Raw genomic sequence first — 72,089 nt, 5'->3', positions numbered from 1 at the left:
TCTTCTCCCTCTGTTCTGTTTCCTGTTTTTAGACCTTATTGCTGTGAAATGCCCAGTTTTTCACCGAGAAAACATAAATAGCAGCACTGAGGTACAACAATGTAGGGGTAAGCCCTAAAAATGTTGATCAGACCAGGAGATGAGTTTGAATGTTTCCCTCCACAATCTGCCCATTTTCGAATATCTTGCAGAGGCTGTACTAAAACTCTTTGTGTTCGCCTAGGGTTTTTCTCCAGCTCTTCCTTTGAAAACTGTAGTGATACTGTTGTCAATTTGCTCTTACTGACATGCAATAAGTACTACATGCCTTTTAGAAGTCAAGAAACAAGTCTGTAAGCCTACATCTGACACAAAACCTACAACAGCTTTTTGGAGCTAAAAAACTTAAGCATAGGTGATGTTTTTAATGTATGCTATTGAAATGCCTTAAGCTTATTCTTCTTCTGCCTTCCAGACAGAATGAGAGAAAGGGAGAATGAGAGAAAGTATGTAAGCCGTTGAGCTCGAAACTTCTATAAATAATAGCCATGATGTGTGAGTCAAGGGTGTAAGAAATCTTTGCATACCTCAGCAGGAAAAATGACTATGTATAGGAATAGAATAGAGCTTTAAACTGGCATGCAACTCATCACCAGGGCTGGAGCTTTCCCTAAGCTTTCTTCATGTGGTGAGCTATATTTTAAGTCTATGGCAGCAGTTCCCAAGCTTTTCTGTTCAGAACTTTGGGTTTGTGATTGTCACATCAGTGCTATTTCCAGGACTTTGAATAGTATGTAGGGTCCCAGTCCCAGAATGGGGAATTGCTCTTTTGAATCTCCATACTCACCTAATCTTAAGGTGCCTCACTCTGTTCCCCGTACTGTCACTGAACTAATATGTCACATTGAGTAAGCTACTTCATCCTCCTTAACCTAAACTTCCCACTCTGTATTTGAAAAATAATTTATAGCACTGTCTTGCCTTTTTTGTGTTTCTGATGACAAGAGGCAATGAATAAACCCYGTGTGAGTTGCTATAGCTGAATATACATAGACTAATGTTTTGTGTGTTAGTATTGCTTATATGCAGTGACCAAATTCTATGACTTGTTSATTGTTTTATTTACCTACATTTGTTAAATGACTGTAGCTGCCCAACAATTCGTAAAGGAGCCAAGCAAGGGTTGCTCTTCCCTATTACCAAGTGAAGATGTCACAGCCCATTTGATCCCAGTCCAGTGGACCTTGGTGTTTTGGGAATGAAATGACAAGCACACAAAATTGCTTGTTCTYCTTTAGAGAATGAGAAAACCTCTTTTCAGGGTTCTGTATGAAGAGTCTGAATATGGATATAGTCTCCCTCATGTGCACATACACATGCCCTTCATCTCCTTAGAGACCCCATTACTCTGCAGAGTGCARTAGACCTACACTGGTGTCGTGCTTCTCCCACAGACACCAGTGGGTTAACTTTGAGTTTTCAGAGGGCTGCACCAATGCCACTTGCCTGTTAGCAAGGCTCCTCTGCAAAGTGCTGTCATAACCTCCCTGACAGTTCTCCTACAGGCTTGAAATGCTTCAATACCCCATTCCTCTCTGCCTCCCACTGGTTCCTAAGGAAAAAAAAATGTAATCAGAAACTGTCAGCAGAAGTGATTGTGTAGCAGATGGAAAATAGAGCAAGTGAGMAGCTCAGGACTGTTCCAGGCTTCCCAGCCAAAGTCCTAACTCTCYCTTTCCGAGCAGCTAGGAACCTCCTTCTCTGTACTATGCATTCCTTGGCTCTCTCAGCTCCTGGAAATGGCCTGAACTAGCGCTAAACTCAACAGAGGATAAATTAGTAGCTTAGGATGTTTGCCTGCAAAATGCACTTAACGTTTTAGCCACTATAAAGGCTTTCTTCTATTTTAAAAAGTCCATGGGTGACAATTACCAGAAGCACTTTATACTAAAAAAAACAAGCAGCTTTGAAAGATTAACTAATGACATGAATTACGTGTTTTTTCATTTCTTGTCCAACAACTTCAGCAATATTTCATCCTGCTGATTCTGACGGATGGCGTCATCACAGACATGGCTGACACCAGAGAGGCCATTGTCCATGCTTCTCACCTCCCCATGTCGGTCATCATTGTCGGGGTGGGGAACGCYGATTTTAGTGACATGCAGATGTTGGATGGTGATGATGGGATCCTGAGGTCTCCCAAAGGCGAGCCTGTGCTTCGAGACATCGTCCAGTTTGTGCCATTTAGGAACTTCAAGCATGTAAGCTGACTTTTCCACCAATTCCACAGAGGGCAGGATGGTCCCTCAGGCTGGGCTTAACTTTGGATAGGAATAAATATTGAATAAGCCTATGGCATTATTGTCTCAGAAAGGGGGAAAAAACAAATAAAGAATGAAATGTGCTCCATTATTGAGTTGGGGAGGGTGGGAAAGCAAGAGATGGAGCAAAATCCTTGTACTAATTGTGGTGCCAGTTCTTACCTCATAATACGAGTGCTGTATTGCTCTACTTTCTACTTTATTTTGGTTTTCCTCCCTGACTTAGCTTTCCTAGTCTTTCTTTCCATTCTCTTTGCATCTCTTCTATATTAGGGCCATTGYATTCTGCCCTCCATTCCCACATGTGCACCAGTGCTTCCTTTTCCAGAGAGAGCTGAAATTGCTGTGAATTTGCATTCACGGTGTTCCCTGCGAAACTGTTTCATATTGAAATTCAGCCCCATAAGTCCTCACAGGCAGAGCTACCCACCTAGAGCATCCTGATTGCCTCCAAACCCTGTCCCAAACTCTGTACAGGAACACATCCAAGAAAGTGGTGTTAGTAAAATCTTGACTATGCCTTCAACCAGCATTTGCTGCCTGAGCCCAGCATGGTGTAGGAGATGCTCTGGAAAAGAGGAAGCGACAGACCCAGTATTAACTCACCTGCCAAAGTTGAAATAATCCCTTGGCCGTGTACACTTTCTTCSTCAGTCACCGCCTCCCCATTGCAGCATATATCCTCAGGGACTTTCTCAGCAGCTGGGTGCAGACAGTATTAACCCACCAGAGGAGCTTTCCCCTGCACAAACAGGTTTTCCAGGGCCCTTTTCCTCCACAGRGAGGCACAGAATTACAGTTGTGTTCCTCTCTGGTGCTGATCACTTCCCTTTCCCTCCATTTTTCTCTCTTCCTCTTCTCACCTTCCCCTCATTCCTTCTGTTATGTTTAAATAGTTCTGCCTACCATTTTTTACTCATCATGGTGTCCAAGAAGGATTTTTTCAGTATTTGATTTGAAAAGTTCTTTACCCCACAGTGTTTCTGACTCTCATTCTCCTCTTGAGTTTACCCTTTCCAAACTGCTCTTGTGCTTTAGTGATCCTTAGTGCTTGATTTRTCCCATGAAATTTTTCAACTCTGAGTTGGTTTGTGGCCTCCAAATGGGTTTGCAGGCCTTACATTTCTTTAGTTTTTCTGTGTTTTCTTGTTACCACATGAGATTTTTTTCTACTTTTGAGTCTTCCAAAATACTTYCTACTCAAGAGTTGTTCTCTTTCTCTCTTSAAAATACAATTTTGCCATATTTGTCTTAGAGCTAGACACCCTTCTTTCTTTTACAAACTCTTCTGAGGAATAAGAGAAATACCYGTGTTCCTCTTTTCTCCCTACCTTTATGTAAAGGATGGATCCTCCGATGATGTAAAGTGCACCTTGTGCCATTAGTTCAGTGGACCAATGTCAAATGGCTGCAGAACTGCCCCTGAACWGTAGATATATACATTTATACATCAATGATGCCACTCAGTGAGCTATTAAGTATCTGCTGTAAAAAAGTATGAKCATGACCTGCTCATAGCTTGCAGTTCTCCTTCAACAGATAATCACAGTGTGTAGTGCTGCACTGTAGTCTATTGTAAAAGTGTTGAGAGGCAGGTTATTTATGGGATGGTGCTAGACCTACTTTCAATTAGTTGAAAATATGTTTCTGCAAGGAACTGTGAAAGCCAGCTGCATTTGTTATTTTTAGTTTCACTTTGTGACTTTATAACAAAGTTGAAATCATCCTTGATTGAAAAGATTAAGGCTGACAGTTGCAGTTCTGCCTGGGTGCTGAATATACTGTGCCTCTAGTGTTAACTTGTGAGTGATTCTAAGTGTGATTTTAATTGCTAGTATTGGTCAAATGACAAGTAGGTATTATTTTTAGCTGTTTTAGATTAACTTCCCCAGTACTAGGAAAGGATAGCAATCTTACAAAGTTAGTGCTTTTGTTAAATAGAGAGATTTTTTTTCCTCTTTCTCTCGRTAGCAGAGATAATATAGGTATGGGGATGCATAATGTATTTGCAATGTCACAACAGCCTATATATCTTATACAGCTTGATATGTAGTCTGTTTATTGAGATCTTTCAGCATTTCAACAAATGCCAGTGTAATGGGTGAATGCCCATAACAGCCGCTATTCCTGGTTGAATTTCTTTACTGTGTAAGTATCCCACATAATATCTTCCTGAGCAAACTGACATTCACAGCTAACTTGCTTATTTATCCTCAGCACAAATAAAAGGCTATGCCTTTTGGGTCAGCTACTGAAATAATTTTTTGGTAGAAATGAGTGTAATGYTTTGATTCCAAATTTTCTTTCCCCACATAAAAATGCAGATTTAACACAAATTTAGGGAAATTTTTTGTCAGATTGGTTCTGGTCATGCAAGAGAATTATCAAAAATCAGAATATTACATTTGACAGTTTTAATTAAGGATATATTTATTTTAAAACCAAATCCCATTTGTCAATGCAGAGTGTGTTCAATTTTGTTACTTAGGATGTTGAAGTATTAAGTAGAAAACAATTTTGAAAGATTTCAATAGAAAGATTAAATATCAAGTGGTGTAGGGTTTATGGACTTTTCTGTTAAATAAATAAAGAAAGAAATATTTATGCCTAAATCTGTATTACTTCTATTACTGACAGAAAGAGGGAAGAAAATACTATTGGGATGTGACTAATTTTTTATTATTTTGCTGGAACAGAACAGCAAAATTCATCTGGAGTCAACACAAATAATTTTTTCATTACTTCAATTCTCAGGTCAGTCTGCAAATCAAAATCTCATATCTATGCAAAGAGACWGAAAATAGTATTTCCAAAAGCTGTCCCTTTAAGTTGGTGAGTTTGACTGTACAGAAGGTTCTGATCCAGCAAGGCACTCCTATAGGCACTTAACTCATTTCACTTAGTTACAGTTACACCTAAAACTTCATATCCACTTAAGCTGGCTTAAGACCGAAGATAGAAAAGAAAGCTTTATCATAAGGGTTTAATCTTCTACATGATATAGTATATCAGGAGTACTTCAGAAAAGCATCTTGCCTTATTGACTATCCCTCTTTAAGGAATATCTTTGATGCTGTAAAAAAAATAATTGTAGTGATTCTTAGCAAATTCTGTAGTTGCAGAGGTTTGATAAAACCAGGTTAAYCACTTGTTTAAAAATTGTCCCATATTATATTGGGTGACGTGAGCAACTCACTACAGAGGAACAAAAAAACGAGAGGGAAAATGTTTTCTATAAACTCAAGTGAACTTCTGCTCTCTGTAATTATCACTGTCCCAGCAATGTGAGTGTCCTTCACCCAAAACTGTAGAGCAATGATGCTCACAGTCACTGAAATGCAAATGAGGAAAATCACCTGTCTCAATCCATTTTTATAATATCCTGATATTCTAAGAATTGAATTTTTCTGCTGTTAGAATGCACAAATCTGATGATGTAAGTGGATTGTATTCCTCTCTGCAATGTGTTTAATCACAAAACCTAAAAACTGTGACTTAACGCATATCACAAATGAGTGTGGAAAGCATAGCTCTTACCACTGCAAGGAGTGATGTTTTGCACTATGCATTGTAATTAAAGATTAAGCATTGTGAGGCTATGGAAGTGAATCAACAGTCATTTATAACAGATACCAATTATCATCAAAGGGGATTATTTTCCTGCTGCCAGCTGATCTTATTGTTGTGTATTAGCTATCAGCTGAGAACTATTAATCTTGAGGTGTTTATTCCTAGGATGCTCTTCAAGCATAGCATTTAAATGCTGGAAAAATGTTAGAGTAAAACATTAATGTGTCATCTAGGTTAAAAAACCCAATGAAAGGTAACTTTTACACAGCAGCATTGGCCTGTGACAGTTTTATAGCTCAGAAGTTATTGGTTCTGATTCTCGTTTACAGAAAAGCTGATTTGCACTGCTTGGCCTAGAAGTGGGAGTGCTTTGCCATCACAAAGATACACACAGTAACAGGTAGTCTGGGCTATTGGACAGGAAATCACCCCAGTTTGGGGATTTACCCTACTACCAAAAGCTCTAGGACCAACACACATCACAGCCATGATGAAACTCTGTAAAGCAACGGTCATCTGTGTTCACACTTAAGCACTAAGCCAAGCCAGCTACCCTGGAGCAACCGAAGGTGGGACCACACTTGGCCAGCTTCACCTCTCGGCATAGTGATGTGTCAGCTTAAGCCTCAGGGAAGGGCTTTTTATTTCACATGCATGCTGGGCTAGGAGTGCATATCTGGGCACTACTGTGGCTCATTTGACCACTTTGGTGGTCTGAGGGACTGACCCTTCACTTGGGAGGAAGGGATGCGACATTGGGACAGACAGCAGGAAGATCATACAGAGAGATCAGTGTTGGCCCAGTTTTCAGACATGTGGACTACACATGTGATCCAGAGAAGCTGATGGCAAGTGCCACTGTGCAGCATCTTTTAAASTAAGGTAGTGTGTGGTGGTGACTCAGGATTCTTCCTCTGCTGCCTGTTTTTATCCTATATGTAGGGCTATATTTCTGGTAGGATGACAGACAAGCAGGTTAAGGGTATATGCAGCTTTGGCACATTGAGGGGAGCTAAAAAAAACAGTAATTCTCACTAGTGACATAGAAATTAGCTGTTTGCCTGACTCCCAGTGGATGTTTTCTGATTATTTCAATAAGAGGCTTAGGTGAGAGCAGAGCACCTGTGGAAAGCCCATAAATTTTATTTTGAAGGATTAAAATAAATGGGTCCTGTTACTGTGTAACACCTGGGAAAAATTGCTGTTCTGTCATGCGAAGTATGGGTTCTGCCTTGTCGGTTTGTTTATGCAGAAATGTTCCAGACTTTTGCCTGCACAAACATTTTGGTATAAATGTCTCAGTAAGGAAACACTGGCTCCTTCCAGTCCTTACTAATCRTACACTTCACTCAATACCATTGGTGGAATAAGTTTTGTTTCTACTTTTACTAGCAATGTTTTTGTATTTATAATATAATATTTGGTGCTGGAATTTATAATACCCCTTTCTCCGTTCTGCATTCCTGGATTAGTGTGCCTATGAATAGCAGTGAGTTAACTGTGAACGTCTTATGTAAGCCTAATTGTGAGACTCRGAAAGTATAAGAATTGAGCCCTATGACAGACAGTTGTGCAAAAAATCAGTCAGTCCAGCTACTTTGTGATAAGATGGTTTTGAACTTGGGGTGAAAATATCAGAGTCAATGAAGAGGGGAGTGTTCATTAATGTGGGAAGAAGTACTTGTGTGCAGGAACACGACCAAACCACAGGCTGAGGAGTTACTGTGCATCAGTTGAGCTGCATGTCTGACCCATGTGTACTCTAATTGGAGATAAATGTTAATTTAAACCTCTAATACTGAAGTGTAAGTATTTGCATTTTTACTGCATTTCTGTGGTGGGCTCAAAGGGGAACATGGTCAGGTATGCTGGCTCAAGGGGGATTGGAAACAGCTTTACCAAAATGCTTAGAAACAGCCAAATCCAAAATATGGGGCAGCAGAGCATGGAAGAACAGAAGTCCAGTTCTGTCACTGCTGAGTACAGGGGCTGGAGAGCAACCTTGCCACATGTGCAGGTAATAGTTGCCCACAACACATCCACAGACACCCACTGTTTAAAATGAAGCATCATCAGGGCATGAGGCAGCAACTGTATATTGTCAGTGGAGGACACAGATTCTCATTGCACTAGGGGGTAGCTCTTCTCCCTGTCTGGGGCTAAAGCCCTTGGCCATCTCTATATTTAAGGGATGGCAGTTCTCACAGAGAGCTGCCACTGGTTGACACCCACCATTTATATTCTGCAGGAAGGTCTTCAGAGCCTAGGAACAAAGCCTTCTGGTGAACATGGTTTAATTCCAATGAAAACAAAAGTATTTTCATTTGAATTAAAACTTTCCCAGCCATTAGAACACCATGACAGAGCCTCAAGACAGAGATCAGAAAGGTGATGAAGATCTCCCTTTTACTGAGATCTGTACTCATGTTCAACTTAAACTCTGCAGGCTTCCTCGTTGAGTACTGATGTATGGAGTCGTTGCAGCCCTTTTCATTGCAGTATGGTGCTCTGCCAGACTGCAGTCAAGTTTGGGGCAACAGCTGCCTCAGCTCTGAACAGTCCAGATGGACCTGGAACCCATGCAGAGCACTCCTGGCTTTAGCTTAGTTTTGGGCAGCTACAGGTTCGAGCCCAAACTGACTTGCAAAATGAAGTTCCAGCAATATTGCCACTCACTTTGAGTTTCTGTGTTCTCCATTTCTATACCATRATTCCTACCTTGATCTTATGGCACCAATGATTGTAAAACCCATTGGCACTTCTAGCACAGTGTCAGGTTAACATTTGTGTTTTCTACCATTTCCTGCAGGCATCCCCAGCTGCTCTAGCAAAAAGTGTTTTGGCTGAAGTTCCAAACCAAGTCGTGGACTATTACAATGGCAAAGGGATAAAACCAAAATGTATGTCAGAGTACGAGTCTTCCAGGACACTAGCTCCATGAACCTGCCCACACTCTTTTACAAAATTAAAGAAAAAAAAAAGCTACTGTCTACAACTACTGTACTTTAAAAAATGAAACAAACAAAAAATTAGCACGTTTTGGTGATTTTTAACTAAAATAACCATTTTTTTTGCATGTGTAGCCTAAAGGCTTAAATCTGTTAAGCGGTTGTATTGTTGAAAACTTTTTATGAGGAAAAAACATCCAGAAAAAAAGTGAACTCTTTACATTACAGCATGTCGCCTTGAAATAAAAAGTTATCTGTATCTGTTTTTTATACAGGTTTGTTGAAATTTTGCTAAATTTCTTATCTTTACACTGTAAAGCATTTTGAAATATTTATTGAGAGTCGATAGCCAAAATGTCTTTGGTTTAATCTGCTATGAACTGAGAGATTTTTCAAAATGGCAGATGCATGAACTGTATTTTGCATGTTTAAAATAAAAACAACAGTTTTGCAGTTGTTGTCTTTATTTCTCTCTCTGCCACAAAACTGCCTGCTCTTAACCTCCATAATCCAACAAAAAGGCAATAAAGTGTTCCAAGAGAAAAGCATGAACATTTCTAATGTTAGCAACTTATAACGTTGGTACCCACATTATAAACATGCCCACTTAGTCTGAGGCCTGACTAGCAACTTTTCAGAACCCTCTAACATCCAATTATGATGAAGGGTTTAGACTGCAGCTGTGAACAGATCTGGCTTGGAGGGCATGGTCCATCAGGATTGTATGTCTTAAATATGCCTACTTAATCCAGGTGAACTGACAGACTTTCTAATGGGTTGCCTTTTGGCTACTCAGATTTCTAGTATGTTGGGGATTTTTTATTTTGTTTCATTTGTATCTTTTTTAATCTCACATACAATATCCAACTGTGTGTGACACGTTTTCTGAAAGAAATTTTCGTGGCCTGATTTTATGACAACTAGTAGTTTGAAACTTCAGTTCATACATAGATCACTGTGACAGAAAGACTGTTTTTGTTCCAAAAGAATATTCAAGTCACTATTTTAAAGAAGAACAAGAATAGATTGACAGTGGATTGATTTATCCATTGAAATATGTATATAAATGATGAAACTAGATCACTGTGATTCTTAGTGTTTGAGTTTTGTCTTATTAATCTGCTAAAAGACAATAGTGAAAAAATGTAACTTATTAGAAGTTAAAGATAAGATTCGACTAAAAATAATTTTAAGGTGGGATTTTCCAGGATGCACAGCTTTGGACCAGTTCTGCTCTTCTTGAAGTGCATACATTTTTATTGCTAGTTCCTGAAGAATCTGTGTCAGGCCAATGTTGAGTATTTTGGAAAATTTCACCCAGAAGCAGTTTGGTTTTTGGTGGTTTTTTTTTTTTTTTTTTTTTTTTTTTGAAATATGTTTTTTAAAATGAGTTTGCAGGTAATGTAGAAATCTAGCTTCCTTGTTCTCATTTTAAAGTAATTCCACAGGCTCAGCTTTGACTGATGATTTGGTACCATAAAATGAATGTAATGCAGCCAGGATGCATGGGGCTGTCTTCCCAGTACATTCAGTTCTGTTCCATCTATATTCTGCAGTGGAATATTTCATGCTTGCTAGTAAAGATTCCTTTCGGTGATCAGCTACTGAACAGCAGAGACACCTAGCAGCCAATATTACTTGGTCATAGGTATAAATTGTCTAGAGATGTCCCAACTGATAGATCTCAAAACCACATTTTCATTTAATAGTTGACTGTTCATTCAAGGGCTTACCGCAGCAGACTGTATATCTGTCCCCCTGCAGATGAATTTCGGCTAGTAGCCACTATGATTTTTCCTAATATCTCAAGCACCATTCTGCCAATCTATCTTATTTCTGATCTAAGACATTTCTCGTTTTTTATTCCCATTCCCCACCCTTTTTATTTCCCTAATCTCAGAAGGAGCATTTTCTAGCTGTTAAAACACATGACTGAAAAGTCAATGACTGCATATGTTTTGCTCCTCCAGTACCGTAATTTGTAATCTTAGGCAAGTTGTTTAACTTTGCTGCACCTCAGATTTCCTATCTATCTGTAAAATGCTGGTTATTGCAATGTACTCCTGAGTTTCTCACAATGGTACCGGGAAATTTTAATACCTGAAAAGGGATTTGAGACCCTCAGAGAGATAACGGTGCTCTTGCCACATAAAGAATATTACTTTACACACATGGATTTAAAGAGGTAAAGCTGAGGATGGGTTAAGCATTTTCTTTATTATTAGCCGGACTGAAGGATTTGAAGCCACTGCCATTCTGATCAGGAGGAGCTACTCTGTGAGGTGCACAGTACACACTTCAAGCCTAATCAGTAGAGAAAGTGTATCAGTGGCCCTTCAGGGGTGMGTGGGAGGATACCTGATGAAGACCATGTGAATAAATTCATTTCTAAGGATGCTGTGGATTGGATGGTTCCATGGTTTGGCTGTTTCTTGATACTTTGACATTTTTATTGCACATATTTTTCATTCAGCAAAATGTTTTTCAGAAATTATTTCAATTCAAAGATTTTAGGCCGCCAAAGAGCATTTTGAGCACTTAGCTGAGTTATAGCATTACTTTGCTAGTCAGTATGACAAATGGCATAACGCAGCTCTCCCTCTATTACCAAATATTCCTGTTTTCTGAGTTTGTAATTTGTTTAGTGACTCTTTGGGACAGAATGAGAGAGGAAGAAGGTCCATTTTCTCTTTTTTCATGATTAGTTTCTTTTGATACATAATATTTTAGCTTGACTGACTCCAGTCCTGAAAATGTCTGCCTTGAGGGGGACAGGGGGGACTATGTCATAGTAAGGTTATGTCGGGATTTCTGATCAATGTATTTTTCTGGTTCTGTCTGAAAAATCTCACGTTTATATTTAAAAAGATCCCATTTTTCTGAAATTGAAACATTTTGGGAAAACAAACCATTTCTGACAACATCCACTGTCAGGGAAAAAAGACAAAATGATTTATTAGTGGCATGTGGATACATTTAAGTGGTTATATTATATGGAAATATCTATTTTTATGGACATATCTTTTTGCAAATGTTGTATTAATAGCTCCTCTTGAAATTAAATTATTTTAAGTGGTGGTATCAACTTGAAACATTTGGTTGCTCTTGAATTTATCTATTTTTCATTGGGRGAGAAGGGAAATATTAACATTAGTATGTTCCAATCTGGAATAATTTTTGACAGTTCAAATTTCAAAATCTGGAACACATATTTGTTTCCTTTTTTCCCCCGTAAGAAACTACAGAAATAAATTTAAAGAGCAGTGAATATCTGAAACAGCTGGAGAATCTCCATTCTACTAGTTCTCTTTTGCGCTATGCCAGCATTTTCAAGTCTACATTAAGAGCAGTTATTTATCTTGGAGTTCAAAACCCTAGATTTTAGCTATTGTTTTCCTCTTGTCCATGTAAGAAAACTTTCAGCAAAAAAATTCAGGAATTAGAGAAATAGTTCTAGGACATATGATCTTTGCCTCTGTGATCTGTGAAATGTCTGTGGTTGCGCGGTGTTGGTTAGCTACCGAGATTCATTATCAGAGGAGTTACAGGAGCTTCTACAAGGTAGCATCATGTAAAATGCAGAGATCAACAGATGGTTGTTCAACAGTTACTGTATGCTGAGTTATATAAATCATCAATCATTTTCATATATGGAAATGATCTATTTAAGTTTCTCAAGAGAACTGCAGATCTTGCAGCTCTTTCTGTTGACTTCACACAATCCAACTTAAATCATCATTTGTGGTGATGTGGATCACTAATTCTGTATTAAAGGGCACCTCCATGATATTCAAAAATCAGTTGGAAATCTCTTTCAATCTATAAGGATTCCAGCATGTAAAACATAATAGTGCGTGGGCTGATATAGGAGAATGCACAGAAGGCAAAACTAGCCATACGGTAAAGGATTTTTAATTAGGTTTTGAATATTATTCTCGTTGCTCCAGGTTACTCAGTGTAGTAAGATAGTATGGGCTTTGTACAGGGTAATACCATTAAATATATGGACACAACTCTGAAATGGCATTTTTCCCTCCTGTTCCGTCTACTTAAGGTTTTCGTAAGGCCATTCTGCCTTTAGGCTGAACTGCAGTCAAATTCTCTTGCAGATTTTTAATGAAAATTCAAACATCTACTGCCTTTTGATGGATCATTTTAAATTCTGAAAAGTCCTTTATAATAAACTATATTTTGTCCTTTTGAGGTAATCGATATCTAAAAAAAATCTTCCCTGCCTACTGCAATCCTATATTCGTTTTTACTGTCTCTCAAAAAACTGATACAATACACTGAAGTTCCAGAATACTCAGAGATATTCATAATCTCTATTAGCCTAAAATGTGTTAACACCCTTAATTCTTGAGTCAAACATTTTACTTTTAGTCAAGTAAGGAAAAATAAGCCTTCAGTTTTTTTAAAAAAAACCCTAATACATTTCTAATTACACATTACCTTAAGGTAAAACCTGTCCTTGTAGAGTTCTTACCATGATAAGCTAGTGTTCTCTAGCATTCRATGAAACGGTCTACAGGTATGAAAATAGTATCCCTTTGAAACATGTCTTCCATTTTAGTCTCCAAGTATCAAAGGTACACAACTGAATGACAGTTGAAACTTGCAGCTTGATCTGTTAGGAACTCTTACTTTTTGAACACAGTGGAGAACAGCGATCTGAGCCAAGGCTTGCGATTGTGAAGATGACACTCTTAACGCATGTTTAAGTGGAATACCCTGTCTCTGAGCAGACTGACATGATGGAGCCCTGCAGGCATGCAACCCCTGGGTTTACTCACAGACTGAATATTGCGATGGAAAGGCACGTGGCTTATTGAGCCCCCTTGTTGTACTGCAATAGGATGCTTTCTGATGAGCAAATCGGAGTTGCCTCCTTCAGCTTGGCTCTCCAGCTGCACAGACAGGACACAGCTTCCTTCTAGAAAGAACCCAAGTTGTTATTCAAACTGAACTTTCTCATCTGGTATTGTGGGTTTTGCAGTCACACTGACTATATAAATCTAAGCATATCTCCATCTTTTTCAGAGTGAAATATATACTAGAGAAAATCCCTGTATTCCTAAGTAGCGTGGACATTTCAAGTCACATAGCATACACAGCTACATTCACAAATTTGGAATGGGAAGGATGAACTGGAGAATGTCTAGGATAGACACATTTTTCAGGTCCCCTCCTCCTATCCCCCTCTCCTTTTTTATTTATAGGAAGTACTATTTGGCACAGGGCAGATGATACCCGTTACAGCACAATTCTGCTTCACTCATAGGTCTTACTTTTACAAGCAGCAGTGGGCTGAAAAGGGGGGGGGGGCAGCCTTTCACTGGAAGGTATTTCAACAATTAAGAGAGCTATCTAAATCATACTGGTCAGGCCAGCTATGCATTTGCTTGTCACACTCACCGCAAACTGTCAGCTGGCTGCACTCACAGCCTCTTTTTCCTATTCCCCCTCCCATTTTACGGTATATTTAGGAAAATCCCCAAACCAAATCAGGTGCAACCTAAGCAACTTCTCTGTCAAGGCTGCAGGTTCAAAGGTGACATTTTATTTTTCTCAGTGATGAATTTCCTGAAAAATACCTATGGCAGTGTACTGGCARGGAAGGTTACTTTGAGATAGGCACAGTTTCTTTCTTTTCCTTCTCTTGCAAAAAATGTTAGTAATTTCTACTGCTGTGCAGGAAGCCTTTTACTGTGGTGTTCAGGAGGCTCTTGAATTCTTGTTCCACTGATTACAGAGCAGTTTGCAATCTGATTGTGTTCAGACCTGCAGCCCTCCAGCCACACACACACACACACATACAGACACACACACAAATCAACATGCACTGATGATGCTTTAGCATCATGAAAAGCTGCCTGCACTGAAAAAAAAGGTTGATGTTGCATCAGCATATCCAAAGGAAGAAATACTAAGAATTTAATATCAAAGAGCAGAGCCTTTAAACCTTTCCTCTCCAGAACTGTGTACACTCCCATGTATTACTTAGAAGTTACTATACACGAAATCCTCAGTCACCTCAGCTCTGCAGCACCCTAAGTGAGAAAAGCATCACACTGTGGCAAAAAGGCTAGCTAGCATCAGGACAGCCCTCTTYTCTAGCTGGGGACATCCACCATGACTTGGCAATTCACTTAATCTTGCTGTCTGCCTTGTTTCCACATCTTTCAAAAAAGAATAAATAACAATTTGCTACTTCCTAAGGACTTTGGTATCTGACACACAAGATATAACAATATGCTGTCTATACGCCAGCCAGAAGTGCCAATGTGCTTACGTGTGTGGGGAGCTGACCTGTCCTCCTTCCTCCTCCCTGCCCTTCAAGCACAGTGGCAGTCAGCCTGCAGACAAGATGGCACACAGGCAGGCTCAGCGCAATGCATAGGCCCTCTAATATCTTCTGGGTACTTGCCAGATTAAACCCTGCAGGATCTCTCTCTGCTGAATCAAATCTGTGTCTCCACTGTGCTTTCAACARTCGATAGGATGACTGTAAAGCAGCAGTGCTGTCTGCTGTCTCTGGGCTCTGCCCTAGTGTCACCTTGCTGGGCTCCAGCTTGGGCAATGCGCGGTTTAAAGCAGAGCTAAGCACTCGCCCTCAGACTAAGTCAGCTCCAGCTGTGAGGCTACATGCTGCAGTGGAAACTAAACCTAGGGAGCTTTGCAAAGCTGCTGGGACCACTGATGTGAGAGAAAGGTTGATGTATGCTATGTCTGGTTTTGTTTGGGAGTTTTTACGTTCACTTTCGAGTTTGCTCTTAAAGTTTTCAGAGGTCAATGGGAAACAACACTGATATGGAACTTAAGAGGAGCCTYTGCCTCTGTGTGGGTGCACGTACATATGCACATATACACTGAGGAAACCAGAAGCAAGAAAGAGCATCTCTGCATTGAAGCCTTCAAGAATCTTTTAGTTTAAGGATCCATTTTAAGGATAAGATTAACAGCAACAACGTAATACCTTTGAGCACAATGGTTACTGAATTACCCTAACCCAGTTTTCCTGGTATCTACCCAGCATACCAATACAAAAACACTTCAGACGTGTTAGCACACAAGCAAGGCACTGCAAGGGCTTCTAGTCCTTGCAAAAGCGCTTCTCCGTGGACTTTCAGAGGAAAAGTCTCGGCCTGTTGCGCACAAGGTCTGACGGTTCAACCTGCCCTCGCCGGGGCTCTGGGGAGCAAGACTCCACATACAAAATTCTGGCAGCAGGAGTAAGGCCTGCGCTATTACAAGCGGTGGGCAGGTGAACTGCTGCACCCTGCAGTCCTGCRACACACTGCTGGACATGACCTCTGGAGAGATACTGCAGCAGGGACCTTCACACGCAGATCTTCACCTCACCCCCTGCTGCTTGGGTGCATTTTCCCCCCGCCAGGCTGCGAGGCAGCTCTCAGCTCCTCCCAGGCATGGCCTCCACAGACCCCCACGCCCTGGCCGCTGCCTCCGAGGACGTCACCTGGGTTTTGCCCTCTCTTTCCAGACCCACCAACCCGGGGAAGAGACCAACACAGCCCACAGCCAACCTCCCACGGCTCCCCCGCGACGACCTAAAATGGCCGCCACCGCCCACCGTTGGGAGACCCCGCCCCTTCGGGGGAGGGGCGGTGAGGCCCCGCCCCCCAGCTGCGCGGCGCGCCGCGGCGCGCGCGGCTGTCCTCCGTTCCCCCCTCTCCCCCCCCCCGCGCGCCGCTCAATGCCTTCCCCCGGCGAAGCGCTCAGGCCGGAACCTTCTTTCCAGAGGGAGCACGGAGGGCTTGGCCGGCGGACCGCACCGCGCCGGAAGCCGCCGGCGCCGCCGCCAAGGGCCGCGTGATGGCGGGCTGGGGGCTGCTGGGCCGCTTGGGGGCTCGTCTGTGGGCCCGGGGGCCGGGGAGGCCTCTGCGGGCGGCGGCGGCGGCGGCTTCCGCCGACAGGTAGCGGCTGGCCTGGGAGAGGGAAGGGCGAGGGGGCGGCCGGGCGCGGAGAGGCGGCGGCGGGAAGAGCGGAGCCGGGGCGCCGCGGGGGCTCGGGCCTGTCGCAGCTGCGAGGCGAAGCCACCTCGCCCGCCCCTTCCCCCCCCCTCCCCCCCCGGTGCCGCCTGGAGGCCTCTGGGCGTAGCCTGCCCGCAGGTTGAGGCCCTATGCGGTGCCGGGAGTGTTTGTGAGCGTGGAGGGTGGCTGGCCCTAGTGTGCTTTTGGGGTGCTCGAGCCTGGCCCGATCTGCGTGGGAGCTGTGACACTATGTGCTTGTTCGTATCCAAAGCATCTCCACTTTGTAGTGGACAACGTGACTTAGCTGTGTTTTGAGTTGCCTGTTGTTAACAGGTAGCCATGTGTATGCCCTGGCTTGGCTGCAAAGAAGAAGTAATACATTTAAACATGCAGAATGGTCAGCCCTCATCTTTAAGTTAATACAGGGGAAGGTGCTCAGTGTTGTGAGGACTTTACATGGTTCAAAATGTTATTGCATTCATGGCTGTGCTGGTGGCACAGGATTTTTGGGTGCTTTCCATACGCTTCACAATCCATCAGTGCAGTTTAAACCTTTAACTGTACTGCAGAAAAATGTATTTCATCTTCCTTGCAGAGGGCTAATAGGCATTTAAGTGTCCCCCCCCCTCCCCCATGGTAGTCCCCAAATTATCTACAACTGCATGCAGCAGTTTATCTGTACTATTGTAAAGTGCAACAGTGAACATAAAATCAGCTGTGTGGGTAGAAGGAACCAGCTGTCTGGGTAGAAGGATCCTCAAAGGGTCCCTAGTCCAACCTGCTGCTCCAAGGAGGCTCAGCCATGAGGTCATACCAGGTTGCTCAGGAGTTTGACCAGTCAGATCCTGGGATCCTCCAAACACAGAGACTTCATGAYCTTTCTGGGCCACTCTTCCAATTTTCTTCTTTATGAAATTCATCAGATTTCTCTTCGGCCCATGCCTCTGGATGGCATCTTTGCCCTTGAGCATATTAACTGTTCCGTTCAGTTTATTCACAAACTTCATAAGGGTGCACTTCATCTCTTCTAACAGGCCATTGAGAAAGATATTAAATAGGACAAGCCTGCAAGTAGTGTCTTGAGGAAGTCTGCTTCTGGCAGAGTACAAACTGTGAACCACAGCCCCTACAGCCTGATGATCCAGCCAGGTTCTCACCCATCTGATAGCTTACCATTCCATACCCTGACATCCTAGCTTGTATAGAAGGATGCTATTRGAGACAATGCTGAAAGCCTTGCTAAAGTCAAATTAAATGACATCCACTGTTTTCCCTTCATCCGCTGATCCAGGGTTTTTACCACAGAAGGAATGGTGACTAATTTGTTGCTATTTGCCTTCCTTCAGTGTGTTTGTAGAATACTTTGACAAATAATTAGGTGTTGGTCAAGGGTGGCCAGTTTGAATGATAGTCGAATAGCTTGCTAGTATGATTTCGGTCTTTATTACTGTTAACTATAATGTCATATATACTACTTGATAATACCATTATAATCATACATGCTGTGAGACATTGTATAAACTGATGAGCAATTTAAACTGTTTCCCATCACTGGGTAGAGGACAGCTGGGCTTTGTGGTCAGGCAYGTTAACAATACAACGTGGTGGAGTGAACATCTTTCTGAAGAGAATGTTGAGTTCCTCAAGAAGATAACTGCRGAAGAGTACAAAGCTCAAACAGCCAGCAAGCTGTGTCCTCTGAAAGATGAACCATGGCCACTGAATGAGTGGAAACCAGGTGAGAAAGCATCTATTCTGAAGAAACAAAGTTATACCATTATTATTTTTGTTGTGTTGTTGCATTCAGTAACAGCAGGCTTGTGTTCTGTAAAGCATCGTCCTTTTTTGCTGTTTCCTCAGTCAGTTTAACCTTTGCAAGGAACAGAATATTCTCTGTTCTAAGTTTTCCTGTTGTCCCYGAAGATCTTGTGGATTCACAGACTCTGTACCATGTTGTTGGTTGCTGTTCAAATGATGTGAACCTTTGAAGAGCTAAAATCTTTATGTTGTGTTCTAATCCGCAAAACTTTTGAATTGCTGAAGTAGTATTGTATCTTCTTCAGAGGCTGGCAATAGTTACAAGAGTGTTTTCAAGTTCATGTACTTTATATTCTAGGGGTCTTTTGGATGAATACCTAGTTTATTATCTTGTCATGGTACAGAAGTGACACTGACAAAGTGATGATTTTAATTAAAARCTAAGTTTGAAATTATCACATTGTAATACTTCAAATGTTCTTTAAATAACTGATGCATTATGTTTACTTATCTATTTGGAAGATGTGTGGATTTTTGAAARTTAGAAGTGTTTATTCTTTATCTTGTTTGTTACATTTTTCAAGACATGGACTGTAAGAAGTCTTAAGAGAGTGTCCCTGCTATATAGCTACAGTGACAAAAAATGCAAAAGTTGGGATGGGAGGAATCTACTACAGAAATCTTTATATTAGTTAATTTAGCTCTAGAATTCTATGTGGGAGTCATGTTTTTTCACCAAAAATGATACTGAAGCATTGTTTTTTCTGATCTTCATGATGAACTGTTTTGCACACTGAATCAAAGGCAATTTGTACAGAACTTCACTGCTGTAATATTAAAACAAAGGAACAGATTGTTCCAAGCTTAYCCACAGCAAGTCAGAGGTTTTTCCTCTCCTTTTGATCTGGTCCATAGGAAAAGTCTGGGTTGAAGAGGCTTTGCAGGATATTCTGTAGGTCATGAGACTGACTTTCTCRAAGATTGAGGATGGAATTATATTCATGTTCTGTTTTGATCTACAGGTTCCATCAGAGTTGGTGTCGTTGCAGTAAAATTGGGAATGATGCCAATATGGACCAAGTCAGGAGAGAAACATGTAGTCACGCTACTTAAGGTGAAATAAATCATGCAGAATTTCATCTCCTATACTGTATTCAGATTGTTAACCAGAAGTTTCAGGCAAAGTGAAAGTATTATTTGCGGAGTAAAAATTACCAAAGATTTCTTTTAGCATGCATAACATGCTGTGCCTGTTCTCTGTTTTTATACTCTAAATTTTCTAGGAACTGTTTTCCTTCTCTGTCAGGTATTCGGTTGTGCAGAACTGTGCGTGGTATGTATGAAAGAGGAGAGAAGGGAGGATRACATAAAACTGGGATTCACTCCCCGCTTCACTTCTTTTTGCCAATGCAAGCACTTGGGAATTGGCTTCATCTGGCTTGTTGAGCCTTTGTAGCCCTGAAGCTCCTTCGTTGCATACTCGGGCAGATATTAGTGTGATGAGGCTTCTTTGCCAGCCTGTTACAGCTATATAGTAAACTGAGGCTATGAAGGATCTCACATTTACATTGCAAAGGAATAGGAGTCAATAGTGTAGACCCTTCTTATTGTATGCTTTGCAGTTGCATTTGGTCATGATTTTACACGTCTTGCAGATGAAAGATGGCTATAAAAGTTGATTCAATTCTAGAACGTTCATGAGAATATGGTTTGTGTTCTACTAATATTTTTCCTAAGATAAGTCTTTAATTGATTGCTAACTTTTTATCATACACTTTTTTCCCACTGTCCTCTATTTGTACTCAGCATCTCCTTTTAAAAGAGCACAAATGAAGTCTGTTCTAAGACTTTTTTTTTTCTTTTTTAAGGTGCAAGATTGCCATGTTCTAAAGTACATTTCAAAGGAAGATTCAGGTGGAAAGTCACCTAGGTTAGTTGTTGGAGGGAAAAATGCATCTCCTTTTTCAGTAAGTAAACTGCTTTGGATGTTTCGTTGTTTCTGTCATTACAGTACTAAAATAGCATGAATAGACTTCTCCGAGAGATTTGTTTGCAGACATGTGGATTTTTGGAATGGATCTTTTGTCAGATTTGCCCTTGCTTGTTTCTTTAACAGTAGTCTCAATTTTTCGTTAAGTGGCGTGAATATAGGTGTTTTCTCACCTATTTCTGGTTGTTCTTCCTGAGAGTCTAGAAGGTGAGGACAAATTGCTGAAGTTTTTGTTGCCCTTTGTTACTGTAAGAAAGCAGTGGATTTTGGAAGTTGCTTTGATGCAAATCATCCCATGTAATGGGTGAGTCTGCAGGGCCTTTAGCAGTATAGAAGCAACAGGGGAAGCAATATGGGACCAAGACTGCAAGATACACGTGTTGTGGACTCATCAGGCTTCATCAGTTTTTAGACGACATTGTTCTGTGGTTGACTCTTCTATACTGTTTTATTTGCTTTTGTTGTAATTTTGCCATGAGTCTATTAATAGAGATTGTTCACTTGCATATAGCTTTACTGAATAAAAAAGTTAAAACTAAAATTTTCAGTCAGATAGCTCCATGAATGTAGTTCGTCAGCAGCAGTATCAAAACATACTCACTTGTTTGAATACTCCAAATTTTTGATGTGGAATTCCTGGCCATCTTCAATAGCTATGGCTATCTAACAAAGCTGTCGATCTTGAGGAGGAAAATTGAATTATAGCTCAAGGCAAGAGCAAAGCTTTCCTTCAAAGGATTGCGTTTTCTATGATTCTATAAAATAGAAATTCTATAGAGATAACTCTGTAGAGAATATTCTATTCTACAGAGATTTCTATAAAGAGCCAGTAAAATAGATTGCATTCTCTGTGATTCTGTAAAATAGAACTATGTACTTTTGCAGTGTTTTGAAACTCATTTGTTTGACTTAGGCAAGTACAAAATAAAACTTTTGATTATTAAGCAGAYTTTCACAGTTCAAAATATATGTCCTTTTTTTCAAACAGAAGGTTATCCAAATGCCTCAGAATGAATCCATATACTTTTTGTTTGTGTTAGTGGAGGTGAGGGAAAAGGAGCTTTTTTCATTTGATAAACTTGTTGGYTTTTATGGGGTATTCTCATGATTTTTGGAGAGGCACATATTTTAAGGTATCGTCCTTTAATTCAATGGGTTTATGTCATGTTTCACCACCATTGCTTCTACGTTTCATGTGTCTATCCTGTCACTTCAGTCTATATCCACTTTTAGTGTGTAACATTCTTCCCTGGRGGAATTACAGCTGTGCTTTTTTCCTTCGTTATCTTGGTTCAAGACATGCAACAATCATGGGAGTCTAATGATTTTCAAATTGTATTTTGCGCATTGAACTCCTTACTGTTGAAATTCTTATGAAAATGACATTAGCAGTGATTCAATATGTTTTCTGAGTAATACGCAGGGAACAAGGAAGCAAACGGAGAATTTCTGTTTAAACAGCTCGTTGGCTGAGAAACTTTCTTCAAGACAGAACTACTTAAAATGTCAACTCAGGGTTTTTTTAATGGTTTGAATTATGTTAATACTTCTCTTGGAAATATTTTTTTCCAAATTAGAGCCTATTAATTTGATTAAACTTATTTTTTTAATAAAGAAAATTGACTAAATATCCTTAGACAGATTTGTAGTCAGGACTTGGCCTAAGTCTGAACTCTAATTATTATTATCATTTTGTAAAGTATGTAATTTCTAAGAAAGAATCTGGCATGCAGTTTCTGAACAGTTTTAGTTATTGAGGTACCAGCAAATGTTGTCTTTCTATGATCTAAATACAAGTTTGAATCATTGCTTTCTTTGTTACTTTTGTATGTTTCTTTTCTCTCTGAAGTGTCTGAATGTGAGAATTAAAAGAAAGCTGATTGATTGTTGAAGTAGAACAGTGAAACACTGTAGTAGGAGTTTTAGAAGTGAGTGATTTTTACCATTTGACTTTACTATGCTTTCTTTCAATTGTGGTAGCTCTTTTCAGACTCCCATGCTGAGTACAGTGTTGAACTTGCTGTCATCTAAGGAGGGAGTTTAACGTAGCAGTGGAAGTAAAGGATTGGTTTGCAGGCGTATAATAGAGAAGGGGTTTGATTTACTTTAAATGCTTATGTATGGTAGTACAATATGATAGTCATCCTTCTTTAATTCATCAGGTTTTGGGGGTTTGGGGAGGATTTTGTATTTAATAGATGACTTTCTAAAAATGGTATTTGAAATGTTTTGTCTTATGAGTTCATGTTAACAAACCAATTTCTACTAAAAAAAAATAACCTTCAAAGACTTTGAATCCACATGTTCTCTTCAAATAAGAAGATGTGTTTATAAATGCARAAGTTCTGGTTTGTGTCTAATTAAGTCAGAGATGCTTGATCATCTGCTTCTTCACAAAACTTTCACTGTTCTCGTAACACTTATTTATATATTTTTAAAAAGAAAAGGAAGGGCAGCATGTAGGTTTTCAAAAACAACTGGCTTGCATTTTAGAAGTTATTYGCGTTATTTTCTCTGAAAATACAGAGAAACGTTTTTGTTTGGGAGAGGGGTAATTGCACAGAACTATTGAGAAGTGAACCTCAGAGATGTGACTATCCAAGTGTGACAGTGCTGGCAGATGTTTAAATTGCTTTCCACGAGTATTCATTTGGAGAAAAATCAGCTTCATTGCCTTTTTCCTGCAGCCTCAGTTTTCCTGCCTCATTGTTTCCACTGACGGGTATCTTCTCAATGGTCAGCTCTTTTCTGTGAGTTTTCTAGTTTAAAGCAGCTGAGAACAATTTAAAGTGTTTTTAACTTTGTATCAGAATTCACTAAAATGAAGGACTTCTCTTTATTAAATCAACAATGGTTTGGTACTAAGTACAGTTGATACATCTTAAATATATGAATCATAAACTCATTTTTAATCTTTTTTTCCCCCTCTTTGTCCAGAGAATCTATATTCAGTTCCATGGAGAGTTAAGCGTTTCCAGAATTTTTTGCAAGACATAGCCTTATTTTTCTGGTTTTCTTTATTAAATGGAAGAAATGTGATTTGTGATGCTGTAGAACTAATTAATTTTTAACACCTTGAAAAAGAAAATRCTTTTAAATGACTAAAAAACTATTTGAAAAGAGAAAAAACAGTAATACATTTTATTTACATTATATATGGCTGATTTTCCTCTTGATTTTAGAAATTTTCATAGATGTCTTGGTCATATGCTATAATTACATGATAACTAGTTGACTGAAAGTAAAAAGCAGATACAGAAGTTTTAAATTATTTCATATATACTAAAAATGCTTGTGTCAAGATAAAAACGTAGTACGATATGTCTGTTTCTATGAGCAGTGTTGACAGTCTGTAATGACTTTCTGTGAAATGTTGATCTGCAGATATCTTAAGATCACTTCTTTTTATGGCTGCTCTTTCTTACAGAAATCGGAGTCYGAAATGGAAATTTTTAGAGAAGCTGGAGTACCACGGAAAGAGAAAATTACGACATTTAATGTAACTGATGATGCCATCATTAAACCAGGTAATCTTTCTACTACAGAGTACTGTGTTGATTGTTTAATGTCCTCCACTTCTTGTAAATTTTTACCAAGTCATGAAACATGTTTGTTTGTYTGTTTTTTGTACAGAAATTGCTGAATTCTTATTTGTCATTGAGCACATGCTAGTTTTTCATTTTTAGGGAAAAAATAGAAAATGGTCTTTGTAGATGGTAAGAAGTAGAATTTTTCCTTTTTCCTAGGAATTCTGTTTCCATTGCTTAGAAAATAAGTATGATCCAAACCAGCTAGTCTTAACATTGAGTTATGAAGTAAATGTCTGTAAACTTAAGTATTGGAAATAAATATGCATGCATTATTTTTCTCTGATAGTTGTTATGAGAAGGACACTAAGAAGTTCATGGTAATGTTTCTTGGGGCATACAGTTGTAGTTAGACGTTTGGGGGTTTTTTGCTTCAGAAGTATGACTGACTGCTGACCTCTATGATGTCATTTTTCCTGGCAGTTTGCAAGGACTCTTAGTGAGAACATTTGCTATCAGAAATCTGTAGATTTCATTAAAAGCTTTATGTTTTTAAGGATTTATTAGATTGTGTATTTAGGTAACTTTTATTTTCTGCTTTTTGCTTGTGTCATAGATGTTTGCTTTTTTTTTTCTCCCAAGAATTAAATAGAGTAGGAAGTTCTAATACATTATAGCTGTATATGCCAGTAGATAAAGTTTTTGGAAAGAGATTTCTAAGGCAGTGTGACAACTGATAAGTATCTAGTCTGGAGGAAGTCTGGACTGATAAATACAAGTGAAGGCCTGAGAAATAGCAGAAATGCAGGTTTTCAATAAATTGATTTTGCAGTGTGTATATATATGTGTGTAAATAAAATGTCCRTAGCATCCTTCAGATTTCTCATTTTATCTCCGTTGCTTGCTGCTGACAGGCTATTTCCATGTGCATGTATGCATTGTATAAAGAACGTAACAGTATGAGGATTTTTATGCTTGAAACTTAGTAGAGATTTACATCATTCCAGTTTGAATTCATGCAGAGATTTGAAAACAGTATGAAAAGGGATGCAGGCATGAAGAAGTGATTGGARTTTAATTTCTTTAATTGACTTGCATCAAGCTGGAAACTCCGTTAAARCTGCAACTACATGACTCTGCAGATTAAAGTTCATTATAATGACCTAAGTTTTCAATTCTRTTTTACTTTTAAGTGTTGTTAAGGGTAGAATGTTGCATTTGGATAACAAAAATTCTTGAAGATAGTGTAACTTTTTAATTAAAATTAAAGCTTTGATACTACAAGCACAAATGAGTAACAGCATTCAGATGAATGATGTCAGTGACCTACAGTAGCACAAATTCTGGTAAAAGGTAACATAATTCCCTAATGGATGAAACTGTACTTTTATTCCAGTCTCTAGTCTGGAAAAAACAAAAGCAAACCCCAAAACTTTGTTAAAACAAAGAGGCTTTGCCTACCTTTTGTCCTTCTAGCTCTCTTTTGAAGGGAAGTATTGTTAAAAATACATTTTGATGTGCTCGTAGTTTTAAGTAGAACATGTTCCGTTTTCTTGCCAAGTGAGAGTCTTAATCATGTTTGACTTTGTCTTTAAGTATTTGAATTACAACATTTCTAAGTAAAGCCCAAAGACTTCTCTCCTATCCATCTAAAATTGGGCTAGCAACTGAGAAATTTGCTTAAGTAGCAGGTACAAAGCACTTGTTTTAGTAATGAAGGTTTATAAATAAAAGCAAATAATATGTAAATACARAAGATTTTTTTATTTCCTTTCCTATGACTATCCTCTATCTGCATAATAATGACTCAGTACTGATTAGTGGATATCAGAACTTAGCTGAACACGATCTCTCCTCCTTCTTTTGAAGGTACTCCTTTGTATGCTGCTCACTTCCGCCCAGGTCAGTTCGTGGATGTTACTGCAAAAACGTAGGTTCCTAACATTTTGATGCATCTTTCAAATGGGTTGATTTCTCCTGCTGTGCTTTGACTGTGACTCATGGCTAACAAAAGYCAAAATGCAGTTGCAAGGGGTTCACAGAAAAGAGAAGTCCATTCAGCCATTGAGTAAAAAATACCAAATTCTTTTTTCCGTTAAAGTTTACTTTTGATTTTGAGCACCCTGACTAAGCAAATATTGCTATTAGGCCTATGGTCCTGCATGTGTGGTATGTAACAAGTGTATAATTAGCACTGAACGGCTTGATAAAGAGCTTGAGAAAAAGATGCTGAAGCTTAGCACTGGCCAGGAAACCTATAATGCAGCATATGTGGTATGTAGAGGTGGAGGATAAATATTGAAAGGCCTCAGCTCTCAGAAGAGGTGCTTAATTTTGATTTGGTGAAGAGATGCAAAGAGAGATGGAAGTGTGTGAATGCAATGAGAAGCAGCAAGACAGTGATACATTTAGCAGGACAGCAGAGCTGTCACAATCCTATATTGTTTTCTCTCGTATTACAGTTCATCTCCTCTGCCAGGAACTCACTAATGATCTTTAACATGGGAGGAATATTTTCCTCTCAGACCACTGTGAATGCCAAGTTAGGGCTCAAGTTGTAGAGGATGTCAAAAGAATAACTGGCACCTTGCCACAAGGATGAGTAATGCCTCTTCTATTGCATGCATGATTTCTACTGCCCAGCAGAATTGAAAACTGTTATCTCAGTGTTTAAGTGCATTTTTGTTATATTGTGATACCAAGATGACATTTCCCATTTGATGTTTATTTTTTTGTGTAATGGAGATATACCTAACAGGCTTTGTTGAAATACCTTGCATTGTAATTATCTTTTTTTTGTGTAATGCTTTTAAAGGTCAAATATTATTCTCATTATTATTCTTATGTATATATAGAGAAGCTGACCATATCAGCTTCTAATACACCTGAGCAGATCTGTAAGGGCAGCCTATTGAAAATCTATTCACTTTATCTAAAATTCCAATCTGAGGAAGACAAGTCATTGATTGGAATTAGCATTTTCCTGTGTCAAATTTGCTTATGTAATACTTGGACCTGATATGTTATTCATATAGCTTCTAAATTGTCTTCAATGAACAGCCTTTAGTTCACAGCAGCTTACCTGCCCCTTTTCAAGTTGATTGGTTTCCCTTTGTAGAAGAGCTATTTAACGTGTGTCTTGATTTTGTTCAGTTCTTTGCACGGAGTTGTAGATCTGATTTAAATGACTCAACMTTTTTAAAATATAGGCATGTATTGCTTTGAAAGGCAAGAAAGATGGAATAATTCAAGTAATTATTTTGTGGAGATTATTTGGCCTGTTTTGTTAAACAAGGAATTCCTGATCCCTGGGTAGGTTGTTCCTTACAAAAATTACGAAGCTGTTCTTAGTTGCTGTGGTATGAACAAACTACTGTCGCTACATTTCAGAAAAGTCTTGGTTAGTATCTTGATTTGATTTGGTTACCAAAGTGTAGGGTTTTGGGGTCCCCCCYCCTTTTTGGATCGTCTCTTTTTAAACTCTCCTTGAAAATACATTTTTGTCTAATTCTGCTAAAATGTTTTGGTTCATTTATACTTCAGTGAGAAAACCACCGTCATGGAAACAAGGAAGCTTAGTTAAAGATATATGCAGTTTGTTTTTAKTCTAAGTCTTGTAATTTGTTCAACACAGGATGAGTAGCTTTTAAACACTGACAGTAGACAGCCTGCATGTCTGCATGCTGTCTGCCTTCAATGTGAAATGTTTTCCTTAATATTTATTTTAAGCAATTTAAAAGCTCAGTCTGTAAGTTTCATAGTTAGTAGATCAGAGTTTGTGTTAGAAATTCCCTTTTCTGCTGYTTTGCGGCCTGGTTTATGGATATTTCTGGAAGCCATTGGAATATCAGAAATTCTGCCAATACAAGGCAAAAGCAAATAGTAATTTCCCTTGAAATGTATAAGAAGTAGGTAGTGATTACGGAGAGTTAACAGCTTATTTAACCTTTGCTAGGTTAACAGTGTAGTCCAAGCCTGAAAATACACTCTACCATTTTCTAAAATTCTTTGACTAAATAGTTGTAATTGTTCTCCTTTATAGCATCTAAAYATTTGTCTTTTAAATCTGCTATGTTTGAAGAGTTAGCAGCAAACTAAATCATGATTTAGAGTACTTTATTCCAGTAGTTTTTTAAAATAAATGTTGGCTAATTAGGTACTGGTATTTTATTAAATCAAACCTGGAAAATAAATTTCTTTACAAAATTATGTGATTGACTTCAACAACTGCTTTCCTGGAGGTGAGACTAGAACAACTATGTTTAATTAAACTGTTTTTAATTCTACCGTTATTTTCATTTGATTTCATTTAACCTTTGCATTAGTCTTAGTTTTGCATATTCCTGATTGTTGCCTGTGATTCCTTTATGGCGCACAGGTGTAAGCATGCTTTAATGAAATGACTGATATGACAAAACTCCCTTTATGGCATAAGACTGATAATATAAATATCCAGTCTAATTAARACAGGTCTCATGCAAGCTTGCCCGTTCAGATGTTGTGTCTAATGTTACTGTTGTGAGAACAGAAGTAATTCAAGCCAATATCTTGGTGCAACAGTCAGAAGACGGCATACAGAAATCTCAACAGAATAAATGGGATGGCAAACCTTCTACTTTAACACAGCTTCTTGATAATATTATCTGAGATACCGCACGTATAATTTGACCTTCTCAGAGTGAAATGTAGATATCAATTCTGTTTAATGTAAGGTTCTGGATTGAGAGCCTGGTTTGACAAGCCTTAACGTTTCTGAAAAGTCTTTATTGGAGCTGGCAGARCTATGCCCATTGTTATTTCAGAGCTATACCTCTTCTTATGCATATTTGAGCTTATTCTAAATTGGAATTGTATTGTGTCTCCTTTTAAGACTTTATAAAGTTTAATGAACAAGATGTAATGGGGTATCAGTAGTTAGGACTTTYTAGGGAAAATCAGGAATTCTTTTGAATCATGCTTAAATGAGAAGGTGGTGCAGATTACTAGAAGCTGAGTGAGCTCCAGGAGAGGTACATGTTTTTGTCAGAATCTTTTATGCATATTTTGGCTAATGTGAAATTACATTTTAAAATAGGATAYACTGTGTATGTGATAACTATATATTTTAATCTTTTGATTTGGCTAGCTCACACTAAATGTTAAAAACTTTTTATCAATGATACTTGCTGTATACATTCACTTTTAGTGATTTAAGGAAGGTGAAAAGGGCAGTTAAACAGTTTGAAACTGATAAATCTGATACTAAGATCTGACACCTGACCTCTGTTCAGAAGTTGTCAAGAATATATTCTTTTAAGGACTAGTTAATTTTTTGATAGAATTCAGCTTCTTTCTTGTCTTATCCCAGAATATTTCAAATGTTGGAAACTGTTTTCATATTGTAGTTCAATAGATATATGAGAAGCTGAAGATTTACTAGTGTACTCTCTTTTAGTCTGGCCACGCTTTCTATAAATTTSCTAAGGCTTCCATTTTATAAAATCCACACATTGGAAAGGAGAGCAAAACATAGATCAATACATTCTGTTGCCTCGTTGCATAAATCATTAATACTAGAAACTGCATCATAGGATATAATCACCTCTTTTTGAAGATACTGCCTAACATCTGATAAAGTAACTTTCTTCTCAGAGTGCACSCCTTTAAAAGTATAAACTCTTTCTAGCAGCATGGTTTTTGATTATATTTTTATAAAAAGTACAGTTTACAGATTATTAAATCATTCATGTTTAAAAGAGGGACCATCTGAATGAGGTACTGAAGTGGTTTCACGACATCAGAGATTTTGCTTCTTGATTAAAGTTGACAGTACCATTTTCTCTTGGAATGGAAACTTCAGATGCTTGTGTGGTTTTCTGTGTAGTGAATTGCAAGTGCATTTCTGCAGCTGAAGAATTAATCATGCCCTCAATCTGCTCTCTCTGGTCACTGCGCAGCTGTTGTGATATGACCCACTTGCGGTTGGTTTTGGAGAGCTTTTTAATTCTGTCTTTCAGCTAGAGGTGCCAGAAGTAGTCTGTTTGAGAAACATGGCCTATCATAGATAAAAGAATAGATTAAAGAAAAATAATATTTTTGCAGAATAGATAAAAGTTTTTATGTAGTTCTGTTGCTGTTATGTATTCTAAAGTTACTGATGCCTCAGCAGTCTAAAGACACAGAAGAATATGGAGTTTAAGCCACTCTTAAAGCATGAATATTTTTCAAATAATATTGCCAACGAATTTTTCTTTTTTTCTTTTTTTTTTTTAACAACTATCTCTCTGCAGTACTGCAAGCTTTTAGAATAAGCTGATTCRTGAAATGCTGATGTAATGAAACCTTGCTTCCTTTGGATTTCTGTCCTGTATTCCTGATCCCAGGTATCCCCASCCCCTCCTGCAGGTGCCTTCAGTTCGCAGCCACACCTCCAACCCTCCCCAGGCCCTCCCCAGTGTCTCCTGACTGGAAAGACCCTGTTGCTGGTGCCCCGTGCCAAGTGGCCAGCTGGCAGGCCAAACAGAACAGATGACTGGTTTGATCGTGCTCTAGCATTTTTTTTAGTTGTACGAAATGAGCAAAAAATTAATACTGTTTCTAACCAAAGATCTTGATTTCAAATGAGTAGACTAGACGTCTTCCTGCTCTGCCACATATCTCTGGACTTGGCCAGTAGGCTCAAACAAGGGAAGAGGAGAGCCGAGAGACAGGCACTGGGGTTGCGCGAGTCGTGTTTCCGGGTGGCTCACTGCTTTCACTGATTCTTTCTGTGTGTGGTTTTTGACTCCAGCTTGGCTAGGTTGGCAAAAGCAACTCAAAGGAGAACTGTCCAATGGGAAGAGGAAAGGATCTGGTTTTGTGAATGATGTTTTCAGCATTGAGGTGTTTTCTCTAGTTTTTAAAGGTGTTACTTTTCTAAGTTGGTGAGTCAGCAAAAAGTTGCCCGTATATCAGCACATGCAGTATGCATGATCACACAGTTTTATTTTCTTGGGTTTGGCTTAAACTAATAGGACGGTGCCATCACAAAATGCCTTAGCCAAGAGAGGATTTCTGTAAATAGGAGGAAGAGGATCATCCTGTTTAAATGAATCAAATAATCTGTGCAACTATAAACACCATGGACAGATTTTTCCTCTTGGAAACTCACAGTGCTGTGGGTTTAAACATGCTTTAATCTGCTTTTCTTCTGTGTAACAGTAAGGCAATTTTCTTGTCGAGTCTGTCRCTGCAGTAAACACAGAACTCCAAAGCCAGTAATATTACCTTGTGCCTCAAAGATTAAGGCATGGATGTTGAAGATGTGTTTATTTGTTATTTCATTGTAGACTGTATGTGTCTGATGAGTCCAGATCAGAAGAGTTATGTATTTTCACTACACAAAACAGCCAACTCTAGAGAATAGCTTTATGAGATGAACCTACTGTAGTTTGGTAAAGAAATGCTACTTTGCTTATTTGGATGCTTCTCTTAGCAGCCCTGATTTTCCTCTCTTGATGCTTAGGGCTTTCCAATAAGTTTTGGTGTAGATTGTTATTCRGTTACTCTGTATTTATTTTGTTTTTCTTGTATATAATGTTAATATTGGTGAGAGCTTCAATATAGTAACCTTTATTGAGGACCATCTCAGCAAGGAGTGTTTTATGCTAGCCTTTTTGCCTATTTGACTCTCTTCTGGTAGTTTTTATTTTCTAAAACAGCATTAAGTGCTGCCCTAGAGTATGTTTATGATATAGAATACTGGTTTTAAAATATTTTCTTCTGACTGCTGAGCTTTGCTACAAGTAAAAAGATCAGAAGCCTGACTGAAATTATTGATCATTGCCAGGAACTTCAAGTATGATTAATGCATTTTTTTTCAGAATTGGTAAAGGATTTCAAGGTGTTATGAAAAGATGGGGATTTAAAGGCCAGCCTGCTAGCCATGGCCAAACTAAAACTCACAGACGTCCTGGAGCAATATCTACCAATGTAAGGATTCTTATTTCTTCTTCCTTTTTTTTTTCCTGTTGTATACACTCTTCCTCAATATTTTTACTGKCTAAAAATAAATTATTTCAAAATAGCTGTTTTTCTAGTCTGTTGTCCACTGTGTGCTAGCAGAGAATCCCAGGTTTCAGAGGAAGTTCAGAAACCAATGAACAGTGGAGAAACAGTGTAGTTAGCTGTTCTCTTAYGCCTTGAATTATGAGGATCCTATATTGTTAGTAAATGAGTTGGCAGATGTTTTAACTGAGCAAAATGTGGTATTTGGTAATATAGCTGAGATAAATAGTGATCTAAAGAGAGTTCTAAAAATCCTTTATTACAGCATTTATAGACTGCAAAGGATTACCGGTTGTTTCAAATTGTGATTTTTCTGCTGATGTTCTGGAAAGGTAGCTGGCTGTGCTGTACAAGGCTAGTTGCTTTTTGACCTTGCCTGAACACTTAATTAACTCTCTTTGCCAAAAAGTTTTGTTAGCTGCTTGATTTTTTTCAGGTGAAGACAGGGGAATRTTTTTAAGTTTCAAACTATAATCAATATTTGTTTAAAAGCTCTTTGAAAAAGATGTATTTAAAACTTCATCCTAAACATTATAACAGAGGGATGTAGGAGATTGAGATAAACCCATAGGTAATGCTGTAGAACTGAAAGTTACTGGGCTTATTCCTGCCTTTTTTCCTACCTTTGTTCTCCAAGTTACACCCATCTAAATGAAAATGGGGTACAGAAACTAGAGCAATGGAGGGAGTGTCATTTTAAATTCTGTTCTGAAAAACATACTTTAAAAAAATCTGTTCTACATCAGGAGAAAATTTGTTATAAAACTTACAGATTAGGAACAAGAGGAGAAGCTACAGTTATCTTAATTTTGGCTGCCTTTTGGCTCAGTACTGCTCTGAAGCTCTGTGATGGAATGCMCGTGTAGTTTAAGCAAGCCTGTCAGTCGCTGCTCTCCATGTTATAGACAAAAGTCTTGTGCTGACAGGGATTTTAGAAAACTACCTTTTATTGCTATGCACCAAGTCAAAATATTGAATGAGTGAAAATTCTGCCCTGAATCTACAAATATTTCTGTCAAGCAAAGCTAGAATCTCTTTGTTGATACAGCATTTTTATAGTGTTTTTATTATTGAGGTAAATATTTCAGGTAACACATAGATTAATACTTAACCTGGAGGTATTTAAAATACTAATCAATATTAAATATTTTCAATGTTGTAAATACTAATATATTTTCTTAGCTGTTCCTCTTGGCTTTGTAAATGYGTCTCTTGCAGTTATGTAACTTTTGAGCTCTGTTTTTATCCAGAAAGCTTCCAAAGTTTACCGTGGAAAGAAAATGCCTGGTAAAATGGGTAACGTTTACAGGACATCTTTTGGATTAAAGGTGAGTTCCAAATGTATTAGGATGTGTATAAGGTGATCGCATTGCTAAGTGATGAACTTTGCTTTACAGCGTTGTGGTGGTATACCATCCATCATTCTTGTCAGGTTCAGAATTCAGGATCATGGCTATATCTTTAAATAAAAAAGCTGAAAAGACATAGGCAGTGAATRTGTGCTTCTGTCTTTTGGTGACTTACAAAAAGACACCTGAACTGCCYTATGCATATGTGCAAAAGTGAGGATTGGGGTTTCAGGTAACACTACTGCATATGATGTGTTTGTCACTGTATTCCTTGGTGTCTGCCAAGAATTTCCTGGTGGGAAAGTCATCAGGGTTCTTGAGACTTTCAGTTAATGTCTTAGTGCCTGTTCTGCTTGTTCAGTTGAGCCCAAGTCTAAATTGTTTGATGTCATTACTTTATAATGGCCTTTATGTTTCCTGTGCAAAAAGGGGATTATGGGTTTCTRTCTGGATTCCGATGTATGCACTCATCAGTTAGTGCCTGAGCTATTACTGCTACCATTCTCTGCCTTGGTAGGCAAAATCTACTGTTTGCGCAAAAAGCATATAAATCTGCACTTCGTGAAAGTATGTACTGCTGCTCTCTGCTAATTAAAGCTAATGTTTTRTGACTAGAAAATGTGTGTGTTCAGTTGAGCACCTCATAGAATTAAGAAATCAAAAAATGTTTGCAATAGCATTTTCATGAATATATTTGTCTTAATTTATCACATGTGATATGTACAACAGCTCTTGCTGTAAGAGAGAAAAGAGACTTGGGAGTTCAAATTGATGTTATACTGTGTGAAGGGCTGACTTATCATATGACTTATCGTATGTAGCCTGATCCTTAGCCCTTTAAAACTGATTAACAGACTCCTGCATTAGAAAGCTATCCACTTAGGATAGCACGTGACTGCATTTTGTGGCAAGTTTAACTATATGAAGAACATTCTTCTTTCCCAGAGTTCTACCTGCAATAAATCAGTTTGTGTCACTAGATTACTGTTTGTAAAGCTGGGAATACTGTCTAAAAATAGTCTTGGTATCTCTTTTCTGCATTCTAGGTGTGGCGAATCAACACAAAACATGACATTATTTATGTAAACGGGTCTGTTCCAGGTCACAAAAATTGTCTAGTGAAGGTATGTTTGCTTGTTTCATCTTAGTCTATTTAGTGACAGTTAAGCTTTACAGCTCTCTCCTTAAAGTAGAAACACTGGTTGAATGCAGCCTTCAGATTATGAATGACTACTAGGGACAGTGGATCACTGTGTACCCTAAACAGCTCATTCTTATCTTTGCGCTGGAGTTCTGTACCTGTTTAGGATATGATAACCCAACACAGTTGCTGTAACTCTGGGGTAAGTGTCTTGGGTCTAGATCCACCCTCTTTTAACACTAACTTGAGTCACTAACTTGTTGGGGAGATTTCTGAAGTATTATGTAAGGGCTGTATTCATCAACAGAAATACACAGCTAGCACTGCTTTACAAGTGGTCCAAAGTATTTCCAATTTCTTGATCATACACAGTAGCGGTTGGCCTTTCTAAAGAGCAGTTGAGGTACAGCAGAAGACCATTGGAGTTCACAATAATGATTTAAATTTCCTTTGCAGTCAGCATAAATGTAACTGTCATTGTTTTCTGTGACATTTTATAGAATTAATTGCGAATTTTATTGAGGTTGTTTACGGATTGTCTGTGAAAAACTGAATGAAGAGACTAATWGGTGTTTTTTGCAGCATAAACAATAAAGTCCACCTCAAAACAAGAAAAATCCTTCAAGTATTTTTTCAAAATAATTTTCTTTCTGATTAGGTATATTCTGCGCATCTGAAAACACATTACCTGGAGGAAGTTATTTCCTTTCTGACTTGTTAGCAGCTTACAGGTTATCAAAAGTCTTTGGTAGCAGCAATTATAAAGATTGTTRAGCACACATGTGAGTGTGTGTGTGTATATACAACAAATATAGTTTACAATGTTCAGAATTTTTGTAGGGATTTAAATTAACCTGTTCTTGAAAAGTTCAAATTCAGAAAGTTTGAATGTTTTGAAAAGTTTTATTATGTTCTTTGCCTGCTTTGCTATGGGCATCCATTTTTTTTGGTTTGCTGTTTGTATTTGTGGAGCAGAATTCCGTAGTTATCGTACATTAAGAAAAGCAATGCTAGCTTTAGAATAGATGTTTTCCACACAGAAAAATGAAATCCCCTTTTACATTTCTCTCTTTGAAAATAAACCCTTTTYTTCTGAGTGAGGCATCTCTAAATTGCTTTGACTGTGATGTCCAGTCCCATCTTGGAGAGTGCGTTACGGATTTCTCTTCCAGGATAGTGAAGATAAGAGAAAATGGGTTAACAGATATCCTGAAAACAGCTTATCCTGGATAATTTTTTTCCGAAATTACTGGGCACAACATCGTGACATAGAATTGAGACTGTGATTGGACTGGCTTTTCATCTGTATATCTAACTGAATGACCTTTTCTCCAACTGTGTTCTAAGTATTTTTATTAATCCTGAGCTGTGACACTGATAGCTGTATGTTAGTCTGAGGTTTAATTAAGTGTAGATTTGTTGTAGGCCACTATGTTTACATCATAAATTTTGTATACAAGCAATATAATGTAGATGAATGAATAACACTTTATGCTGTACATCTCATTTTCCTAGTCATATTGTTAAACCCATCCACACTTAAATGGTCGTGTGGTGACTGAATCTGCACATCTCAGGAATCTATCTACAAGCATTACAACATTTTATTAAGCCATTGAGACTGAAGAAGGTTCTTATTTCAACCAGCTCAAGACTTTTATTCTAACTAGGCTTAATAGATTAACTAGGCTTAATAGATTAACTAGGCTTAATAGATTAACTAGGCTTAATAGATTAATTTTTTGAGTTCTAGGTTAAGAAAGCAAAACACTTATAATATGAAGTAGTTTTTTTGTTTGTTTGTTTGTTTTAAACCAAGGTTGCATGTGCTAATATTGCACATTTTTATTTACACTGTGGAGATCTCATTTAAACAAAGCCATTTACAGCTTGTTAATCAGACATTGTAGGCTTCTACTTGGAGAATAACTTACAGGAAGGGTAGTGCGCATAATTGGGCCAATTCGACCTTTAACTTTTTCTTCACTAAGATATTACTTTCATTTGGGGTCCATGGCATCCTTCTTACAGTTACTGGTTTTGTTCTGAAAACAGTCCTGCTATTGGCTTTAAAAAATCCTTGAGGAAGCAGTATCGTTGTAGGCAGCAACTTGTAAATAGGAAACTTGTGGGCCAAACCATCTGAGCATATCCAATAAAACAACTTTGTTGACATCTAAAATGCAAAGAGGGTAACTGACTTTGGTCATGGCAGTCTGCTGTATTACCATTAAGTGCCTGCTGTTCTTGCTGGTGAATTCATTCAGTTCAGTTGCYATAGTTAATAGTTGGAAGATCGTTTAGTCCAGCCCTCAGCGTAGCCCATACAGGGACTGAACCTGTGACCTTGGCATTAACAGCACCACGCTCTAACCAACTGAGCTAAACCTGCCCCGCTGCCCTCATTGAACATGTAGAATTTCTGTTAATTGTATTTGCAATTTACTTATGTTTGAAAATATTTCCAGTTGTAGTTATCTGTGATTTAGAAGTCCAGATATCTTGAAGTATGCTTTTTGGCATATGCAAGCACATTTCAGAGTTGCAGCTATTTTTTTTATTAGAAATCAGGACTGAGGATCCATGAGAATAAYGATGATATTTCATTTCTTAGAACTGCTTGATTAAAGTGGTATAATACTTGAAAGACTGTCATCTTGGCCAAATGCTCTGCAAACTCCTTTAAATGCCCATAGCTTTTTAGTAACAAATAATTTATGCATTGACATGAAGGCCTAGTAGTAGATACTATCACTATTATTCTGGAATTATTTTAAAAAATCAACTCCACTCACATATTTGGTGATTGGAAGAGAGGGTATAGTCAACAACAGTTTATTCCAGATCTTTGAACTTGCTGAATCCGTTCTATATTTCTTCATAAACCCTATGAGTTGGGGTATTAATTCAAAAATCTTCTATTTTCAAATACATCCCTGAAGAATAGGGGAAGCTTTAATTTAAAARTGTCATGCAATGCAATGCTATTATGTGTGTGTTTTCCCATTTCTGTTTTTTCTGCATTTAGTCTTACTGTATTTTTCTGTGGTGTTTCAAGCTTGTCTCTGAATGCCTTTCTTCCGTGATACCTTGTTATTTACATAGAGCCTTTGATGTTAAAGCTGTTTGAATCTGTAGTTGGGAGGAGAAATCATAAGATATCCGCTTATATAATGGATTCACCAAGGGGAAATCATGCTTAACCAATCTGATAGCCTTCTCTGATGGAATGACTGCCTGGGTAGATGAGGGCAGAGCAGTGGATGTTGTCCACCTTGACTTCAGCAAGGCTTTTGACACTGTCTCTCATAACATCCTCCTAGATAAGCTCAGGAAGTGTGGGTTAGATGAGTGGACAGTGAGRTGRATTGAGAGCTGGCTGAAAGGCAGAGCTCAGAGGGTTGTCAGTGGTGCAGAGTCCAGTTGGAGGCCTGTGGCTAGTGGAGTTCCCCAGGGTTCAGTACTGGGTCCCATCCTGTTCAACATTTTCAGCAATGACGTGGATGAGGGGATGGAGTGCCTCCTCAGYAAGTTTGCTGATGATACCAAACTGGGAGGAGGGGCTGATACACCTGAGGGCTGTGCTGCCCTTCAGAGAGACCTGGACAGGCTGGAGAGTTGGGCAGAGAGGTTCAACAAGGGCAAGTGCAAAGTCCTGCACCTAGGGAGGAATAACTCCATGTGCCAGTACAGGCTCAGGGCTGACCTACTGGAGAGCAGCTCTGCAGAGAAGGACCTGGGAGTGCTGATGGATGACAAGTTGACCATGAGCCAGCAAGGTGCCCTTGTGGCCAGGAAGGCCAAGGGTATCCTTGGTGCATTGGGAAGAGTGTTGCCAGCAGGTYRAGGGAGGTGATTCTGCCCCTCTACTGAGCCCTGGTGAGGCTACATCTCAAGTACTGTGTCCASTTCTGGGCTCCCCAGTACAGGAGAGACATGGAGCTACTGGRGAGAGTCCAGCGTAGGGCTACAAAGACGATCAGAGGGCTGGAGCACCTGCCCTGTGAGGAACAGCTGCGAGAGCTGGGCCTCTTCAGCCTGGGGAAGAGAAGCCTGAGGGGGGATCTTATCAATGTGTACAAGTACCTGAAGGGAGGGTGTCAAGGGGACGGGGACAAACTCTTTTCAGTTGTCCTGTGTGACAGGACAAGAGGCAATGGGCAGAAACTGAAGCACAGGAAGTTCCGCCTGAACGTGAGGGGAAATTTCTTCCATTTGAGAGTGACAGAGCACTGGCACAGGTTGCCCAGAGAGGTTGTGGAGTCTCCTTCTCTGGAGATCTTCAAGGCCCGCCTGGATGCAACCCTGTCTAACATGCTCTAGGTGACMCTGCTTGAGCAGGGGGGTTGGACTAGATGATCTCCAGAGGTCCCTTCCAACCTTACCGATTCTGTGATAATTACTGTGCATTCTACTAAATAYCTGCCTATAATTATGTGGGGCTAATGTCTAGGGGATGTGTGTGGAGCTATCTGTTTTTATCCAAGCTTTTAAGTGGAATATCGTGGTAATACTTTTCTCTTTGTGGGGCTCTAAGAAGAAAGCATTTGTGTCCAGTACCCCTCCTCTTTGTTGCTTGTAACCATTAAAACCACAGTGCACCCTAAGGCGTGTATTTATTTTTATATTTTGTATATATATTTTTGGAAACTTACTGCATCAGCACTGTGTCCAGACTGAGATGAAGCACTTGAGCTTTTCAAGTTTAATTTTCAGCAGAAAAACTGCAGAGTACCAGGATGAATTCCTGGTTTAATTAGAAGTCAGTTTTCATTTGATATTGCACACTGAACCGTGCAGGTAAGTAACTGACATAAGTAATGTTTCTAGTCAGCTGGAAAACTAATCAAAAAAGCTTACTTTGTCATTTAAAAAGGAATCTATGCTTAGATCTAGTAAAGTAAAGAAATCTTAGCTGTAGTTTTTTTGTTGTTGTTGTTGTTACAAATTGCAGGGTAAACATTTGTAAATTAGTATGTTGTGCCTATTGAGATAACTTACTCCTGTAATGCCTATTAGCCTATTACCTTTGCCATATCTTGCTGAATTTGTAGGCCTAAAGTTACTGGCTAACTCTTAAAAAAAAAAAAAATTCTTTTTGGAAAAGAAAACTCTGATGTTGGATTTCTCTCCTCAGTATATTATAAAAACGTTATATTTTCTGTCTTTTTAAGGGAGGAACACAAGACTAATTCCCTTTTTAATTAGAATTAGAAACTATTTTTAACAAATTTTGTGCATTTAAACACTTTTCTGTGAGCAAACAGTTGGCATTCTGCTACTGTGGATGCTAACACAGCCTGAAGCCTCATTAAAGTGCAAAAGCGAGCTGCGACTTAAGTGTCAGGTTTTGATGCTTATTTAAGACTGTATTAAGTATTTCGTGCTGATAGATCTCTGAAATTGTGTTTGTTTATCCTAACTATTATGCTGTCAACATATGGGAGATGAATATGTGCAGTTTATTAATTGTCTACTGAACAGTTTATGTCTCTGTTTTAAACATTTAGTGACAAAATCGTGACCAGGTCCAATTTCTGCTTTCTGTAGTATTTTTCTCAATTTAGAAACTTCACAGCTAATACATAGTAATATTAACATAGTAGTTGAGCAAACCAAGTGATTATGTTATACAGTTATAACAGTGACTGTTTACGTGGATAGTAACAGCCAATTGGGCACTCTGCCTAAATCCTTCTGTGGATGAGAGCTAATTTCATTGCGCTTTAGCAACACTGACAATTAAATCTTATTCTGACTTCATTGGGGGCTCTTATTTTTTTGAGAGCTCTGGGAAAGACAGGGCTAGTATACTGAAATGGGTCAATGCTAACGTGCAGAAAAGTTTAATAATGTCAGGGCCATGATTTTGAGTCACAGACATTATTTTTGTTTTAAGGTCTAAAAATATGAGAAATTTGTATGTTAAATATTTGCATATAATTGTACGTCTCTTAGAAGATGTGGCTRTACTATAGAAGCTCAGTAAAGAAATGGCTTATAACAACTAGTTTCAGTATAGATTTTTAAAAAATTGTAAACTTCATATGTTTGGGAAGGAAGAAAGTGAAGTAGTATTTGGTACAGTTTTGAACTCTTTGCTATGAAGCATTGTTTTTCAGCCTTGGGTTTTTGACTCTGAGGAGTAAGGTAAAGGAATTTCAGTGGGGCTTTTTTACCTTTTTAGCGATGCTTTCTGAAGGGTTACTGGGAACATAGCTCRTACCAGATCACTCATGCTTCTTGCCTGCGTACACTTTTATACAGACAAGTGTAACTACTGCTGCATACCATTAAGTTCCTTTATAATATTGTGAAATATTTGTAGCAATCTGAGGAAATAAATATGCAAAACTTTTGATATGCTATGTCCTTGGCATAGAGAAGGTCATTCAGTAATTGCTTGCAGACAGGTAAATTACACTGCTTTTTGAGTTGCTAATCAAAACTTTCAGACATAAAGTGAAATTCAGGTCTTCTTTTGGTAGGAATACCAATCTAACAACTCTTGAAACTTGGAAGAGAAAGAGACATGATTTTTCACATTGGTATTAATAAGCTAAGTTTGTGCTTCAGGACTAGAACTTAACTTACAGTTGAAGGAATTGAACGTAGAAGAAAGTTGAAAATGTGAAAAGAGCAGTAGTTTTGGCCAATCGAAAGAAATATTCTATCAACTATACTGATTGAAAGAAAAAGCACGTCAGAAGAAAATAATTTTAGCATTGGACAGGAATAAGGAAACGAGAAGTAACAGTTAAATGGTGAAGTTATTAGAGCATATTTGTTTTAGTAGAAGAAATAACAGCAATGTATTAAAAGTGAAGATACGGTATTTGAGCATCTCAGGTGGCCCCTTTAAAGCTATCTGATTTGTATTTGCTATGAACTCTCTGTTGCTGGAACTTTTGCAGAAAGGTCTTGGGACTTTGACCTCAGCTTAGTTTATTCCATGTTGCTCTCCGTCCCGTCTAYAGGTACTTCAACAGTTAGGTATGGCAACTTGCAAGTGAGTAGAGGGCAGCATTAATAAGGAGATAGATGTCTAGGAGAAGAGGAACGACCTACTCCAAAAGCTAGATAGCCATCCAAGCCAATACAACATACTAAGCCTTTCTCCTCCTTGTTTTTAGCAAAGAGTTTGCTTTCGATTATCAAACCTGGAAGAYTTGCATTCAGAAAGCTACTGAAACTTCCTGGCAAAAGAAAATAAATAGCATTTTTTTTCAGAAGCTGAAGTTTAAGTCAAATTTATTTTGTACTACATCTGCAAGAATCCTCTTGGACTTTGGGAAAGACTTAGGTAATAGCGGATATGAATCTGSTAAATGCAGTGCTGTTAGAACAGAACTGTCAGCAGGCATAAAATTGTTTTATTTAATTTTGCTGTAAATCATAGTTGTCTTATGTGTGTTTCTTTCCAACCAAGAAGAGTGCTATTCTTAGGCAACCCATCAAAAAAAAAAATTCCTTACTACAGTAAACTTTTTTCTCTAACTCTTTGTACTTTTTTAATCTAGTTGAATATAGTAGTGACTGAAAGGAATTATTACACTGTCTACAGGAAGATCATATGTAACAATACAGAAATGAAGAATTTGGCTTTAAATAAAATTTCCTCATTCGAGAATTTGTAGCTCTCCTTTCTTTAGAGATACGAGCTCTATCTTCTACCTCAGACAATCTGCTTTTTGCTGATAATTCTAGCTACTAATTTTCTTCAGAGATTGGAGTTTCGAGGGCTAGATTTTAAATCTTTTGACGTGTAGAAAGGTCAGTATAGGAAAGTTATTTCTGTGTGGCATTATCTTTCTTAGAAATTAACTTTCTTAAAGGCACATACTCTACAAACCTGAGTACTCACTCTGTGAAGAGTTCTAGATGCTCAACTCTGCACTCAATGAATAGCTCCTCAGTAGTCAGAGAGACCAGGTGTAGCACATGAGGTTAAGTACTTGTGTACTCTGCAAAATTAGGTCAGAAGTAGTTTGTTCCACAAAGGCAAAAAGGATATCTTAGTTGTTGAAGAGATTACACAGCATAATATAACTTGATATGTCCTATAGGAAAATAATGTGAGATATAAACATAGCTAAACCCAGCCCTATTTACACATTTATTTTAACAGTATTTTAAAATAGTGAGACATGAATTCATAGTGGTAGACTTTGCTTTCTCACAGTGTGGTACAGACGATGAATTCTGGGTTAGGGTGGGGGGTTGTTTTGGGTTTTTTTAACTCTTCAGTGACTTGAGTATAAAAAACTAAATTTGTTAGCTGGGTTTGATATTAAAATAACTGGTGATTAGATATGGAATTCTTCAGATAAATGAGAGTACTGAAAATACTGTTTTTTCTTACACCTTCAAGGTGATTTCTTTAATCTTTAGTGCATCACTGTATGTGAGTCTTTTCTTAGATTTATTAAATCCTTTCCTCCCCCCCCTTGCTTTCTTAGGTGAAAGATACGAAATTGCCTAATTACAAAGACTGCAATAGAAATCCTCCATTCCCCACATATTTTGCTGACGGAGATGAAAAATTACCAGAAGACTTGTACGATGAGGAACTTTTCCAGTTCACGGATCCATCTGTCACATATGCTTAATGTTCCTGACAACTTTGAAAACACATGGTTTTATGTTATTTTCACTCACTTAGCAATGCTGTATAAGAATAAACCTATAAATTGCAGTCTGGCCAAGTGACCTGAACATTTTAGATAYTGCCATTTTGGCCAAGTAATAAGATTTACCACTGTCAGTTTCAATTCTGAGTTGAAAGTAGCAGGTAAGTCTGAGGGACAGATTGTAAAGCACATCAAACACTTTGTCTTCAGTGATCTTCTGTCCTTTATCATAGGCTGTGAAAACTTGAACATTTCTGGAAAAACTGTTGTATTGAAGATGGTTCCATTCAGTTTTCTGAATGCTGCAAAACTCTGTGCTTCACTTCTGTGGRAAGTATTCTGGCCATCTTCGATCAATCAAAAAAAATTTTAATCTGTTTTGGCATCTGAGGGGATAGATAAATCATATGCGAGTCAGACTTTGTGAAGAATACCCCAAAATAAAACAGGGAAAATGCATTGATCCGCAGCAGCATGGACTTATTTGCTTCTTTTCGCCAGAGCTCTTTTTCTCCTTTTGCTTTAATGTTATATTGAGTTTAACATAGCAGATACGCAATAAATTTTCTAGAGGAAAGATCATGCCAACCACTGTCTGTCTGCTCGGAGAGTTCTGGCAGCGTGTGTGGTGAGGGGGTGTTCAGATTGGAAATGTTCGGTAACAAAAGAGCACCAGAGCTGCGGTGGCCCCCCGTTTGTCACCTCTTCTGACAGCTTGTTCTGAACGTCTCAGAGGATCCCTCACGTGCATTCTGGAGAAATATCTGTCTACAGTTATCTCAGTATTGGATTTTTGTGCTGTTACGGGAGAGATCTTGTAAAGGAAAAAGGCCAAATGTGAAGTATTCTTCTTTATGCTAATACCTCTTCTGCGTCACCTTTTAATAAGAATTGGAGTCTGTATATTCCTTTTCATTCTATGTGTTTTGCTGTTTAGAAGTCTAATCTTTTCAACACTGTAAATCTTCTCACAAACAGAATCAAGTGCTTGCATGACTGCCAGAGTGCTGTCTGCAGAAGTTCAAGCAGAGAATTTGCATATCCTAAGCCAGTCTTTAATACAATTTTGTCTACTCGTCTTTGCAGCCTCATGACAAGACATCAAATATCTAAAGTAAATAAGAGCTTTCTAGTATTTCTAGTATTAGCTTACTAATACTACCTAGTTGAAATCTGATGTCCTTGTGCTTATTATGGTGTGCCTCAGTCAAAATACCTCACTGAAGATGTTTGAATTTTTTGTAATAGCTTTAAAAAACTGCAAGCCATCTTAAAGTCACTGTATATAGCTGATGGTTTGTAGTAGATTAGGAGAGATCATTAGAGAACATGATATGGAAGTGTGAACCATTGAATGTCCTGTTACCTGCATCCGGTTAGCTGGACGCAGATAAATTGAAAATGTGATTTAAATGCAGAGTGCTGAACAACAGCACAATACCGTATTTTGGCCATGATATTGCTAATCAGTGCAGCTTGACACCTGTTCAGGATAGCTGCCATTTCCTGAAGAGGTGTTTGCTGTTCAATCTCCTGATAACACAAGAGATCTAAAAAGTTATAACATTTAAAGCGTGCTTACTGTTGACTGCATGGAAGTCAGGGTGTGCCCAAATGCCTACCCTGCTATCCTGCCCTGGTTTATGGGATAATTCAGCACAAATGTGTTTCCCCTGAAGAGACCGCTCCTTGCCCTTATGGAAACAATATCATGGGTACAAGAGAGTGAGCTCTGGGGGTCACTGCAGGAGCAAGGACACCGCTGCTGCTGCAACTGGGGTAAGGCAGATAAATTAGGGAGCTACTTGCCTGGGCAAGAGCCAAAGCCTGTTAGATACCTCTATGGTATGGTTTAGTAACTCTCTGGAGTGTAATGTCTCTTTTGTTCTAATTGCTTTGTTACTAAATGTCTGTTGACTTAAATGAGAATCCAGGATCTCTATCAATTAGGAGATCATTAGGCAGTGATGCACTTTCTGCTACTTGGCTTCTCAGCTGAAAGTTCTGGGATTGCAGCAATATCTCCTAAAAATTTATCTTTTGAGTTTACTTTTAGTGGATGCTTTGTTAAACACTAAGAATGAAATAGGAGCTCAAAGGGAGATCTGTAGGAAAAGGTTGAGTTTGAAGGACTGTTGAAGGAATTTAGCTCATTTTGGGTGAAAAGGAGAATGAGGTGAAAAAGACTTTTTTTTTTTTTTTTAACTCTCCAAGGAAAAATCATCAATTGAAAGCTTTTGACTTAACTTTAAAACTGCAAAAGAAACCTCCAACTGACTATTGCGTAACCAGCACCTTTACTTCTTTTACAGCAAATGGCTGTATAAGTGTGAATGTATTCATATAGAAATTCCCTACATAGATGTAGTGTGTTAATTACCAAAAAATTTCCACTAAAAGAAAAAAAAAATCCTTCCTACTGTTGTTATGTGTCCTTTCATTTGTCTAGCTTTAAACTTTCTATTGCAGGACTAATAGTCCCTGCAGTTGTACTTTCAAAATGCATGCTGGATGTGAGCCATATGATTTTTTTTCCATATGATTTTTTTTTCCTTCTTCTTACAAGGTAGGTATTGATCTCATTTTCCTTGTAGTGTGAAGGTCATACCACTTCTCTCTGTGGTTATCAAGAATTCTTGGATACTAAGGACACAGGTTTTCTTAGCTCTAGGTAAAGACTTGCATTCTGAAGGTAAGCATTTTCTGTTGAACAAACGCAGGGCAAGATGCGTGATATCTGTTGATGTGAGTTCAGAGTACTGCAGCCTAGACTGGCACATACACATTTATTAGACCTGTTCTTCCATCAGGCTTTAGAAGACGTATGAAGTATTTCATATCTAATTTTCTCTGCATGCCTTGTCTCCCTTTTTTCTGCCCTTGTGACTAATCAAGAAACTTTGTGCAAAAGGAGAACAGGCTGAATTTATTTCAAGGAGTGAAATTCTTCAGAAGTGTAATGACGCCAGATGATTTAAGACCACCTACAAGTTTGTTTTTAGGAGCAACACTAAAGATGCTTGCAGAAGTGCTTTTAAGATCTTATCGAAAGTGCTGGAGTTGAGTATTTATTCTTTGCTCCCACAGCATGTGGCTAAAATGGGTTGTGGCCTGTCAAAATCAGAGGTGCCAAGACAATCCCTAAATTCGGGGGAGTGTGGGGGGGGGGAGGAGGAGGAGGAGGTGACACCAGACAAAATCGGGCAAATATCAACTTCTCTCGTCTTTGGTGGCTCTGCAGCTTCTTGTGTTGTGGCATGGGGTAATTCCTCTGAAAGAGTGAACCAAAGACTGTCTTGCAGGTAGGTATCTGTATTGTTGCTATGCCTGACGATTGAAATTTTAGAGCTGTCAAGGAACGTAGTTCCACACAGCAACCAAAAAGCTTTTATTCCATGTTACCTCTAGATGATTTATCAAAGGAAGAGGAGCTGAACATGTTAATAGGAGCCTGAATCCCGTAGGACAACATCCTACCTATGCTACAGTCTATTTTGTGATCTAAGGAAATTTTTGATAGCTCTGCTACCAGTGACAAAGCTTTCAAAAGGAGCTGGGGCCTGCTGTGAATTGTGTACCTGTTTCAGCGCAGAGAGAAAACAAAGTATTACTCTCCCCCGGCAATGAATAATACTTCAAAATTGTGCCTTTCTCGTAGCCCTGTCTGTGTCCTTGCACTGGAAAAAGGCCTGTACTTGAGGCATTTTGCCCTGTGATGCCTGGAAGTCATGAGGGATCCAGCAGAAAGCCTGAGTGTTTTTAAAACTGAGTGTAAGTGGGTTTATTTTGTCCTCTATTACCATTTTAGCAGGAAACTTGTCATGCAGCTCTTCCTGCCTTACGTTCTCTGGCAAAATGCTAATGTAGACCAGTGCATCCCCTGGGAACGTGAGTGTACCTGGAGCTGCCCAGAACAAGTGATTAGGAGAGATGCTGACTCCAAGCAATTCTTTCATATTTAGCCCATTTTCTGCAGGTATTTGTGAATATGAGTGCTCTGGGCAAGGTAATACTAAGCTAAGGTTTTGCATATCCAGGAATATGCATTACTCCTTCCTCAGGCTGTTCTGGTTTGGGGAAAAGGGTTGTTTTTAACATCATTAACACTCTGCTTTGGAGGATGATGTAAGGTTAAGTGGAAGCTGTATCCATGCCTTCACAACATGACTGCTTTGAAAAATAAATATTTTTGATTAATATCCAGTCTCAGAGGTTGTGTAAGAGTAGATGAATAAACAGCGGCAGGCATACAATATAAGTTGAAGGTAAAATGACAGCAGGAAGAGAAAATGAAAGCACTCATCCATCACTTGACATCTTAATTGCAGTCATTGATGATAAACAAGGAGAATTTATTTCCTTGAATCTGTACTTTTAAACATCACTGCTCTAGCATTTATAAATATTTTCCTTTGCTGTTTTGACTTGATGTGGAAAAATGTGATTTATTTGCTTAGCATATAACAAATATTATTCTAGAAAGCTGAAGGGATGACAGGAGATTTTATGTAGATTTTCAGCTTCCTCCCCCATCCTCCCTCAAGGCAGATTTCATGTTTTGGTCTGACATGGTCCGAGCTTTTCCTGAAATGATGGGGTTTGCATTAAATTCTAAAAAGCCAGCTCTCAACCTCTGTGCTCATGTAGTATTTCATAGTCAGCTGCAACTCTGAGACATGAAGTGTGGCATAATCGAATAGAAGATGTCCAAAAAAGCACTTGATTGAGAAATGAGAAACGAGTGACAAAACCCCAGTGACRATTCTGGGTGTATAAAACCTCCCAGCATAGGGAAGACAGCTCTACAGGTCATATCCTGGGCAAATCTTCTGAAAATCGTGCTCCTCTGGATCAGGCCTTCAGATGGCCGAGGGAAAGTTTACTCACAACATAAAACGCGAGGAAGGCTGACCTGGTGCGATCGATCCAGCTGCCCCAGTAAGACGAGGCAGCACTGAACCTGCTAATCCCCAAGCAAGGAAATGAGATTTCTGCTGCTTTTGAGCYGCTGGCCTGGTGCGGAGCAGCCGAAGGCATCAGAGAAGGGTCAACCCCGTGTCTGTAAGCTGTAAAGTGCCRTTCCCTGTGGCTCCCCTGCGAAACCGAGACAGCTGTTTTATAAAAGAAATTGCTGGCCCGCTCCTATGGTGCTTCGAATTTCGTGGCTAATAGAGGGCTGTTCCCTGCCCTAGTAACACGAKGCAGTGGTGCGGTTGGTTCGTTTTAGGAGTGCTGTGTGGTCGTAGCTGTACCTCTTGGCTGGGATCATTCTGATTAATGCCCGTCTCGCTCCTTGAAGTTTCACATGGAAATGCCCCTGTTTTAGAAATGCCTCTATTTCATAATTCTAAGCATTACCTTTGTCCTGTGTCTTCTAATAATTAGCTCCTACGCCCTTCAGTGTACAGATGTTACGTATTAATTGCATTAATGAACAGCACTTACCTGCAGTGWGTTGTTCTGCACTGTTACACACCATAGTGTGTCACATAGCATAACATGATTCATGTAACACACTTGATGGCGTGTAACAGCTGTAAAAATGCATGTAAAAACRCTGACCTTGGTCTCACATATTTGTCAGTTCTGCAGAAAGCATGCGGTTTCTGGTGGAACAATTTAAGTGAATTACATTTACCCTTCATGACATGAATAAAACACACCAGTAACAGGATTTTTTTTTTCAATTTATAGAGCTCTGCTCTGTTTGAAGTGTGATAAAGTGTGCAAAACAAGCACATACAAAGCTGRCAGTTTGCTCTAGGAGCTGGATTGTAGCGTGTGTTGCAGCAAGGTATGGTGTCGGGCAGTAAAGGGGTGCAGTAAGACTGATAGTCTCCAACTAATACAGCCTGCTACCCCCCTCCCCACAGGAAGTACCCACAAAGATGTGTGTGATACAACTGGGAAGGGCAGTTGTGCAAATAGCAAGGGACTGACTGTCTGTTCTCCTGTATCCCACCAATGCAGTCCCCAGCTTTTCTGTCAGTAAGCTTTTACTTACATCTGTCCCCTCGCCTTAGGGAAGAGTGTGTGGGTTAAGTGGAAATGCTGACATGCTTTAGCAGACTCATTTCTGTTCGAATACCCAAGGCCCATTTGTAGAATTAGAGTTCATACATAGCTACTCTCCRTGATGAACTGAAAATCACTGCTTGTGAATAATTTGATTTTTTGGATTAAGTTAATATGCACTTTCGTGGCAGTAACCTTGAGCACGAAATCAGAACCCAAGTGAGGTAATCAGCGGAGAAAGTGGATTTAGCTTGCAGTGTGAATGCAGGCAATGGTTTGAATTATTTGCTGTAATCTAATCAAGGTACACACTAGAGAGCCAACCTTTCGCACTGTAGYGCTTACTGCTGTGTCTCAAATTCATTCCCACGGGTAAAATCCTCTGGCGAAAGCTGTTAATGTTGAAGTCAAAACTTGGATGAATCCAGCTTTGGGAGTTTTGGAGGGAGTGGGATTGGAAGGAGAGGTTAAACAATTCTGTTAAATTCAGTTAAAACCTATTTCATATCACTTCGATTGTGCTATATAATTTGCTTCGTATTTCCCTGGGTAGTGTGATCTTACAGACAGCTAAGTCAAGTTTTCATCCTTCTATTTTCATCCCCCTCCTCATTTTATTTCTAAGTAGCAGAAAACCTTTAAATGTGGTGGGTATTTTTTGTTTTGTTTTGTTTTTTTCAGGTGCTCAAAGCAATAACCTTGAAGAGGGTCCCTTGGCAACCTGCTGCTCTGTTGAAAAGCAGTATGATTCATCTATCTTAGGGGAGACATAGCTATTTTACAGAACTTTCTTTGTCTCTCTCTCTCTCTTTTTTTTTTATTTCCTGAGGATCAGGATAGAAGGCAGTTACACTGCTGGAGTAGAGGCTTTTCTGCATGTSACCTCTCTGAAAGCAGTTATTTCACAGATCCTTGCCAAATCCTGCCTGAAAAAAACATGTGTTGTCTCCATGCAGCAACAAACTCACAGTATGAATTACAGTTTTGGTGCCTCCGGCTTGTRAAGAAGTTGAATGCATCTGCTCAGCATCACAGAAAATCAGCATTAGAGAATTTGGCAATATCTGATGAGAGATATACCCTATGGTGCACATAGTTTAACTCAGCTGTGCCTTTCTCTGTAATTACAAGGGGATCCACCTTTGTCTGCTGGTTTGTCCTCAAACTGCAGCCCCTCTGCTTCCTTAGGAAGATTTTCCTCTGGATCTTGCATGTTCTTCTTTAAGCTARCCTGAAACTTTCCTTTATTTGGCCTGAAAGTTTAAAGCTGCATAAAGAGAACTAGGTGACAGAAAAGCAGATTTGATTTCTCCTCTGTGATCTTCCATTTCCTTCGATCACAGGTCAACAGAGAACTTCTTTCCCAGTGTGCCACTTTACAGAGAAAATCAATCATTTTCTGTGAAATTGCCATTTGATTTCTAAACTGCTATATCACCCCTGCAGAGAAGATGCTGTGAAATGCCCTTCTGCTCTTTCCCACGCAGGCTTGGGCACGTAACGTCACGGTCCCGAGCCCAAAGGCTATCAGCCCGGAGAAGCAGCAAGCACCAGCGGCAGCGGGCATCGAGCTTTGCCGTATGAAGGTATTTGACGATTTTATGGTGCAAACACTGAAGCCTGCCTGTATGAGAGGCACTGAGGGCGCTTGCCCATGCCAGTGACCCATGGGGGTGAAAGGCATTTCGGGGAGCCTATGCCTTTCATGCTGCAGAAAAAAAATCAAGTGTTTCACTGTACTTTGTAGAGTGGCTCTCCTTACAACTGCCATCTTCTTCCTTTACATATGCTAACAGTCTGCCTGATGAAGGTTTATTTTACCATCTCTGAGTTAGTAGCTGAATAATCTGAACGATGCAATGTATACTGYGTGTGTGTAGGTGCCTGTTGTTTCTGCCCATTTTTAATGGGGAGATTCAATGACAAGCTTTCAAGCTTTGCCTGTTTACAGTTCAGTGAAACCGCTCTGGTTGCCAAAGCAGTCTGTTCCTTTGAAAAAAAAATAAAAAAATCAAATGGAGTCTTGAAACAGCAGTGTAGACATGTAAGTGAAAGCACTGCCCTTCTCCCCCATTACTCATCCTCAGAAGTCAGAGCTATCATATTTACTGATATCCAAAATGTTTGCTTTCATGTGCAGGCAACGCTTGCTCTTGCTTGAGATGCAGCCTGTTTCAGAAGTATAATCAGGTGGTGTCATCTATTGTCATCGAAGCTAATGGTTTAAGCGGTTGTTTTCTCTTAATCGCTTCATGAGATTTATTGTAGAACATTGGAAATAATTGCTTGTTTGCAAGCAGAGAGATTTCAACAAAACAATTTCATAGTTATTAAGCATCAATGTTAAAATAGTTGCTGTTTTGTAAATGTATAAGTAGCTCATCTATTTATTTACATTTACAAAACCTAATGGATTATTAGCACACRGCACTTAATTTATGAAATATTTTCACAACTGCAGACTCTACTCTTGCAAGTACTGTTACATGTGTCTGGGTTTATGCTGGTAAGTAGCAGCTTTAATGGAGAACGGGGTTGCGAGATCTTGGTAAACTGCAAGATTTATCTCCTGTCCTACAGCCTGTCGAATTTAGATGACACAAGCTGTAGGACAAGTGCTTCGTGAGGTACTGGAGAAGCAGGGATGGAAGGAAGGAGAGAAGCTCTGAAAACAGGTTGAAAGGAGAAGGATGTGAGCACTGGGCAGCTGGGGACTGGGCAGGTTGTTGCAGTTGTGCGGCACTGAGGGCGGTGCAACTGAGGTCTGAGGGCAAGGAGAGAGAGAAATAAAAKCTGTAGAGAGGAGAAAGGTCTGGGCTGAGCCTGCGAGCAAAGTCATGCGAGGAACCTGGAAACTGGCACCAGGGGAATGATGTGGCGAGAAGTCACTGAGGAAGGAGATGCATAACCTGATGGAGAGAGCGTTGCATGACTTTTGGAGAGCTGCACGCAAGCAGAGCACAGTCCATGCCTGGGTGTCTGTCAGCTAGAAATGGAGAAATAAGGTGCTATGCATCAGATGGGTGGAGGAAGGAGAAGTTAAGTAAGTGGAGGGAGCCTCGTAAAGGAAACGCTTCATTCTGTAGCTCATGCTTGCCCAAAATTATCTAGAATCTTTTTTTTTTTTTTTTTTTTTTTTTTTTTTGAGTATGGTAGGAATGCAGGATCAGGCCTACATTTAATTATACCTCTGGTGTTTGATGTCTGTGCTATGCCAGGTTTTGTAGTTGATAGTTTGATAGTTTCAAGTGGATTTTAAGAGGTGTCTGACAGCCTCTGTGACTGATCACTTCTGTGACTTCCTAGCAGGTCTTATGCAGCATAGATTATGTGAACATTTCCAGAGTGCTGTTGACAGGCAAAAGCCTAAAAGGTGCCAGAAAGCTGATAATATCTTAATAACACCTAAGTCTTTTTTGTTTTCTTGTGTCTTCTCTCTCTCTCTCTTTTTTTTTTAAATCTCAGTATCTCACTGTAACTGCCACCAGGTCTGTAAATCCTGATCATCTCTGGCAGGTTTGGTCAGGAGTGGGAGTATTCAAATGGGAACTTTATAATCCTCCAAGGCTATCGAGCTTCCAGACTAGCGATTGGATTCTGTAAAATCTAGCTCCAAATTTGATAGATACATTGGTTAAGTAACCAAAATGTCAAAGTTAAATGAAATCTACCTTGTATATACCTCCTAATTTCACACCATTTCAGCATAAAGCCATGTTTTCGTTTTTCATTCCCATATGCAGAAACATGCATCTTCCGCTTGTTCGGCTGCAAAGCCTGACCCGAGGGAACTAGTGTAAATTGGGTGAACGTAGGCGAACTGTGTCCAGAGTGACAAGAAGTCAACACCAAGAGGAGGGCAGGCTTGTTAAGGGAGCTCTCTCCCTAAACGCCTGGCGTGACTGGGGGGAACTGGGAAAGCGGGGACCATAAGACACTCCTGGTATTGCATGGCTGAAGGACAGCGAGTGCTGCTAGTTCTGGAGAAGGGGTGTCCTTCACACGGCCATGGAGGTTGTCACAAGGAGATCACAGCATGGTTGTCCCTGCAGCCATGAAACTGAGCCCCACGTTGCCGCATCTGGTGAGCCCCATAGGCCCGAATGTTCCCTCCCTGCCTTGTATCCTGGGGGTATCCTAACACATTGAGGTGTTTAGACTTAAATCTAACTTTGGCCTGAGGAGCTCTGGGGGCTTTGCCATTGTGGTGAAACTAAGGAACACTACACTGAGTTTTACAGATCTGTTTTTTGCTCTCCAACAGCCCCCTATCTCAGGTTACTAAGGTAAATATATTTAACATGGCATCTGCTTGGTTTCACTCCAGGATTGAAGGCTGTTGCCTCTTTGTTTGTTTGCTGTTTCATAGGATTACCTGGGGGGACCCATTTTGCAGATGCAATGTGAAATACAGACATCTGCACACYGCATCTCAGGGAAGCGCTGAGCACTGTTCTGCTCCTGTGTCGCTGATGAAACTCCCAGCAATTCCCATGGGGACGCAGGTAAGCTGATGCTGAGTGCCTTGGAGAAATCACTTCCCTAAATGACATTAATTATGCCTCAAAAAGTGCATGAGCAATTGAGTAGCTCAGTTAAATTCAGGCTGTTAAAAAAAAATATAAAAAAATAAAAAAGCTCTGTGTGCATCCAGGAAAATTACCTAACTCCAATGTTAAAAAATCTSATACATTCCTACCTTGCTTCAGTAATGCCTGCCATTAAGTTTCAACATATTAACTGCAAAACACTGTTTTTTGCTACACTATTGAATTGAATTGAGATCTCAGGTCCTTGGGTTTCAATAAGATCACCCATCTATAAATCATGCAGCTCTTTATAAGAAAGAAAGAAAAAAACTTATCTTGCTAATAACACATTACTAACAAAAGCAGGAAGACCTTATGTATGCACTTTTCATGGATAAATTCAGTTCAGCTCTCCTTTGTGGGCTGAGATGTAGAGCAGTTTTCAAATGAGTTCCAGTAGTACAGACTGCAAAGAAAGCAAGTTAAGCGAGTCCTATGGGACTTAAAATTACTCTTCAGAAAATCAGAATACGTTATTCTTCAGTGTGAAAAATTTCAGGTCATCTAATTTGGGGATGCATACTGCTGGCAGTGACACTAGCATACCAAGTTCTTACTGGAAAATTTTCTTCACCTAAATTTACCTTTCAGGATTAGTTGCCTCTTGCGCAGTGCTTTAGCCCGTGATGATTCAGGTGGGACTTACAGGAGCTGGTTTTAGCTGTGCTGCCCCTGCAGTGAAGCTGCTGCCAGGTATTGACTCTACAGGGAGCCAAAGGAGAACAGCGCTGAGTCGTGCTGAAAAGTCTTCCCCGAGCTTAGCTCAATTTCGCATTCCTTGCAGCCCAGGAATCGTGCCCACTACCCCGCAGGTTGTCTCGAGTGTCACTGGGAAATCACAGCAGCCAAGTACGGTTTCGTTCACTGGGTCCATTGAACGTACAGATAGGAGGCAACCAAACCGTTTCAGCCATTCCCACATGATTTCCTATTGAGGTGACTGATATCTGAGCTAGAGATGGAGAGTGCTTCGGGATGTGCAGCAGATCCAGGCTGAGGGGGCCCTGGGCTCCCTGTGTGCGTGGGCAAGACTCACCCTGTATCATCTGTGCAGCTGCCCGTATTAGTGCCGTGAACCCCAAATTCCTTCTGYGGAGCAGAGTTGCTACCTCATTTGCAGAAGGAAAAGCTACTAGATTTCTCCTGATGCCACAGCAAAGCCACATCGTTAGAGCTACTGTAGACTTATRTGAGGAGATTTACTGAGTTGTTGAAAGAATCAGAAAACAAAAATAACTTTATTTTCTTTTTAAAAAATAAAGAAGTTAGGAGTTCCTTACTGGGTTTAATTAGTCTCATGTTCGCATGAACATTGCAAAATCCGAACAGCATATGAAATATCTAGTTAAATACAACTTGTATCCAGTCCTAGACCCGCAGCAAATGTCCAAGCCAAGAAAATGAGAGAATGAGAGAAAAGCTCTACTTGTGAGCTTTGTTGTCATGACAAATCTTAATGATTCATCCCTCTTCACAGTGGTTTGRCCACACTTTTTTTCTTGCAGTCCCACACATGTCAATCCAATTAAAGTGCTCCATCCAAGGTGGATGGAGTGGCCTTGTGCTTTCAAACCTTTCTTTTCTATATGGCTTTTGTTGCTTAGGTTGAATGAGCTTTCCTTATACAGAWGATGATGCTTCTACTGTTAAAGTTAATTGTGATTTATCTGCTCACTATTTATTGAAGCATATCTCTGGAAATTCTTATTTAGAGCCTGGTATTTCTACATATTATTATCATTAATAATAGCTATAATAACAACAACAACAAGTGCTGTGTATGTTACCAAAGCCCTTGGAGGGTCCAGTTGCAAAGTGGCCTTCTCCTTTGCTGCCATTGCCATCCAGTTGAGGTGGTCTTTGCCTTGAAGAGCTAATTATCTCAGCAAGAGAAAAAACAGCGGCACTGCGCCTCTCTCCTGGGTCAGCCAGGCCTCTGCCTGAACAGCAGCCTGAGCTGAACTGCTCTTCGGGAAGAAGGATCCCAAAGACTGGTGGCCCCTACTGAAAAACTGACTTTTCCAGGTCCTTGGTAGTTCAGTGCATAGCTGCTAACTCTGGCAAAGGCTGGAAAGATGCTGACATGGGCGAGGAGAGGAGGGAACGAGGAGGCAGGATGCTCTGTTTGATTCACTGGCTTTGAATGCGTCTTTCGCTTCCGACTGGTATACTCAAAAATCAGAGGGTTGTGGTAAAGGCATGCAAACCTGAACAAACATGCTTTCAGGACGGACTGCAGATGATTTTTTACTGTTATTACTATTATCACTCAGTGTAAGAATGACAGACAGTAAATGAATTCCCTTTGGACGATGCACTGGAACGTGAGAAGAGAAGATCTGTCTGTAAGGCTAGCAATTCAGGAAGTGTTCTCGACTCTGCTGCATTAGGCAACAGGTCATTGTTTTTTGACATCTCCTGTCAGAAAAGCCTCAGAGAAACTGAGGCAAGTTTTCCTCTGGCAGGACCTGAGATCTTAAAAAACAAAACAAAACCAAAAACAAAACAAAACCCCCCACAAATTAAACCCATATCAGCTTCAAGATCAATGAAACAAACCAACAGGATGAAATGAAAGACTGGATTATGTAAAACAGAAAATTAACACTTATATTTAGTTTCCCAAATTCAATTTTGCTTATTTTCCAACTATGATAATCTCATTGGTCAGATGTTTCAAAGTATTTTGCTATTTCTTCAGATGCCTAAAATTTAGATGAAAGAACTTAAAATTTTAAAAGGGGGGAAAAAAAACCTCTGACCTATTCTATTGGAATGATACTTCCTATCTACATGTGAGTAGGAATAATGTCCACAAATTATGGCTTGGACATTCAAGAGAGATATCAGGAAGACCTTTTTCAGTCAGAAGACCTCAGATGGGTAGTACAGCACTGGAGCAGGTTACCCAAAGAGGGTGCAGATTAAGTAAAATTCAGATGTGTATTTGAGGGAGAGTTATGGAGAGAGGTACATGACAGGCAGGCAACTGCTGTATATTGGCATCAGTGTGGTTCAGCACCTTCCTGGCTTTCTCAGTGGTTTTTAAGACTTGGCTAGGTAGATGAAGTCACAGATGGTGGTGGTTGTCCTGTTTTGATTGGGAAGTTGGACTAGATCACCTCRAGAAGTCCCTTCCAGCCAACATTTCCGTGTCTTTGTGAAAATAACCATAGGCTGTTTGTATTTCAAGTATAGGCCAGCAGAGTTGATCTGCATAGCTATGAAATAGCTGAAAGGAAAACATTAAAAACAACACACATTTTTGTTCTACTTTGTGTTCAGAAAGGAATAGGCTTTTTTTGAATTGATGCAATGTGCTATCAATCCTTGCTGTAGGATTCAATCCAATGCACAGTCCTTGCTGTGCATTTTACATCCCCAGCAAGCCTATCTCACCGTTCCTGACTACAGATGTAGTTTTATCACTAGCTGTCTTTCATGCTGGAGCAACCTATGTGGCTGTAATAACATTTTCAAACAAAAGCACAACCTTAAAGTTAACTTTATTTTTGCCAGTGATATTTAGCAGCACTAGATGGTATTTTTGTGTATTTCAGTGAGCTCCATCCTCAGTTGTTCATCCTGCCCTTCCTCAGCCAGGCTCTGGCTGCAATATAGTCCAATGTGGCTGGCTGCTGTGGGCAACGAGAAGATTTGCACAGGCTGGAATAGCTCATAGAGAGTTTTTTACACTCATAGTAGTCATAAGAAAACTAATCAGTCTCCTCTTGGAAACTACTGTCAGCTCAGCCATTTTCCAGAGAGATTTTTTCATCTCTCAAGACTTAGATTGATTCAAAAATCTTATCTCAGTTGTATGGGGTTTTTTTTTTCCACTAGATCCTATGAGATATGGCTCCAAAAAGTTACTGATAACTTAAAATTTTCTATGCCTGTCCCTAGGTAACCTGTCACCTCTGAGCTGCACAACTCCAAGTTGTGCCCAGTCTCCCAACATCTCGTTTCAAAAAGCAGCACCAGCTTCGTTGCCACTGGAGAGCAGCAGGTTTCCTCCCATGGGAGCAGAGCATGATACCCATCAGAAACAGGACTGTTTTGTTACACAGCATGGGACTGGATGGCAAGCTGGTCCACTGTGACTTGAGGACACTGAAATATTTATAAGGTTTCTGGCCCTAGACATGCACTGCTCCATTTTCGGTGAAGGATGAATGGTTTCTTCACACTGGTCCGTCTTCCTCTCCTGTCCCTGCCATCCCCCCAAATTATTTCACCCTCTCCTGACAGAAGATTGCAGTTTAACATATGGAGACCAGAGATTTCACTCTCTTTGATTTTCACCCGTGTTCAAACTGGCTGTGAATTATTTATTGCATCAATCCAAGTCCATTTTTTCCTTTTAAATTTGTGAATTAAGCAGAGTTCAAATGAGTGGGAGAGAGGTAGTGGGAGGCTTTAAAGAGGTGAAAATAACAGGAAGACAGCTGCTGCACATTGGCTTGATCAGTGTGGTTCAGCACCCCCGTGTCGTTCTGCGGATGGATTGACTCACATTAATCAGAATATGGTTCATATTAAAAAAGCAGAGGAACTGTTCTGACTGGGTGCAGGGTTTTCATTAGTTCTGCAGTTTAGCTTTCTCCACAGGCTCATCAAAAATAGAAAGAGCCATTGTTAGGATGATTGCTGGGTTTCTTTTCAGAGGAACAGAAGAGCGGAAACAAGATACAACTTAGACTTTAGGACTGGGAGATGCAGAAAGAGAAGTCCAAAGGGGTGCTGTGCCTGCCGTTACTGAAAATGCTTTTGATGCCTCTGTCCAGGCCTGCTCGGCAAAGTGGGGGGCTGGAGCTAGCCCTTGGAAGCGTCGCCGTTCCCCCTCCCCGCAGTTTGTCTGCAGTGTCCAAAGTGACAGCGGGAGCAGCCAAGGGGTGGGCTGGGATTTCAGGCCCGCAGAGCACATCGGAGTAGCCTGGGAAGACGTAGTGTAAAGGATCTTGTAGGTTAATTGAGTACCGCAGTCCACCGGTCTCTCTGAACACACAAAATGTCTTGTCCCAGGGGGCATTGGTTCCCTCTGGAAAATCTCAGCTGCATTCTTCAGACAGTTATTCTCTTCCTACTTAATCTTGTAAACACTTCAGGGTAGGTATATTTTTGTCCTCAGTAGCTTGTAAAAGCCCTCTGCAGTGTGGATGCTCTGTAAATAGCAATAACATTTAAGCCCTGCTGAGAAATGTACTTAGTACAAAGTCCTGCAGGAAAATGTACTTACTGTGGAGTCCAGGTGGAGGATTTTGAAGGGGTCTCAAACCTTCTGAATATTACATGGGGCCTAAATGAAGCTCTGAGGGAATGCAAAGCAGTTGTGTGTGGCGGGATGAAGACCTGATGTGAGGGCATTAGGTAGAGAGCTCAGGCGGTGGGAAGAGAGCTAAGAAATCTGTGAATGGCCTGAACTAATCTAAGTTGCAATTTCAGGGTGGATTGTCGTAGACACGCAGGATCGTTTTGCACTATAAAGCTTACTCTAAGTAGGAAAAGCAAATAATGGCAAATGAGGAGGAATGTGAATAAATCAGAGGTTTCTTGGTGAAGGAGCGTAGGACAGAGATGGACAGAGATTGTGGGGCTTTCTTCCCCCACTCATGGTGGCAAGGGGAAGGAAGTCTAGATCCGTGGACACTCTGTGAGGTCTTTTTGGCCATATGAAGAACATGGCTCATCTCTTTTGCTCTGCCTTGCCTTGCTAGGTACAAAACCTACAAACGTGCCTGCGGCAAGTGTGGTGCCACGTGAGGTGCAGAGCTGCTCTGGGAAGGAGCAGTGAAGGCACCATGGCCGTGACATACAGACTGAAGGAGTCGCGTTATTGATCCTGACAGCAGTGCGGCAGGGTGAGGGACAAGGTCTGCTTGTCTCAGGATAAAAGTGTTGCCATCAAGTATCAGAATGACAGATTTTTGGACCATAAGTGAAGGACACTTCTGATGCCAAAGACTACATGAAGGTAGAGGGTAATTATTGTAGTGCCACAGTAGAAGTGGAGCTGTTATCACAGCTAGGATACGAGCTGTGTTGGATTATTTTTCTGGGCACAGAGAGCTGTGACCAGAGAAGAGAAACAGCTTAGCARGAGACATATAGGGATAGTAAAGCCTGAGGAGAAAATACAGTTTAGAATTCAAGTTTTTTTTTTTATTATTTTAGTTACTAAAAACCCAGAAACCCCAGCACTAAGTCAAATGGCTCTGTAACTCAGTATGTTTTGCCTAGAGGAAGGCAAGCTTTACAGGTGCTCCTGCAGCAACCTGAGAAACACTTGAGCTCTGACCATGTCAGCTCAGAGCACTGCAAAGAACCACTTAGGACCTGTCACAGTATGTTGTTGTTTCTCTTTCCTGAATTGATTTTGGTCAGTCACTTTGGTCACATTGATGATACCTGTGTCTTTGCAGTCGGTCTAATCTTTTCAAGGTGTGGCAYGGAAAACAAATGGATATAAACATAATGCCACGTATAATCCATTTTTTGAATCAATTGGCTCGGATGTTGCGATGCAGCGCTGAAATACGTTTGACTGTCTCTTCAGTCTCTCCTTCTCGTAAAAATTGCTTCCCTGGGAGTATAGCGGTCCCCAGCCGTGTTCACTGTAGTAACCTGCAAACTTGCAATGTTTGTTTCCTTCTGCAGCTGCCTCGATTCCTCCGGGTTATGTTCGTRCCTGTCATGAGGCCTTCTCCTGTGTCCGCAAAGCGCTGCGTGCGTGTGAGCCCTGCCAGCTGGGGAGCACGTTGCCCCGAGGCTGCCAATCACTGCCCTCCAGGCTGCCCACCCCACGCCGACAGGGATCTCACCGCTTGTCCGTTCCTCGTTCTGCACGGCTGATTTCCAACCTGCTGTTGTGCCCTGGAAGCCTAATTCTGCAGTCACTGAGGACGGCGGCATCCTCCCAGCTCCACCTGACGTTCATGGAAAGGTTTTTAGTCGCTTGAGAGGGTAAGCTGGTCCATACACGACTGCACCAAGGAACAGTGGATGAACCCCAGGGAATTCCTCCACGACTCTATGGTAAGATGTAGACTTATATGTGAGCAATCGACATAACGTGTTTGTGGCTCTGATGGAGCTCAGCTTCTGGCCTTTTCCATAAGTGGTGCTGCTGCAGTGCAGCAGATGAAAGCTCTCATGCCGGGCTTTTCCCCAGCGGCCACACAACCTTTCCATGAACCTCAAACATGCAATATAACCTAGTGAAACTCAGCAATGCAAAAGATTCAAGTGAGCCCCCCCCCAAAAAAAAAAGTAGAGAAAAAAGTGTTGTAACACCTAAGGAGGTGATCTCTGTGGTCTCACCTGGGTCTGGTACTGTATTCTGGCCCTACGTTGGCCGTGCTTGAATGGTGGATGCAATTGTGCTCCAGGAGCTGTGTAGGCAGGGTAATGATGCTGGCAGGTCCCTGCATCTCCTCTGCCTCCATGTATATATTCCTCATTTGTTACATCTTGTACAACTGCCAGGCCTTTTAGATGAGAGGTGGACATTTGAGCGCACAGTCTAATTTTGCATTGTACAGAAATATCCTTTCTACCATTATGAGAAGGATGAGCAAGAGGCTTATCAGCGTGTAAGTGAAACCCAGATGTGTCATGCTTTTTCGCTCCTCTGGCATGGTGAATGAATGACTTCTCTACATACTGTGTAACATGATGCATAACAACAGGTAATAACTTGGTAGTAAACTACGGCTTTTTTTCAAAGCTTAATGTTGAAAATATTTTACTGCATCAGTTAGTAGGAAATTGCACTGCCAAGTACATTCTTAAAAKACATTTTAAATTTTCCTTGTTATTTTTTTCATTGTTAGTAGGTGTCCTGCTTAATTAGAATTGCTACCTGTGCTTCCAAAATCTTTGTCTTTGTCTTTCTTCCCATCAGAATCCAACTTCCCTGTGGGGAAACATCTCAAGATAATGCTTCAAGGGAAGAAACGCTCTGTGAGATCCTTGTAAGGTTTTTTTTTTTTTTTTTTTTTTTTTTTTTTTTTTTTTTTTTTTTTTTGCCAGGCTCCTTTAGTTAAAAATGCAGTTTCACCAATCTGTCCCAGCATAAGCAGCTGTCACCTCCATGCACTACAAACATCTAAAAACCCTACTATCTTCAGTGAAGGCTCCAGACACAGGTGTACCTGGGGAAATGAGGTGATGGTCTTTCTGCTGCATTACAAAGCCACTGCTGCATGTAATATCCCTTTGTGTCTTAGCTGTGCCAAACTGGGCCTGTTTGGTGTGGAGGTTGATACTGCTGCATCYGTAAATGGCAGCTCAGGGTACCTTGTGATCAAAGCCAAAATTAGAGCCATGTTGTGACATTTGGAAAGGACATAGTGAAAACTTTTTAAATGTTATTGGGTCACTGAGAAAGGATGGGGCTGGTGTTGGCACAGACACAGCACTTGAGGGGCTTGGGTGTTTCTGACGCTTCTAAATAGSCTTCTGCTCTCTTTTTTTTCCTTCTTTACAAACAGCATTTGACCCCAATATTGTACAGTCAGCTGGGGAAATGCAGAGAAAGGAGGACTAAAAAGATCAGTCCTTCTAACAGCCCCGTTTTAGGAACCCATTCCCTCCCTCAGGTCAGAAATTGGGAGAAATTGGGAGGGTCACCTGAACGAGCACAAAATCAGRCTTATACCTACTAGTATGGAGGGCTGTCCTTAAAAAAGCCCTATTGCATAGGACTGTTCCTAAAAGTAAAGGGCCATATTAAGCCATAAAACTGAGAAGGTGGTGGTATTAATGTTTCCATGTGTTTCTTAATTGCCTTAAGAATTTTATACTGAGGATATACTATTGAATAGTATTGCATATTTCCCCCTAAATACTGAAAAGCTATTCTGTTTCATTAAATACAGTAACATTATTTTACAGGAGTTGAAATAATCATTTATTTCTGGTAGTTCTGAACTCTGTCTGGTAAGTTTTTCTCCATACATTTGTTGTCATGTCTGCTTCCTAAAAAAGTACTGATCTTTATGTCCCTGCTTTATACCCTTGATTTTTGCTAATAATGGAACCAACTCTGACCATAGTGAGAGTACATTGAAAGTCAGCCACGTCGATCAATGGATACATTTTGCTCCTGCAGAGCAAAATTAATTGTTTCTCTAAATTTGTTATGGCAAATCGAAAAAACATAATCATAAAGCCATCAGTGCTTCTGCCTTCCCTTCATTAAACTCAGTGAAAACTTGCTTTTGATTCCTGGGGCCTTTGGAATAGGCTGTTACAACAAATGCGGCTTTTCGAAATAAAAAGCATTTTTCTGTTTCGGTAACTTACAGTCACAAACTTGCTGCGTTTGATCACTGGTGGGTGTGATACTGGTTCCAGGAGTATGAGTTTCAGAAAATGCCAATCCCCAAATTCACAGGAATATTTTTTTTTCCTTTCATCATTCTGTATTTATCAAGGCAAGGTTTATTTTCACCCTGGAGTGTGGTCACACTCCCACTTCATGTCTGCCAGGATCAGCAGCATTTCTTGTGGAACTGACCCAGCTACTCAGCCCAAGGAAGACAAAAAAAGGCTTCAAAAATAAAAAGGGTCAGAAATGGATGGGGCCTTACCTGGCTAGGGCAGCTAGCTGGTTGCTTTGGACCAGAAAATGTAAAAAGGTGATTTGCAGWAGCTAATGCCAACCATACAGAGATCAAGCCCTCCTGTCCCCACCATTTTGGTGGCTGTATTTCGTAGCAGATGCATACAATGAGATGAGTCTGGTGGATTTGTCGTGTTCAAGGATCTGTCATGCTCTGGCTTGACGAAGAGGCCCATTTCTGATCAAGGATGTTCCCAGTAGCGTCTCTCTCAAAGACCCCCAAAACGTGGAGGGTAAACGAAGGTGAAGCGGGGCAGAAATCCACTGAGACTATCTGTCTGTGGAATAAGTCTGAGCGGCTCCTTTGGCAGCTTTAAGCTGTGCCCAGATTTGGCTCATGCAGAACTAGGAGGAGGTGACTAGGGCCCTGTCCTCTGCCCTCGCCCACCCCTTGTGCTCAGCAGGAAGACAAGAGCACCAAGCCTGAAAAAAATAATAGGGGACTGGCACCACTCACCAGTCTGAGACGCAGCGATAACCAAAACGGACACGCTAGAAGAAGGGCTCAACGTTTTCCTGGGGAGCGCTGAAATGCAAACAAGCAGTTTTAGGCAGTCTTTTTTGGAAAGCCCAGCTGAGCAGACCACCTGCCTTCGCTGGGCCATTGTGGTAAGAGGGCCAAGCACCTTGGACTGCCTCCCCGCTGCGGGTGGCTGCTCAGCGAGGACCTGCGCGACGCTTTTGATGTGCTGGCAAATCAAAGGGGGAGATGCAAAGAATAGGCAGAAGTCATACATATGAAAGTGCACGTGCATAGCCAGTAACCTTTCCTCCTCTGGTTACTGTAGCAATGAGTGCTTGTGACATTAATGCCTTATGATAACGAACCAGTCCCCATTTTGAAATTATGGGCAGAGAGAGAGGAATTAATCGTCTGCCAGTCAGTTAAAGTAGCAACTGGAGTTTTATAAAGTTATGGAAGTTGGARTGAGGGAATGCTTTAGGGATAAGCCATTACTTCTGCAAGGTAGTTTCTGTATATAAGACAGTATATAAGAAGTTGTTACCTGGCTGTGCTTAGTTGCATGCTCAACTTTATTTAAAATAGCTCCACTGTGAAGCATTAATGTGCACTTATATTAAAAGTACACGTGTGTGTGTGTGTGTGTGTGTGTGTGTATGAATGGATATTTATGTATATACACATATACATGCCTATGTGTCCATATTCTATATGCCTTTTACATTATATATACATGTATGTATATGTATGTGTGTGTATATATATATACACACACACCCAAATGCAACTGCAATAGGATGCTTAAACACTGAGAGTTATATTTAGTTGAGTAAATAAGAAACATTTCTAAAGTCTGAGTTCTTGCCAGCTGTTAAGATCTAGCTGAGATCAAGAGGTGCATGTTCGTAGGTTTTGAAAGTAAATTAATTGACATCATATTTTTACTCCTAAATTATGCCTGATTCTGGTTAATTTTTGCACTCCTCTACATTTTGTGCATTACAGCAAGACTGAACTTCCAGGTGTTTTCAGTAGGGAAAGAAAAAGCCTGGAGTATTTTGTGCAGCTCTGATTGCCAGTGTTGAAGAAGCAATTTGGTGGATGCAGGTGCAGACCAGGGCTTCARGGGCAGCCGGAGGAATGGCGAAGCTGCCATTCAGGAGAAGATGGGCTGTTTTGCTCTACCATGGAGGTACGCTTGTTCTTGAACAGTAGTGCTAGAAAGTGGGGAAACAACACTAGGAAAGAAATGATTTTAAGAGGGTCATGGATAAAGCCTAGCCTGAAACAAGCTTGAACAGTAGAGTCTAAAATACTGACTGGTTTTCACACAGAGCTTACTCAGCTTACGAAGCTGACTGAGCTGTGTATGATGGCAATCAAGCCTATGCAGTCTCTTCCTAGCCTGCRCTCCCAGGTAACCACATCTATTTCTGCTGTATGAATAACAGCAATTGAGCATTTGAAAACAGTTACCAAACTGAGAGGGAAATGGCAGCACACAGAGAGGAGGAAATCAAACTGCAGGACTTGGTATTCTCAGGTCTCTCCTGGGAAGGAAAAGTATCAGTAGCTCCTGAGATGGTTTTAGCGCTGACAGATGGCACAAATGTCCATTGTTTATCCTAGCAAGGAAGACACTTCCTTTTACAATAGTGTGGTACATCATTTCTCTGAAATTAGAATGCCCACTGTAAGAGAAAAACATCCTTTTTTAAAATGGTGCATTTGACTTGTTTAAATGAAGCTAGAAGAGAAGCAAGGTTGCACATCCTGTAGGGCCTCTTAGCTTTGACGTCTTCACTCTCTTTTCCCCTAGCTTTAGGGGTGCTATTGGGTCTCTTGTAAGACCCTGTGATGCCTGGGACTAGATGACTGAGGAGTTTCTGAATGAGTGCGAAATCTCCCCCATCCTTTGTTATATATGCTCACATGCCATTTATTGTCTGCTATTTGTTTGTATTAGAATGGCCCTAGAAAGTTTTTTGTATAGTATTTACTAGGAAAAGAAAGGGCTTTTCCTTGCACCAAGGGCCCTGCTTATATAGGCCCCYTTTTCAAGCTTGGCTCAGAAACTGTCATTTCTTTGCAAGTCTTTGTAGCACAAGTCCAGCCCAGGCAGGAGCCAGTTTCATGAGCAGGRCCCTCTGCTGTCAGAGCCAAGATGCCAAGCAGTTGAAAAAGTAGGGTACGCGTGCTGCTGGAGGTAGTTCACCTGGCCGTGATCCTGGCCAAGCATTAGTTCACCTTGTTGCTAGCTAAGAACAGTGCTAACCCCTGAGCCTGAGGAGCAGGCGTTCTCCATCAGTGGCAGGCAGGACCTCCTGGGGTTGCTCAAACAGCTGGAAGCTGCGGAGTGTAGGGGTGCTCTTAGCACCAGGCACTGGGAGGGATTCACTGCAGGTCTCGACCGACTGAGGACCTCTTTACGGGAGGAATAAATCCTCTAGTAGCTGCTTTTTCTGATTTCAGTGACACATCATCCAGCAAAACCATCTAAACTCTTTCTAGAGAGGCTGAGAGTGCAGCCAAAGGGCAGGGTGGTAGGGAGAAGCTTTAAGATGTAGCATTAACCTGTAAGTGATAAACCTATACTAAAAATCATAATCTATAATGAAGAAGCAGTTGGGACATCTATTGAGTTCCATTTGCAAAAATCCTTTAAAAAAGTAAATACCTACCAATAGTGCAATTTATTCTAATATTTCAATGAAAGCGTGAACACATTAGTTCCTGAATTATTAATGTGTTATAAAGCAGCAAATACARAAGTAATATTCAGAGCAGCAAAGATGCAAGATGTGCTATGCTGTGTTATATTTAAATGAACTTAACCCTAAGAGAGGAAAGAGAACAAAAATTCAAAGCAGCAGAGATTAAATGTTAAAGATTTGAGAGAGAATATTACAGGCGAAAGTTTTTGTAGTCATTGCTATCAGAAGATAGACAGCAAGCTCCAAATAAAAGTCTGGTTGCCTGTGGTGAAATGTTTGGTAATTGTCTGTCAATTTTAGCTGGGTAAATTAGCAAATGACTCATGAGCTATAACCAGTGGGGAGGAATGGGGAGCCTCATCCATCATCTCCAAAATAGCTATCGCTTTCATACACTCTTGAGTGTTGTTCAACTGAAGGACAGTGTAAAATAAAATTTAAAAGCTCATAAATAAAATGTGTCAGAGATTTAACCTAAAGAGRCACAGCTAAGGGTGATGCAAAATATTTTTTTTCTATGGATGATGTTCATASAGGGTTTCCTGAAAGCCTGGTCTCTGCAAAGGGGCTGGAGCAGGAGAGTCACAGCAGGCTGGTCTAGCAGAAGCAGCTAGTGCAGCTAAGCACCAAATAAGACCGAGCTGTAGGGAGCTCAGGAGCCTGTTGCTTCTCCTACATCTGTGAGAATTAGGCACCTAGTTAGTTTAGATGTTGTTATAATCCTGCTGGGAATTTCCTTGTGCCTGTAAGGGAAAAGATAAAGCCTGAACAGCCCGTGCAGATGCTTCCTACTCAGAAACACAGGGCAGGTCTCAGCCTGCTCGATGGATTTGTGTGACTAATTGTTTTTGCTAAGGTTCAAACCTCTGCTCTTATCCAAGCTGATAGGGGAGCATACTGGAGTGAAGGGGGCAAAGAAGAATGAATAAGACCTTAAAATAAACAATTTTCTTAGGTATACAGACTAGAAAAAGTGCATTACTTACTAATAGACTGTAACGAGCATGAATTTCCCTTCATAAAAATAGTTCTATTCTGTTGTAATTCCATTGACAAAACAGAGTGTAGGTGGACTGATGAATCAAACCTTGTGTTTATTTATAAAAACACCTGATGGATAAAATGTTTCCCCTGGCAATTACTGCAAATTCATTCTCTGAAGTTGTGACTAACTCCATTTCTAGGAAAAGTATCAGCCAGATGAACTGAAGGTCCTCTTGAAACCTCATCCCTTGTAAATCCAGAACAGAAACCGTCAAGTTGAGCCTTGCTTACTTTCTCATAAAATAGCAAATTGATATGAAATTAATGATATCATTTTCTGCTAAGGAAATTTCCAATAAATTAAAATACACAGTCAAATAAATGTAATCTCAAACAACACTGACGCAAATCCGTCACTCCTACACTGAATGGTAGTTAGCAACACTGAAAACTGCAATTTAAAAGACCAATTTTTCAACTAAATTTCCTCAAGAAGAAAAAACCCAGAATATGCTTTAAATTATCACCTTTCTTTACAGACCCCAGCAGTAATTATTCTGTTTCACAGCAAGACTGATACACCTGGAGAGGAGATTAAAAAAAAAAAAAAACGAAATCTCAATCAGAAAATGTGCCAAAGACAACTCCTTTGATAGCTGACTACTTTGCTTTTTTTCTGCAGCAAAGGATATAAATGTTATGTTGTCTTCTGAAGTGACTGCTAAATTACCAAGACAGTGGCTGAAAGTCTGTTCATTAGCTTCCAAATAACCTAGATCCATCTTTTTTACATTTTTCTTTTGTGTTTCTTATTTATATTCTTAAATTACAGGCAGACTTCCAAGTGAGAATTTTATAGATCTCTGGTGGAGAAAGGAAAGTGGTAATTATGTAAGTTTATGGCAAGCCTGCATTTCCTGTTGTTTTTCACAGATGATGCCCTTCCTCCTATTCTTTTTTACAGTAAAAAAAAGGATTTTTTTTTTACAATAGATCCCAGTAAAGTCTTCCAAACCAGAAATAAAGATGGAAGTGCATTAGAATGAGAACCAACAAGGGAMGATCAAATGTTGCATGAATCCTATTGATCCAGGATACCTTTAATGTGCATTTTCARTTCTCTGCCCAGAATACAATTCACAATTGTTTGACAAAGCCACATTGRATTTCCCCTCTTCTTAGCACTCTCCAAGGGCAGGGGAAAAAGTCAACCAAAGAGAGGATGGTAGGAGGTCCTGGTCAAGCTGCTGCAGAGGGCTGGCAAAGGCGTTGCTGCGAATGAGTGAAGTACCGCCACGCTGAAGCTCCCGCGTTCAGTTTGCAGCACATCAGAATAAAGGAGAGGCCCTAATGGGAGGTGTTTAATCCCCAGGGGAACAGCTGGGAGTCCCTTCACAGGAAGAACGGTGTGAGGCCACTTAAGTCAGCCCTGGGAGAAATAGTCGTCCATCGGCAAGACAAGGCCACCTCCGCTCACTGGRGAGGCTGCAAGCCGGCATGCGGTGCAACATCTGCAGTGGCAGCAGAGCTTTGCCTCTTCTGCCTTAAGCAGCTTGGCCAATTGCTCTCTGCTCTCAGAAATGGTGAAGGTGGGTGGATCACAAAAAGACAAAACAAAAAGAGAGCAGGGGCAAGAACAGGGAGCAGTCGCTTGTATTGGTGAGGGGACCAGAGGCCTCCACTACCCAGCAGTGACTAACATGCTCCACATTTTGCAGCCTTCACACCAGCCCTCTTGTCTCCGGTATCCCCAGACTTTTACCACCCCATGCCGCAGGGCTGGAACCTCCCTTTCCTTTCCCCCAGAGTTGTACTGGTTCCTTCCAGCCCAAGTGCCAGTCTAATTTCCTAAAACCCCAGTGACTGTGGTTCCCTTCAGCCCCCTGGGATAAGCTCATCTCTTGAGTCCCTCTCCCAAGATTTCTCAAGTGTCACCCAGATAAGCAAAGGGTAAAAAAGCCATAGTCTAGAAGTAACTCAAAAAGGTGAGACAGTGAAAGAGTAGCGATAGGGCCCTTCGGAGAGAATGGAAACACCTTCTGTGGTGGGATATTTCTGCCAGTGTGACTTAGGAAACCTGGACAAAACTGCATGCCAAGGCCAAAATGACCTTTGGATAGCTTCAAGCTCAACAGCTCACATCACATAGCCAAACTTATGTCTCATCTCTGGCCAGAAGATTCCTTGGGCTTCTCAACATCTTGCTAAACAAGGAGTCTAAGCACGTGGGTGGGAGAAGCCTGTCCCAGATAAAGTAGAGATCAGCTTGCCTGGCTATATTGTGTTGCCTGTGCTGGCTGTTGTTTCTTGCAACTGGGAGGTTGCAGCCTGGGGATTTTTCAGAGACAGGACATGAATATTACTTGGCAAATGCAGGTGGAGCAGCTTCTGGTTGACAGAAGATGCTTGGAAATAACTGTAAATTATAAAACAAGTGCAAAGAGTGCTTGGAACATGTCAGGAGGAGCAAGAATCTTGCATCTGACCTTGTAGCGAGAAAAAATCAGCAATTCCAGCATAGTGAGGTATTAGCCAGGTGTCATTAGAGGCGTGTGGTGTTTCCTTCCAGTATCTGCCAACCCAGGCTCAAACTGCAGTCTTGTGACAGTACTTTAAAGACATTGCCGCTAAGTGGCAAACCCTCTGAGTGAAACAAGTCACTCTAAAATGGAGACAGTTCTTATAACGCTGCCAGAATTTCAAAGCAAGTGCTGTAAGCCAGTGAATGCTAATCCCCAAAAGGTTAATTAAAATGAGCAGGACGTGTAGAAGAAATGCAACAACTGATTGCTGCAATTAACTCCAGAGTCATGGTTGGCATTAGGTGGCATTCTGGTATGAGGGAGGTTTTCAGATGAATTCTTCTGGCACTTATTCTCCTGAGGGGCTCCTGTATATATCAGTCATCTTGCTCTTGCTAGCATGCATGTAATGGAAATTAATGAAACTCAGTTCGATCARCTTTGGCGGGGGAGGGGGGGAATGCATTGCTATTCTACAGTTCTGYATAGAAATAGAACCTCCTAAACACTGAATTGTAAAATATGAAGCTCTATTTAAAGTCAGTTTTCTAATGTAAATGTAATATGTAAATATTGTGTATTACTTGGTAGCTTTCATTATCTCTTCTAGGTAAAGTTGGAGAGAGAAGACTTAACTAAAGTTTTGTGGGCTTGGCAAGACAAGGAGATACCATTATCCAAATCAGGCCCTTGCATCCAGCAAGCAGATAAAAGCAGTGACATGCAAGAAGGTCTAGGGTCTGGAGAAAGGGAGCAGCTTTGAGCCTGGGAATTGAGAGACATCTGATGGAGACAGTCGAGGAAACAGGGAACAGGGAGGGGAAGTTCTGAAAACCTTGAAATTGGAAAACTCAGCTCCAAAGTGACAGATATGGAGTCTGTGGCCTGGTGTCCTAGGATGGAAATCACAACATTCAAACACTGAGCACAGGCTACCTAAGCTAGCAACAGGAAAGGCAAAGGAGAGCCCTGTTTTGTTAATGTTATATGTTGATACAGAGTCCCAAGCTGGGCTTTGCAGGAAACGAAGATTCAGAACCTGAGGCCTCTTCTGGCTCCACCTTGACAGTATGAATTGTCCCATGCGAGCCCTTCCTAGCCCAGTGGGAGAACAAGATGGGAGGCAGGGGCCAGCACGTCCAGACTTGCAAGCTGTTCCCGCAAACAGGCTCCTTAGTCCAGGCACAGTCTCGCTTTCAGGGAGCTGGCCAGTGCCTCACTGACTTGGAGAAGGGGTKGAACTAGCAAGTCCAACTATGAGGAAATGCCCTGAATTCCCCCTTCATTTGTCAAATCTGAAGCATTTCTGTGTTGGCTCATAGCAGAAGTAGGCAGGTCTTAGGCAGCTTGAAGGCTCACCCTCCTCCTTGGGTCACATCCGAAGCCCGCATCCCGGCCCACCTCCAGCTCCTCTGCTCCCCTCCGTTGCAAAACACAGAGCTGAGCTGCTGAGCTCTGGGTTGCTCAGCTGCTCACAGTGCTCAGGCCCTTGCTGTTGAAGCTGTAGCTGTTTTCCTTCTGTTCCTCAGGAGAGAGAGATGGTGCATGCATGCGTGTGCTGCTTTTTGAGCTGACTCACTGAGCTTTGAGGCAGATGGAGCTGACAGAGTTTGTCTGCCCACGCTCCACTGTCTTCTTCTACAGCAGACACTGAGCACATAAGGTCCCTAGGTCCATGCCAGCTCCTATGGACAGCTCAGAGCTCCCCATGGAGGACTTTCACCTCCATGAATAGCCATTGTTGCTGTCACCAGGAGGTACCTGCGACATAATAACATCCAATAAACTCCTTCAATTGCTGCCTTTTATAGAAATGTGAGGAACAATTACATAACACCTGCATGCAATTACTACGTCGAGTGATGTGACCTTTTCAAAACCAAGACTTAATATAATTTTACAGGTAGTACAGAAGAAATACTTTTTCTTTGTGAATATAAAAAAT

General features: G+C 40.3%; 2 protein-coding genes across 4 annotated transcripts in view; both read left to right on the top strand.

Annotated features, from left to right (window-relative positions):
- CPNE4 (copine 4) overlaps positions 1–9,017 on the top strand; it is a 182,354-nt gene extending 173,337 nt beyond the window's left edge. The window contains exons 14-15 of the mRNA XM_085311856.1: positions 2,007–2,243; positions 8,683–9,017. Of these exons, the coding sequence (XP_085167982.1) occupies positions 2,007–2,243; positions 8,683–8,814 (369 nt within the window). The 3' untranslated portion in view covers positions 8,815–9,017. The remainder of the gene's footprint in view (positions 1–2,006; positions 2,244–8,682) is intronic.
- A 7,601-nt stretch (positions 9,018–16,618) lies between these two features.
- On the top strand, positions 16,619–43,691 carry MRPL3 (mitochondrial ribosomal protein L3). Of its 3 annotated transcripts, none has more exons than XM_085311853.1 (10): positions 16,619–16,755; positions 18,372–18,550; positions 19,593–19,684; positions 20,439–20,537; positions 23,988–24,087; positions 25,957–26,017; positions 31,929–32,037; positions 33,363–33,440; positions 34,508–34,585; positions 41,580–41,998. In XM_085311853.1, exons 1-10 carry the CDS (start codon positions 16,655–16,657, stop codon positions 41,613–41,615), a joined length of 933 nt encoding a protein of 310 aa, XP_085167979.1. In that variant the 5' UTR covers positions 16,619–16,654; the 3' UTR covers positions 41,616–41,998. The 3 variants fall into 3 exon arrangements, with proteins under 3 accessions (XP_085167979.1, XP_085167981.1, XP_085167978.1); XM_085311855.1 differs by lacking the exon at positions 41,580–41,998 and adding an exon at positions 41,091–41,565; XM_085311852.1 differs by lacking the exon at positions 41,580–41,998 and adding an exon at positions 43,062–43,691 and having other exon boundaries at positions 16,620–16,755.
- Positions 43,692–72,089: the final 28,398 nt, after the last annotated feature.

Source organism: Rhea americana, unplaced genomic scaffold, assembly GCF_003343005.1.
Source record: "Rhea americana isolate MKP2758 unplaced genomic scaffold, rheAme1 scaffold_35, whole genome shotgun sequence".
Lineage (NCBI taxonomy): Eukaryota > Metazoa > Chordata > Aves > Rheiformes > Rheidae > Rhea > Rhea americana.
The sequence above is the reverse complement of the archived record's forward strand: the minus strand, read 5'-3'. Positions and strand labels throughout refer to the sequence as shown.